At 38.0% G+C, this 60,948-nt stretch overlaps 1 protein-coding gene and 1 pseudogene across 1 annotated transcript; both read left to right on the forward strand.

The window, feature by feature from the left end:
• The first annotated feature begins 22,148 nt into the window (after window positions 1–22,148).
• LOC129065173 (RNA-binding protein 3-like) lies at window positions 22,149–22,624 on the forward strand (annotated as a pseudogene).
• A 9,558-nt stretch (window positions 22,625–32,182) lies between these two features.
• Window positions 32,183–42,270, forward strand: DYNLT3 (dynein light chain Tctex-type 3). Its single transcript, XM_054566565.1, has 5 exons — window positions 32,183–32,297; window positions 34,420–34,461; window positions 39,237–39,360; window positions 39,999–40,076; window positions 40,372–42,270. Exons 1-5 carry the CDS (start codon window positions 32,268–32,270, stop codon window positions 40,446–40,448), a joined length of 351 nt encoding a protein of 116 aa, XP_054422540.1. The 5' UTR covers window positions 32,183–32,267; the 3' UTR covers window positions 40,449–42,270.
• Window positions 42,271–60,948: the final 18,678 nt, after the last annotated feature.

The following is a 60,948-nucleotide window of genomic DNA, read 5'->3' on the forward strand; positions in this document are numbered from 1 at the left end:
CTCATTGATTTTTTAAAAGTTATACATTCTCCCTCTCTAAAGCTAGAAAACCATAAATAAAAAATAAAAACTACTTGTAATTCCCACCACCTTACATTTCATCTTTCTGGCCTTCTTCCCTAGTAATTTCCCATTCTTTTCCCATCCATTACAAAATTAATTCACCTTAGACCACCCAAGGTGAGGTATTATTTTTTTTAAAAAATGGCTTGTCCAGTATAAAAGCCCTGGATTTGGTAATGTCCAGTATGAGTTGTTGAATCTGAAGAAAAAAAGGTTAAATCATTTAGCTACCTGTTGTCATATTGATTTGAAACTTCTGTTTCAGTTATAATAAATAGTCTAGTATTTGGCTGCAAAGGCATAATTTAATGAAGCCAATGTTAATTTTCTACATAGTTACAAAGAACAATTCTCTGAAAATTTAGATTCTGAGAAAGTTCGTCAATTTACTCTCATATAAGGTTAAATATGGAACTGGAGAAGTGAGAGAGAAGAGAGTTAGTGTTCACGCACAAAATTGGTGGCATTCTTTAAAGCAAAATTAAACATGAAATGGAAAGATTAAACATTGGAGTAATATGTCATGTTTAGTTTTGCCCTCAAGTACAAGAGACAGCTCCTATGTGATATATTTGAAAATTTGCTTCCACTTTCACCTTCCCACCACTATTTGTTTTTGTGATGAAATTCTACCATTCCTTTGTGCTTTAAAGTATACTTAATCTTTAGAAGTCCACCATAAAAAGTTGCAACTACCTGTTGGAAGGAAGGGCAGAGCTGTAGCCACTAATAAGTTAGAAGACACTATTATAGCAAAGCCCTTAGGAAATGAAACATACAACAGCAATGTCTTATGTTTCTATCACACCCTGCAAGGAGGTTTCCCACTCTCAACTCAAACAATTCTGCGAGACAGGCAGACCAAGTACTGTCACACCCATTTTACATATGAGGAAACTAAGGCTCAGAAAGATGAAATAAGTTGTCCCATGCCTAACAAATGGAACACAGAACTCCAATTCCAAGCCACTTGGTTTGTGGTCAGCAGCACTTTTCATTATCCCAAATCTAGAACCAAGAGAGTGAAAAATGAAGGGAAATGGAGGGAGAAATATTAAGGACCTTACTCATCTGCCTAGAGTACAATAGTATTGTATTTCCAACTTGACAGAATTCATTCCCCTTTATCCTCAATTAACATGAGCATTCATACCCCTTTCTTACAGCCCATATTGTAGTGTAGTGAGTTTGTTTTGGTCTAGTAATGACATCCAAAATAAACAACCCTTCTCACCCTCTGCCCCACACAAAAATACATCTGATTCTAAAAAGCTTTGTAAAACCATTTAGGCATTTTCTGATATTTCTTCACGAAGCAGTGAAGAACTATACTTCATCACAGAACAAAAGTTCCCAAAAGTCCTCTCTTAGGCATCACCCTGCTCATTCATTTATGGTAACTTCGCCCAGTCTCTCTCCTCTCTCATAAATCTCCCCAGTGCTTCTCTCGCATAGCTCTTCAGCCTTGTCAGACTATTCTCATCTTCTGGGAGGTAGGTAGTGCTATACCCTTTCATATGTAATCAACTTGGCAGTTTCGCTTTCTCTAATTCTTCTCTCTACTTAATACCCTAGCATCAGCACTCCAACAACTCAGGATTCTCAAGAAGTGAAAGAAAGAAAAAGGCTGAGAATATATATACATTATTATCCTTGGTTCCTGTCATAGCTAAAATCAAGGTTTCAAAGTGTTTGTGAAAAATTATCATCTCAGTGTTGCCCTCCGTCCTTCCTCTTCTAATGCAGCCCCTTTAGAAGAAAAGCAGGCTTATTATAAAAATATATCTCTTTGTCTAAACCAGAGGAACGATGTTGTGCTCTTTGAAAACTCAAGAAATTGAGGAATTACATACAGATCTCCTGCCCAGTATTAGAAATCTCCTAGCTTAGGCATTCTCAGCTTGATGAGAAAGACAGCACTGGTTTTAAAGATGGAACAATATAGGGTGGAGCAAGAGTTGGCTTATAGTTGTAAGAGCATAAAACACAGCATTTATTCTTGTATCATTATTTATTAATTATTGTATTATTTTCCATATGAACAACTGTAAACCTACTTTTCCTCCCTACCCTGTATGTACTTGCCCCCAATAGAAAAGTTGAGCTGAAATATCTTTCTTTTATTCTTCTCTAGATTGCAAGCTCCTTGAGGGCTTCTTTGTGTTTAGTTTAGGGCTTAGTTGTGCTTTGCACATAGTAAGTGTTCCGTTAATATTATTACAAGAATATATCCAATGATCAAAAATAAGAAATCGATAAATTATTTTAAATAATTTTATAATTTTATATTCTTCCAGAATTCAGATGTCCAACATCTTAAAGTATTTATCTCAGTTCTGTCTCAGTTTTGTTAACCCGATAGAAGCATTAGCCATTCTTATTATGAAACACTAAGAATTAATCCATAACTTGTAGAAATGCTATGAAAGACAGATACCTCTGGCTTTTTTGTTTGTTTGTTTTGTCATCAGTTTTAACATGATGTAAAAGATGAAATGTTTGGCTAGAATGCTCATTTAATATAAATCATATATGCATATGACAAGTCTCTGACCATAGCACGTACTCCAGACATCCTTATTATACTTTAATATAGGAAGAGCAAATGGATTGCATGGATATTTACTCTGTAAGCAGATCTCGAAGATAAACATTGCATCCAGTCATATCTTTTCTTGCTTTAGGAGTCTCGATGGAGCAATAAATTATAAAGCATGTTATATCACTTCAAAAAAATATTGACAAACTTGAAACTTTGAAACAAAACTTGTCCTTTATAAGAACTGCATTAAGGAAAGAGAAGCTAGATACCTACCGCCATATTTCAGTTCCTTGGCAGATCAAAACTACAGACTTTCTTTTATACTTGAGTACGCTTGATGTTTTAATTTAGATTTCCCTGAAAGTAGAGCCAGGTATAGAGTTCTCTGTGGGTGGCTTCCACGTTTCAAAGCCCTCCTGTCACTTGGATAGATTTTAGGTACATTATTAAACCCTATATCATTTGTCTTCCTCTCAGTAATTCCTCATAGTTTCTGGAGGTACAAAGGGGTCACCTTCCTGCTTTCCAGCACATTTATAAATTTTTTAAAAAATATTTTTATTTTTTGTGTATTTTCTAGGAACTGGACACAGGACAGGGAGCTCATTTTATGTTCTTAGTCTACTATCATAAACTGAAATTGGTAATTTTTCACTAACCTTGCTATGGCAGACTAAACAAGTACTAAAATCTCTGTTTGGAGTTTATTATCATCTTTACTAATGAACAAAGTGGATCTCAATTCTAGATATGTGTCCAGAACATACGCTTCCACATGAGAGTGCTTATTGTTATCCAATCTGTATTGTGCTCTTCTTTATTGTAATAAAATCCCTAAACCCTGACTGGTATGGCTCAGTGGATTAGGCATTGTCACACAAAGTGAAGGATGGGTTACAGATTTGGTCCCCACTTAGAGCAAGTAAGAGGGGCAACCAATAAATGTTTTTTTCTCACAATAATGTTTCTCCCTCTTTTTCTCCCTCCCTTCCCCTTTCTCTAAAAATAAATAACATCTTAAAAATAAACTAAAACTCCTAAGTTTAGGTGGGTATATATGGACACTGAGGTAGAGACTACATGTCCTAGCATCCCTTGCAGCTGCATGTGTCTATGTTGGTAAAATCTGGTCAAAGAGATGTAGTGGACGCAATTATGTGTTATAAATTTTTAACTACCAGTTCTCCAGGAGAAGAAGCGAGGAAGCCCTAATTTGTAGCTAATTTGTTGGCTGATTTATATGGTGTAGATACTCCCACCATGTCTGATTTCAAGATACAATGTCACTAACTGAAAAGATTTTCAAGGAGCAAATTATGAAGTAGCACCATTATATAGTATTCCTATCATACTGATAACATAGGTGCAAATAACATCAATAGCATATATAATGTAGTAAATAGAATCAATGGAGTAAAATAAGAAAAACAAGCTTTAAAATATTTACCTTTTAAATATAATTATTAATGGTAAATTCATATTATAATCCTTAATAATGGCTGTGTTTAACAACCAGCTCACAAAATTCTTGAAAATTTAACAAGTACCTCTTGTGAGCTGCTTAAAGCTGCTGTGAGTCAGCTCTGGCACACCACTGAATGGAAGTGATGTCTGAAATCTCTGTCACAGTATTAAAAGGAAGCTTCTTGTCTTCCATTTCCTCTTTTCATGTTTTTGTAGGCCAGAATCCGGATAAGTGTTGGTGTACCACTTCTAATCAACATAAAAACATCTTTGTGGATAGTAAAGCAAAATGAGAGAAGAAAGCTAGGTCTCTGAATGACTTTTTAAAAATAGTTTCCCTATTCTTTAGTCTACCTCCCATTCTGACTTTTCTGTGAGAGAGATATAAACTGTCTATATTTCTTTTAAAAAAATCATTGTATTCTGATTTCTGTTAAAGCAGCCTAACACTGAGTTTGCTACCAGAAGCAAGGCTGATATAACAGAATCTGGAATATGGGCTACTTGCTTAGCACTTTGGTCAGCAGACAACAAAGAAATAAATAATGCAAGCTGGGTAGGTGGTAACCCTTATTATGTCATAGCAAACATTTGGTAAACCTGTTTTCAGTGCATTTGAAGAAAATCCATTTGCCTACTTAGTTTGAAGCTTATGGGGAAGTAGTTACAGAAGTCACTTTGTTGGTACATTATGACTTTGTTTAGCAAAGTACTGTCATCAAGAACTAAACACAGGCAAGAAAGAATTAACTGGTTTATTTAAAAAGATAAGAGGGAAGATATTTTCACTAAGGGACGCTTTCAGCTAGCAGCCTACAACCTAAATTGATTGAGAGTTTGATAACTTAAGGTTTTGCGATTTTGGGGAAAAAAAAAACTGCTCCCATATTCCCAGCACCACAGAGATGAGTCTGTGGCTAAGTCTTTCTCAAGAGCATCTCATATACTTGTTCTTGGCCAGAAAATAGGAACAAGACTAGCAAGGAAGTTTAGATTGAGGGTTTTATAATCTCTCCAAAACTCATGGTTTTAGGAGTCTTCAAGATAGCTACCATTATACTGAGGGAGAAGAAAAAAAATTGAGGCAGAAGACAAGAGTTGAGCACAGAGGTTAGTAAGTAATATGTTGACAAATTAAAAAACTACTGTTCCTGGTTGCTTTTACATGGAACTGATTAAAAGCAAATAAACAAGAAATTTTCTAATTTTTTTATGAAAAAATAAACAGGGTCCAAACCTGTTTAAACCTAAAATAACCCCTAATCCCTCAAATCTGTGTTGGTAGAAATTGGGCTATAAAAAATTGCAACCCATTTCAAATGCAGCCCTCCAGAATAAGAGACAAGGGAGTTACTCCCAGAGTAGAACTAGTAGCACTCCACTGCCACGGCAGTAACTTTTCACAATTGCTGGCAGCAGAATATAACTGCAATGGACAATGAGTGTCACATTTCCCATTCTTTCATTTTCTAGAATAGGAGCTTTGAGTGTGGTTATTCTATCACTCTTCACCATGGTAAATTAGATGATGGGGAGGTTAATCATTTGTATTTAAATTTATAGATTGCAGACTTTGAGAAGTTACATCCAAACCTAATAGAAATGTGCATCATGTAGACATGCTGGGTTTTTGAGTTAGATAAAGTAACTGCATGGCAGTTTGGGCTGTTTCCCTGTGGAAAGTGGTATTCATGGATACTTGGGTGGCCAGAGAGTGGACTATGATCTGGACTGCTAAATGTCCCCAATATTCATCCTTTCCTTTTCTTTTTTCTTTCCTTTTTTAAAAATTTATTTATTTTTAGACAGACGGGAAGAGAGAGAAAGAGAGGGAAAGAAACATCAATGTGTGGTTGCCTCTCACACACCCCTACTGAGAACCTGGCCTGCAACCCACATGTGTGTCCTGCACTGGGAATCAAACTGGAGACCCTTTGGTTCACAGGCTGGCGCTCAATCCACTGAGCCACACCAGCCAGGGCTTTCTTTTTCTTTTTAGCACTAAAAATCTCCACTGTTAAACAGGGTAGCCACCAGCTAAAGACTACATTTTCCAGAACCCCTTGCAGCTAGGTTTGGCTACCATGTTCTAGTGTGAAACTCTTGGGTCATACCCTTAAAAGGAAGATGACTGGCCTCAACTTCACTTTCTCTTTTTTCCCCACGGGTTTAAACAGATGTGATGATGTTGAGCCTTCTTTGACTCTGAGAATGAGGAGGATCCAAGGGATTGGCAAGAACAGCAGGAGGAAAGGAATGTGAGTCTCTTGATGGCTGTTGATTAGGGCTTCTTTATCCTTCTGTTCTATCAGCATGGACTTTCATACAGAAGAGAAATGAAACTTCTTTCTTATTGAAGCTATTGTTATTTAGTCTCTGCTAAAATAGCTGAACCACTATATATGGCCTTCTTCCCCAAAATTCCAGTTTTGGTGATTATAAGTAATTACATTACTGAGGCATTTTATTGACCAATATAGTTTTTCTATTGAAAGGCATGATCCTTATGAAATCTCATATTTCATCTCAAAATATGTTTTAATTATTTAGTAAATATAATTATAGCAAAAATTACTATGTTATATGTTGCTGAAGCTTTTCAGACAGTATGATATTGCTGCATTTCAGTTTGGGAAGTTTCTACTGACCTATCTTTGAGCTTAATGATTCTTTCTCTGGTTGTATCCAGTCTACTGATAAGCCTATCAAAGGAACTTTTCATTTATGCTATAGCACTTTTGATTTCTAGTCTTTTAAAAACTCTTTTGTAGACTTTCCACCTCTCTACTTAAATTACTCATCTACTCTTACATGTTGTCTATTGACCCATTACCACTTTTAACATATTAATCAGTTATTTTAAATCTACTGTCTGAAAGTTCAAAAATCCATGCCTGAACCAAGTGTGGTTCTGATATTTGTTTTGTCTCTTCAGATTGTGATTTTTATTGTCTTTTAACATAGCTTGAATTTTTTTTGAGAGCCAGATATGATATATCAGATCATAGGAACTGTGGTAAATAGGCCTTTAGTGTGATGTTTCATTTTAATATGGCTAGGAGTTGGACTCTGTTTAATATTTGCTGTAGCTGTAGGTGCCAGAGGCTTCAAATTCATCTAGTGTCCTTGTTTTTGCCTCCCCAGTTGCTTTTGGGCTTAAGTATTCGTTCTAAGAGAGAGTCTGCATCTGCTGCTCTTTCAAGTAAAATCCACTCATATTGGAGACCTGTTAGTGTGGTAGTAAGGTGTTTGGGAGGGAAGAACTCTACAATCTTATGATGAAATCTCAGTCTTTTAATGGGCTTGTGTCTCTAGACAGTGACCTTCACAAGTATTCTTTAGCTTTATTTTCCCCTCTTAAGTTGAGAAAGGAAGTTAGAGGGAATGGAGTATGAGAAATGCCCTTTCTCAAAGTGGGATATGACTCTGGTAAAGTTGCTCACCCCTGGAGAGTTGCCTTTGTCACAGAGAATACTGTGGGCACATTTCACAATGGCTATTTTCCTCTCACTGTCAGAGCTACCAGAGGATCTTTTTCAGTTCTTCACCATGAGAACTTGTTGGGGTTTGTGGAGGTAAATCTCAAAAAAATGTGGGCCTCCCACAAGACTACATTACCCAGAAGTTTCTCCCTCTCATCGTAGTCCAGCCTCTAGCAATTCCTCAATACTGCCATTTAAGCGTGTTTACCAGTTTATGGCTCTAGCCATTTCTGCTATGAGTAAACAGATCTTGGATGTGACTCTCAGGATTCATCTATTTCTCCAGATTTTGGGGTGGTGGTTTCTCCTGCAGCCTAAGTTTTCTGATGGGTCCAAGGAAAATTCACTAATTTTTCAGTTTAGCTTTTTCTTGTCATGGGGAAGAGAGTCACAGCTTCCAAGCTCTTTACGTGTTAAAGCTGAAAGCAGAAGTACAACAGTTCACGATCTTACGTTTCAACATTATGATTGGGTGTCACATAGAATTTGAATGGTAATTGCAAATGAGGTGTTTTTTTTTTTTATTTCAAACACAGATTTGGCCAAAATGATTCTTTACTCCAATAGTAGGAACTCAGGGTATTCTGGCACGCTGTTAATATAAATATCTCGGTGGTTGGCAGAGTCTACCATCTCAAAGTCATGCTACATTTATGGGAAGCCTCTGAGCCAAAGAATAGGCCTGACTCTACTGAAACTACTCAACAGGTTACTAGACCATTTCTGAGCATATTAAATAAATTTGAATTTTACCTCGGGCTAACTGAATGAATTTTCAGTGATATCAGGTGGGCTCATGGTTCCTTAGTAATTTGAGTACCTGGGGATGGAGGAAAGGACAGGAAACCAAATATGCATCCAGAGTTTAGGGCCATAAAAGTCAGTGGAGTCAATGAAGGTGTACTTTGGAAATTACACAGACACTAAGAAACCAAATGGCCAAGACTTCCATGGAATGAGTAATGGTGACCACAGTGTAATGTTGTAGGTACCAGAATGATCTCAGATCCCACAATGTGGGCTAAAATTGTGGACTCAGGCATGTGATGTTGACTTGGGGAAAATCTCAGTCCCCAAAGCACCCAAGATGTTTGAGTTTCCTTGGAATAAGGAGCCTGTATTATTACCTCAATCCACTGTTGGCTTGTATGAGCTCACTGTCCTGGACTTATTCATTCAATATTCCCTTCACAGCCATATGCCATTAGTGCTGCTGGCTTTTCTTTCTGTATCTAGCAAATTATCCAAATCTATTTCTATCTACCTGTTCCCTCTTGTACTCTAAGAGTGGACTATTTCCAATAAAGAGAACCTGTCAGTGCTAATTCGGGAGGACAACCTATGTGGCAATGCGTAGGTTTAAAAGACAAGAAAATTCCCCACAGAGGTTTTGTGGAACACTTTGGATACACTGACAAGTTAATAAAAAGCTTGATTCACTGACATTTTTAACACACTGCTATGGAAAGTACCACTGGAAATAAAGTGACTTTCAAGGGAAAAATTGTTTCATTGAACTGTGTGAAAAGCAATGATTGCTCTTAAGTCTCATCTGTTTCATGCTTCTGAAGTGATGCATCAAAGAACAACTGGTAATGGAGTTGAGTTCCCCCTTAAGTCCCATACTTGACAACCTGACAACAGCTTATTTGTGGCATTTGGGAGAGTTGTTGTCACAGAAACTCAGTCATCCAAAGAAAGCAGGCTGAGTTTTCTAGTTTTACTCATTCCAAACCTGCATTCATATAGAGCTAAATTGGAGAGGGGGGAGGAGAGAAAAAGAGAGGAGGGAAGAGATGAATGACACTGACACAGATGAATGTATGTATGTTCTGAGTGGGAGCAGAGTCAAGAACACAATTGGTAGTCACAAATTTGAGAAAAACAGGCTTGATATTGTTTGTTTCACATGTGTGAAGGATCACTGGATTTACAAAAAGTACTATTTTCTCTCTTTTATCCCTCTCATGGAAATAGTAAAAAGCTATCACTGCCTGCCTAAGTTTTAGCAGTGTTCTAACAAGTCGCTTAATAAATCAGGCATGTGATAGCCAAGCAATTTAATGATGAGTCTGTACATTGTTACATGACTGGCAAGATGAGAGTAAAGTTATTATTAGTGATATGGCACAATAGCTCAATATGCATAATAGCTACTAGGTTTAGCAATGCAACCTGAAAAAAAAACCAGTTATTTCAACTTCCAAGTGGCTATGTCCATCCATATATATGACTACCATCTACTGACATTTCGAATCATACCATCTAGGTAATAAGAGAAGCCATTTAGTGAAGCTGTAAGCATTTATGCTTATTATCATAAAAATATATATATCAGACTTATCATGGTCATGAATTTCAACAAATGACTCAAGAAAATAAACAATGTGGTAAATAGGAAAAAAAGGCCTCCAATTCTTCCCTTTCTACATCCATGGTCATTTTGTTGTGATATTTCAGCTCCAACCACCAAGAGGTGGAGTCCCTTCCCCTACTTTTTGAAGGTTGTTCAACCTTGTGACTTGCTTTGGCCAACATAAATGAGGAAAAAGTGATATTATTCCAATTCTGAGCCTAGATGGCAAGAAACCTTGCACACTTCTGCTTTCTCTCTTGGATTCTTTCCTCTGTATAAAAATGAGTTCAGGGTAGCTTGATAGAAGATGAAAGGCCAAGAAGAACAGAGCCTAGTCATTCCAGCTGAGACTCTCCTAGGCCAGCTGACTTGCCAGCTAAACAGAGATGTATGAATGAGCCAAGCTGAAATATACTGAGCCATTCAAAATCAGCAAAACCCAAATTATGCAGCCAATTAATAGACTTCCAAAATTATAGATGGTTATTGTTTTAAGATATTGCATTTAGCAATAGCTAATTGACACAGTTCATGAGTATTAACTTTCTCTTTGACCTACTCCTGATTTTTTTTTTAGGCATCTTGATTTCTTTCAGGTTTTAAACATGTTGAACAAGACTTGTTTTAATTACTGATAAAATTTACAGAAAAGGATATTGTTTTCTTTATTAACATTAATTTTTTTACTTATTCAAACTCCAAGTCATTCTGAGGAATGTCTATTATCACAAGAAATATTCTTTCCAGTCAGATTTTTTTTAACTTGTCAATTCCAAGCACCTTCACCCTCATGGCTCTTCAACAACCATCCTTCATTGCCTAAATTGCTTCGCCCCAGACATTTTAACCTCCAATGTCTCTTAGCCTCCTCTCATTTCCCACCACATCTGATTTTCAAGTTTATTGAAAGCTTCTGTCTTTGGTTCCTCCTTTTCCTTGCAGTGAATCAGCTCTCTTTTGATCTCATTTCTATGGCAGACACTACATAAGGCCTACTTAATTTCCAATATCAAAGCCCTCCCCCTGAGATTCCCTGTACAATAGAGGCTAGAAAATTAAGATATTGAATTTTTGGTCTTCTTTGCAACAAGGAGTGGAATGGGACTCGGTTCTATTCAGAGATGTTATGGTAAGTCCCAATAGAAAGCTTCCCTTCCCAAAGGGAACTTCATTAACAGAAAGCCCTTGATTCCTTCTTCATTTTTCATACCTGGGACTCAGACATGATGATCCACTTGTTCAACAGCTATATTGCAACCACAAACATCAAAGCCACATGACCAGAATAAAGAAAAAAAATAATACATTGATGTTACAATGATGATATTGTGGAATTACAACATGACCCTAGATTCCCTCTACAGGACTTTTGTTGTATGAGAAAAAGAATCTCATACTTATTTAAGCTGTGACATACTGTAGTGTTTTCAGTTGCTCATGGCTGCATCCAACAGTTGTACTGTTACAACTTCCTTCCCTATTTGGTCCCTATGTATTTAATATATCTTGCCTTGTATCACACTACCCTGTGACTTTCCAAAGTAGAATCCCTCTAGCTGTCCACCTTTTCCTAGATCTGAGTTACTAAGCCTATCTAAAGAAATCATACAAGCACGTATTCTTACCACTATAAACTTATCCTCACCTTTAGTTGGTAAAACATCCTGAGCTTTACTCAATACTGAAGTAAGTCTTCTCTCTTTTCACCTAATTCATTTTATCATTCTTTTCACTCTTTGCAGTGTGACTTTGCAGAGTCCCCTGACAAATATCCTTTTATACTTTATACAGAGGCCATAAAACAGGAACTCCCTATTTCACTTTTATTTCTCCTCTACTTTCTTTTCTGTAAACTTATCTTTAACTATTCCAACCCTTATTTCTACCTTCCTAGCTCAGTGAAGAAGTACTCCTTCTTTCAACCAAGTTGTTTTCCTCTTCCTTTGTCCTAGTGGTTATCTCCTTCCACTTGCTCTGGGATCACTCTGCATAAGTCATTTTCCTTCTTTTGTGTTTTTAACCACTCTGTTTTTGTTGGTTCTGTCTCCTAAGTATATAAAGGTACTCACATCCCTACCATTTTTGGATAACACCCTTTATCCATATCTTTCAAGCTATTTCCCTCTATCTGTCCATGCGACATTCATAGTCTATCTCCATAAATTGGTAGACTGTTCTATCCTTCCATTCTTCAAATTCTCTGCAGTTGTGCTTTTATACCTACTACCTTATTAAACTTGCTCTGATTAATATCAGCAGAATCCTTCTAATTGCATAATTAAATGTACTATTGTCAATCCTTATTTTCATTTTCTGGTATTTCACACCACTGATCAGCCTGTCATTGGAGTTCTAGGTGTTAGCCAGCTATTACTGCGAACAGAACACCCCAAAACTCAGTGACTTAAAACCACAATCATTTATTATTTTAACAGTTCTGCAGGTCAGGTAGGGGTTGGTTGAGTTCAGCAGGACTCAGGTGGTTAATCTTTCTGCCATGACCAGTGAGCTACCCAGGCCAATCCTTCTCATGGCAAAGATGCAAGAGGATAAGCTCAATTGTACAAACTGATTTTCAAATCTGTGTCACATCTGCTAACATTCCATTGACTAAAGCATGTCGTGTGATCAAGCCTAGAGTAAGAATAGGAAAGCACAGAAATGTACTTAGCTATAGGAGTAGATACAAAGAAAGGTGAAAAATTAAAGTAATTAATGTAAATTACCTATTGTATTACCTTGTTTTGTATATATGTGTATGTGTGTGATTTCATTTCTATAATTGCTATTTCTCTGTCTATTGAGGGGGGCGGCTCTTCTGCTGCTTATCCTTTGGACGTCTTTAGTATTTCAACCTCTGTGCTCTCTTTTTCCCCTCACTCTGCATACTCCCTCCCCTACCCCTGTAATTATCTAACTGTCCTCTATATATATTCTCAATTTTATATCTCCATATATACCCTTTCTCTAGTCAGGTGGAAATATGTATACATTTTCTTTATGCCTCCATGTGCTTTTGAGCATGCTGTTATTTCTTTCTGGCAGTTTCACCTTCCTTAGCCTGGTTAATTCCTACCCCTTTTTTGAGAATCAGCTCAGCTTTCCTTTTTTTCCCTCATCCCTCAAAGTCCAAGCTAGTGTCAGAGCATGGCAGGTCATCAACAAACATTTATTGAAATAATTATTTAAAAATAATATATATTTAATTTTATTCTAAAGGTGAAGAAAATATGGTATAGTCTAATAGGCAAAACATAACACCTAAATTTGTTTTAGATTACCTTAGATAAAAGATGACAAAGAATTAGATTATGTACTGTTTTCCTTTCTACTTCTCTTCAAAAGAGCTTCATAGTGTGATACGTGATAGCTTAGGAGTAAATAATTCATTTTATTTGGACCTCAAATATAACTTTTAAATAATAGACCTGAAATTCTTTCTTTCTTTCCTTACTGGATGACATAGTGTTTTCTGGAGTCGACCTTTTGTATCTTCATTTTCATTTCGTAAATAGATGGATGCATGCTTTTTTTGCGGGGTGGGGGATCACTAAGTCCAACCATGTCATTGGTACCTAATATGAACATGTATTATCCAATCTTCTGATAAATAGAATAAATAAGTATAAATCTATCGAAACATTTTCTTATACACTTTCCCTTCTCAAGTTGAGTTTTATTATTTAACTTTCTGATAAATAACTCACTGGAAAATTTACACATTAGCTGTACCTGGGCAGCACAGCACAACATGATTGCCATAAATGTGACAACTGGTCAAGGACATAGACTGTGTTGAGTTAGAAATAGAAAAGCAACAACAGATGAGTATTTCAATTGCATCACATCTTTGTTGATGAAAGACTACCTATCAGCATAGACTATCATAGGTGATATCAAAAGTAACAAAATTAGCTCTGGCTGGTGTGGCTAAGTGGATTGATCATCAGCCTGCAAACCAAAGGGTCTTGGTAGGATTCCTAGTCAGGGCACATGCCTGGGTTGTGGGCCAGGTCCCCAGTAGGGGGTGCGCAAGATGCAACCACACATAGATGTTTTGCTCCCTCTCTTTCTCCTTCCCTTCCCCTCTCTAAAAAAATAAATAAATAAAATCTTTAATAAAAAAGTAACACAATTATTGAAATTGAAACATAAAACACTCTGTGTTCCGTAATACCACCTTGCCTCACCTCTTTTAGCTCTCATTCATTCATTAAACCCCCCCAAAATATTTATTAAATCAGGTATTTATCTCTTTTTAGGAAACACAATGGGGAACAAGATAGATCAGTCTCCTGCCCTCATGGGGTTTATACTTGAGTGAGAGATACAAGACAGGCAGTTTGATAGTTACAATAAACCCCAAAAAGAGTAGAATTAAAAACAAAGGAGAAAGAGAATCAAGATGGCAGAGGAGTGAGTGGAAGTCACACTGACTTCCTCCCAGGACCAACCTGGAATTACAACTAAATTGTGGAGAAATCACCTGGAACAAACAACTGAACAATAGTGAGAGAGGAGCCTTATAACCTCAGACAGACAGAAGAATCAACTTTAACACAACCTAACTGCCACTTACCCAGGGCTTCAGCAAAGGGAGAGGCAGAGTTGGCCAGAGATGCCTGAGGAGAGACTGGAGAAGGAGGCTTTGGGGAGAGAACTGAGAGAATAGCCAGCGGGATCCCGGTGCTGACTCATCCCCTAGATGGCAGCAGCCATCATGCTCAGGCAGACCACTCCCCTGAGCGGCAACAAAGTAAGAGGACACAATAGCGCCACCCCCAGGAGGGACTCTGCCCTGCTGAGTGCAGCGTGGCAGCCACAGATAGTAGATTCCTGGCTAAAGGGGGTGCAAAGTGGTCTAGAGGCTCTTGAGGAGAGACTGAGAGAATAGCCAGTGGAATCCCTGTGCTGACTCATCTTCCATATGGCAGCAGACATCTAGCTCAGGCAGACCACGCCCCTGAGCAGCAGCAGAGTGAAAGGACCCAATAGCCCTGCCCACAGGAGGGACTCTGCCCTGCCCTGTGGTGCCTCTAAGCAGGCCTGCTGAGTGCAGAGTGAACAGATTAACAGCAAAAGGAGACAGCCACAGACAATAGAATCCTGGAAGTCTCAAACAGACTACCTAAAGTCACACAGGGTCAACATTTGACATCACTAGAAGCAGGTCCAGAAAGAAAAAAAAAAAGCAGTCTCCTACGATAGAAGTTCACACCACAAATTCAGGAAATCAAGATAGATCAATTTAAGAAGCAGAAGCAAAAGAGAAGAATCTCACAAATAATGAGAAGACAAAGAAATACCCCCCAGTCAAAGGGAAAGGAAGAACCCCACAAAGAGAACTAAATGAAATAGAGGCAAGTAAACTATCAGATATTGAGTTCCAAACCACAGTTCTAAGGAAGCTCAGAGAGAGAATTACCAAAAACTACAGGGAAACTAGGAGGAACTTACTGTAAATTATATCAGAATGAAAAACTACATAGAAACTATCAATAAGAGACAAGAGGAAATGAAGAATACAATTTCTGAATTGAAGAACATAGTAGAAGGAATCAAAAGCAGGCTAGATGAAGCTGAGGACCGAATCAGCAAGCTGGAGGACAAGGTCAAAAAAGCTACCAGAAAGAGCAAGAAAATGAAAAAAGACTAGAAAAGAATGAACAGGTGTTGGAGGAAATGCAGGACAACCTGAAATGTAATAATATCCATATAATAAGGATAACAGAAGAAGAAGAAGAGGAGCAAGGGATAGAGAACCTGTTTGAAAATGTCATGATGGAAAACTTCCCTAATTTGAAGAGAGAAAAAGTCACACGAGTCCAGGAAGCACAGAGGGTTCCATTCAAGAGGAACCCAATGAGGCTCACTCCAAGACACATCATTATTAAAATGGCAAATATCAAAGACAAACAGAGAATCCTAAAGGCAGCAAGGGAGAAAGAGGGAGTAACATATAAGGGAGCCCCAATACGGCCAGCAGCTGACTTCTCAACAGAAACACTAGAAGCCAGAAGGGGGTGGCAAGAAATATTCCAAGTCATGAAAAGCAAAGGCCTGCAACCAAGACTGCTGTACTCAGCAAAGCTCTCAATTAAAATGGAAGGCAAAATAAGGAATTTTCCAGAAAAAATAAGGCTAAAAGACTACACCTCCACCAAACCAGCATTGCAAAATATGCTAAACGGACTGCTTTAAGAAGATAAAGAAAAAGAGTCTATGAATACCCAGTTCCTTTCATAGTCACCAGTACTTTAATTACCAATATTTTTAATACTTAATCTGATTGTGACAATGATATGTTATTTTAATTGTTACTTTATTATTTGTTGAAACTAAACCTGTTTTTGTATATTTCTTGCCTATTCCTATTATTTTAAAAAAGCTTTCAATGACTTTTTGGTATTCTTTATCCATTTTTTGACAATGTTCGTAGAAGTTTTTCCCTAAAAAACAAAACAAAACAAAACTGTTAACCCTTTTTTAGATGGGTTGCAAATACTTTCCTATTCTATTACTTGTCCTTTAACTTTCTTTATATGTATATTATTATATAGTCTTAAATGTTTAATATGGTTATATTGTCAATATCTTAGTTTATAGCTTCTGGGTTTGAATATATTACTTCAGGATAAGAAAAATATTATTTTGTATTTTCTCTTAAAACTCCTTAGATTTTACATATTGATTTTTAACTCACCTGAATTTTTTTTGTATTATGTGTGAAATAGGGCTCTCTTTTTGTTTTACTTTAAGTAATAGTGGTCCATGTGTAACAAGGCATAGCCAGGGCCAAACCCCCCAAAGGGTATTTGTAACAGGGTCCAGAAATTGGAGTGTCCAAGAAAAATATGAGATATTCTCCCCCAAAGACGGGCCGCCTTGGGGGATGGGAGACCTGGAGCAGGGCCATTGAAAGTTACTTTATGTATCAATAACAGGCCAGCTTCACACCTGAAGGGGAGCAAGACCATTAAGAGTCATTTTGCATGTCAATAACAGGATAGCCTCAGACTTCATATGCAAAGAGGGTTATTTTACACCTCAAGGCTAACGAGGTGGGTTTGAAAGACTTAATACAGAATGTTACTGAGAGAGGAGTAGAGACATGGCTGGTAGGAGAGACAAAGGAACACAGACTCTGGGGAAGGAACAATAGGAAGGCCGCGCGGTAAAAAAAGGGGAGAAAGGACTCTTGCTAGTAAACCATGAGAAGATGCCACATGGTTTTGAATTAAGAACTGGAGATCAAGGCAACCCAGCGGATGGTGCTGAGAACTGTGAGAGACCTGCCTAGCCGAGCCCCAGACTTCTGTTCTTTTTCTTCTGAAGGACGGTACCCCTGACACGCCTGACTGGCCTAACTGAGCAAAGGGGGGAAGGCAGGACCATGTGTGTTGGTGGGTGTTTTTAAATAGTAGGTGTTTTAAGGGATTTTGAGATTTAAGAGCAACATTTAGCCATTAATTAAACCTGTATAACTTTTGAATAAATAGTTCCTTTCCTTTTCACCAAACTCTGCCATTGAGAGCCATGATTCCAAGGGCAGTGGGCAAAGATAAGTCCCTATAACTACTGGCTATAAAAACAGTGGGAATTGGAGCAGAGGAAGAAGCTGTGGAATTCTCAGGAGCCTCCTCTTAAGGGGCCCACAAAGGTCTTAGGACTTACACAGACTCACTCCCTCTGGACTTCAGCACTGGGCCAGCACCCGGAAGTGCACAAGTGGCATATGGGGAGAAGCTGAAGTATCTGGCATCAAGGCAAGTGCCAGGGGACAGCTTCTTCCCAAACAAAATTCCAGAGGCCAGGCAGCAGCATTACCCCCTTTGTGAGCCCTCCCCCACACAGAGCCACAGAGCATGACACTATATCAGAGACTCTATCATCCTGGTTCACAAGGGTTGCCCTACCCTGGCAATTACCTAAAGCTCCACCCCATCCAACTTACGAGTGTGCTTTACTACAATAGGTCACGCTACTAAGACAAGGGTAAAAGCAGCTCATCCTAATACACAGAAACAAACACAGAGAGGCTGCCAGAGCAAGGAGACAAAGAAACATGGCCCAAATAAAAGAACAGATGAAAACTCCAGAAAAAGAACTAAACAAAATGGAGATAAGTAGATGTAGATTTCATAACACTGGTAATAAGGATGCTCAAGGAACTCAGTGGGTACTTCAACAGTGTAAAAAGACCCAGGCAGAAATGAAGTTTACACTAAGTGAAATAAAGAAAAATTTACAGGGAATCAACAGTGGAGTGGATGAAGCTGAGAATCACATCAATGAATTTGAATGTAAGGAAGAAAAAATGTTCAATTGGAACAGCAAGAAGAAAAAAAAATTCCAAAAAAAACAAGATAGGCTAAGGAGCCTCTGGGACAACTTCAAACATACCAATATTTGAATCATAGGGGTGCTGGAAGGCAAAGAGAAAAAGCAAGAAATTGAAAACTTTTATGCAAAAATAATGAAATAAAACTTCCCTAATTCGGTAAAGGAAATAGACATACAAGTCCTAGAAGCACAGAGAGTCCCAAAGAAGATGGACACAAGGAGGACCACACCAAGACACATCATAATTTAAATGCCAAAGGTTAAAGGTAAAGAAAAAAAATCTCAAAAGCAGCAAGAGGAAAAGAGATAGTCACCTACAAAGGAGTTCCCGTAAGACTGTCAGCTGAACCTGGCCGGTGTGGCTAAGTAGATTGAGCACCGGCCTACAAACCAAAGGATTGACAGTTCGATTCTCAGCCAGGGTATATGCCTGGGTTGTGGGCCAGGTTCCTAGTAGGGGGCGCTCAAGAGGCAACCACACATTGATGTTTCTCTCCCTCCCTTCCCTTCTCTAAAAATAAATAAAATCATTTAAAAAAAAAAGACTGTCAGCTGATTTCTCAAAAGAAACTTTTCAGGCTAGAAGGGACTGGCAAGAAGTATTCAAAGTGATGAAGAGCAAAGACCTATAACCAAGATTATTCTATGCAGCAAAGCTATCATTTAGAATTGAAGGGCAGATAAAGTGCTTCTCAGACAAGGTAAAGCTAAAGGAGTTCATCACCACCAAGCCATTAGGTGAAATGTTAAAGGGATTTATTTAAGAAAAAGAAGATCAAAACAATGAACATTAAAATGGCAATAAATTCACAACTATCAATAACCGAATCTAAAAAACAAACTGAGCAAACAAGCAGAACAGAAACAGAATCAGATATGGAGATCATTTGGAGGGTTATCAGTTGAGAGGGGGAAGGGAGACATTGGGAAAAATTGCAGGGATTAAAAGTACAAACTGCTAGGTACAAGATAGATAGGGGGATCTTCAGAACAGTATAGGGAATGGAGTAGCCAAAGAACTTACATGCATGACCCATGGACATGAACTAAGGGGAGTAAGTGAATGGGGGTACTGGGTTGAGGGGGCCAAGGGGAAAAATTTGGACAACTATAATAATATAATCAATAAAATATGCTTTAAAAAAGAAGTTAAAGGAGGCTTCAAATGATGGGTTCAATTTTTTAATGAAGTAAGAAGCAATATGTTAATAGTGACATGAATATTTTGAAGCCAGAGGGTTAGAGACTGGCAGAATGTTCTTTATGGCCATGGTAGAGAACCAGAACCGAGCAGACCAGAGAATTATCAGAAGCTTCCCCTGCTGCTCTGAAATCGCTATTGTGGAAGATGAGAGTTACAGAGGCGGCAGTGTGTTCATTAAGCCACTTTACTTCCAGCTGAGAATTGGGTATAGAAAAGGCAGATGATTTGGACGAATTTAAGTTTTTAGCTGTGTTAAACTTTTAGCCAACAACGAATCAAATAAAATCATAGCTTTCTTAAAAGAAATAGTCAAAAACCAATTTCCAAAATGACTCCAGAAGAGAATCTAGTGAAGAGTCGCCAGTGAGGCCTTCTTCACATCTGAACAAATTCCTGCCACACCGACCTGACACCTTTGCCACAATGACTGGCAATCTCCAAGTTCTGAATGCCTCATCCTTTGAAACATTAAATAAGGGTGAAACAGAGATAAGACTCTGTGGGCAGAAAACCCTTTATAAATGGCTTATTGTTCTTCATGTCCTTGTCCATGTCTGGGAAGAGACAGTGGAGGCTTGGACATTTCAATGAGTGCTGATTCCTAGTTTCTTGGAATAAAGGGGTAAGAAATGGGTTTAATCATGTTGCTTCAGCACATTGTTTAATATCTAAATCATTCGTGTCTTTAATTAAGGAGGATGAAAGATAATGATGATTGTTAACGATGAGAAATTTATCCACAATCCTTTAATGTCAACTGATCTCAATCTATATATGTTTATGTTTGATTATGCATTTGAAAACCAGGGCTGCATCATGTACCAAGTAAACATACATGATTAGTACTGGTGGTTAGCGAATGCCTTATGTGAAAACCATGACACAAAGGCTCATTTTGTTTACATTCAGTGTTATTTTCTCCCTGTAAAAAAAAAGTTGCTTTGTTTTAAAATTAACCACTTTAAAGATTCTCATCTGGCCTGTGAATAAATACTTGTAATGTGCTTTGACTATGAAGAGGGTCGTTAGCATATAAACTTGGACAATGAACGCTTTCCTCTGACAGATGAGGCTGCAGATTTTTGATTAGCAAAACGGCTAAACTTAATGAAGTGTTTCATGCTTGTAAATACCTTACTGTGGTCCTTTAAAATCATCAGGGAATGTCCTCCATGAGATATGGTTCAGAAGAATCATAGAAATTAAGAGACTCAATGGGTCTCCTTGCACCCGTTCTTTCCCTGAATCAGTACAGATCTGATTCATACATTTATTATTTAAGCAGTTTATAGTTCCCTTCAGTGCAGTAAAGCTCTATAATAGACAACAGGGTCAGATTACAGATCTTGAATCAAAAGGCCAGCATTTCTTTCCACTAAAAGACAGACACTAAATTAGAAACAGATATTTTTTTCCTCTGTGATGAAAGACAATGAAATACAGGACTACCTCAGAGATATTGTGGTTCAGTTCCAGACATTTTTGTTGGTGGACAGTCTTGCCTTCAATTTGTAAAAAACAAATCATTTGTGAAGAGCAATAAAGCAAAGATCAATAAAATGAGGTGTGCCTGTATTCTGAGTCTTGAAATTTGTTTCAAGTTTGTAATTTATAGATAAAATGGAACAGGGATTGCATATAACACCAGTAGAATTTTTAGTTACATAAATAACTCCAAAACTGTAATTTTTGCTAGAAACGGCAGGAGTAGCAGGAACCAAAACACAGAAAGCATTCTAACCTTAGGGAAAAATATTCTTATTGTTGTGCAATTATGTGAAGAGACAGACCATATGAGAGACATGTCATTTCACCCTTAGTTACATGAACAAGTACAGGCAAAAGAGGAAAGGATATACAATAGACGTGTCACATAGAATCTATGAGTCTGGAGGAAAGGGACCGACTTATATAGAATTCTTTTTCTCTTCTGGTGCCTGCTTACTTTTCCCTAATTAATGTGCTAATTGTTTTCACTTACACCCCCAGACCATCCTATATATCAAAAAGCTGGGGAAATACAGAAGTCAAAGTACAGAATCTGATTTTTAAAAAACCACTGTCCCCTAGCTGTGACACCAATAAAACTTCTTGTACTCCTAGTAACCCACCCCTCCTCTGGCTTTGATGCCCACAATAAGATATGAAGGAGGCATCAAGTAGGAGAAGATCCTCCTTGCTCTTTAGATCTCAATCTCAAAAATATTTTGTTTTGAATCATCCAACTTTCTGAACCTGACTCTCTTTTCTTCCTTATCTCACTTCTAACACCCTTACTACAGTAATTCTCTGACCCCATTTAGACCTCAAATGCAATAACCCTATCGCTTTTTCACCCTTCATCACTACTTACCTCCTTTAGGATCCATAGTCTATTTGCACAACCCTTCCCCTGAAAATGCCTTCAAATCCCATGATCCTCTCTTCCTCCATTAAAATCACCTGGGAAAATCCCAACTCCAGTTAATCCTACTCTCCTGTACATGATTCCAAGAGCTGAATGTGGCTAGACCCAAGGACCTTTATAACTGGTTTCATTTTGAAATTACAAACACAAAACCCAATTGAACTGCCTGAAGTCTTACCATACAAGAGTAGGCAAAACTGGTTTACACCTCCTCAGTTGCTCTGCTCCTCAGTGGTAGCTGTCTATCCAGCCCTTTTACTTAATTTCTAGGACTCAAATTCACTGCCATGTCTTCTGAAGAAGGAAAGCTTTTTGTCGGAGGGCTCAACGTAAACACTCATGAGTAAGCTCTGGAAGATCACTTCAGCAACTTCGGGCCAATTTCTGAGGTGGTTGTCTTGGAGGACTAGGAAACTCAGCGATCCAGGGGCGGGGGTTGGCTTCATTACCTTCACTAATCCAGAGCATGCCTCAGATGCCATGGGAGCCATGAATGGAGAGCCTCTGAAAGGTCGCCAGATCCGTGTGGACTCTGTAGGCAAGTCAGCCCGTGGAACCAGAGGGAGGGAGTGCCTTTGGGGCCCGTGGGCGTGGTCGCTGTTACACTAGAGGTGGTGGGGACCAGGGCTATGGGAGTGGCAGGTATGACAGTCGACCTGGAGGATATGGATATAGATATGGAAGGTCCATAGACTATGGTGGCAACCAGAGGGGTTATGATCGCTACTCAGGAGGGAATTACAGAGACAATTATGACAACTGAGATGAGGCATGCACACTTTATGTAGATACAACAAAGAAAACTTCTGATCCAGGGCTGTCCTTCCAAATGGTTGTATTTATAAAGAGTTTTGGAGCTGCACTGAAACATCTCTTTTATTACATAAACATATATTTGAACTGAGCTCCCAAGGTAGCTTGTTAAAGACCTTTTAGAAAGTTCTATGTGTTTTTATTTTATTTTAATTTTCTCCCTTTTAAAGACAATTCTGGGGCATTTAGTTTGGGCTCTCAGGATTCGTTCTGGAAAAAAAAAAAGTTTTACCATAATTTTTTTTCTTACAGAAATAATGTGCATCCAGGGACATTTTAAAAACTCATGTACAGTATTTACCATGGTTAGGAAGCAATTTCCAAATGTAATTTCAGGAAATTAAGAACATGATACTTAGAGATTTTTTTTTTAATGAAGATCGCTGTCCTGATATATAGACGTTTCTTAAAAGACTTGTGAATGTCATTTTTTTTTAATACTGGAAAAATATTCTTGTTGTGTTTTCATATAGTATTTAGGATGTCCTTCATGGAGCTTATTAAAAAGATGAAACCTGAAAAACAAACAAACAAACAAAAAGTAGGTTCCTGGTTGTTTGTATAGAAAAATATACCTGGCTGGTGTGGCTCAGTGGATTGAGTGCAGGTCTGCAAACCAAAGGGTTGCTGGTTCGATTCTCAGTCAGGACAGATGCCTGGGTTGCAGGGCAGGTCCCCAGGAGGGGGCGCGTGAGAGGCAACCACACATTGATGTTTCTCTCTTCTCTCTCCTTCCCTTCCCCTCTCTCTGAAAATAAGTAAATAAAATCTTTAAGAAAAAGAAAAATATATAATACAAGAATAAATAATAATACAGGAATAAACTCTGTCTTGCATAGTCACGATTGTAAACCTACTTTTGCCCTTTGTATTTTCCTAATTAATTCCTTTCCTCACTCTGAGAAAACACATTGACACCTCTCAACTAATTTCCAATTTCTAATCTAACTTTCAAGTTTTCATCTAACTCATTTACATCATTCAAATGATTGCTTAAACGTTTCTGCAGAGGAGCCTTTCCTCATTACCTTATCTAAAATAAACCCTCTCCAGTCACATTTTATTACCTAACTTTACTTAAGTCATCTTTGTAACACTTACAATTACCTGATGTGGTATACCCATGTATACATATACGTACATATATATACACAAATAGCTGTATACACAAATGGCTGGTGTGGCTCAGTGGATTGAGTGTCGGCCAGCAAACCAAAGGATCGCTGGTTCGATTCCCAATCAGAGCACATGCCTGGGTTGCTCCAGCAGGGGGCGCGTGAGAAGCAACCACATATTGATGTTTCTCTCCTCTCTTTCTCCTTCCTCTCCCCTCTGTCTAAAAACATAAATAAATAAAAATAAAATCTTTATATACACAAATATATAGTATTTGCATATTGGCTGCCTTCTCCCTCTAGATTGTAAGCTCCACAGAGACAGGGAATTTTTCCTTTTCAACTTCATTTAACAAAATTTTGACATTTTGTGCAAAATATTTTTTGGGGGGGGCTGTACTGTGCATTGTAGAATGTTTAGCAGCATCTGTAGCTTATATTCATTATATGCACCCACCCTTAGTTGTGATCAAAAGTGTCTCAAGACATTTCCAAGTGTCCCCAAGGGCCAGAAGGGGGCAAAAATCACCCCTGATTGAGAACCACTGCTTTAATAAAATGTCTGGCACAGAGTGTGTGCTAAATAAACATTAGCTGACTAAATGAAGGTGTGGTCACAAAAAAAAAACCAAGAAGTAATATAGTTTATTGTTCAAACTCCCAGCAGAACTATATTTAAGGCTTAACAAAAAGTGCACTTACCTTGTTTTAATGACACTTAGAGGGGGAAAAAGGATTTTGCACCAAAGGCTCTTATCCTTGACTGCATGTTAGAATCATGTAAGGGGAGCTTTTTGAAAACTGCTAATGCTGGGTCCCTCTCCAGAATGATTAAATCAGTATCTCAGGGGAGGGTGTTTAGCACAGATTTATTTTATTAATGTAACATTGGTTAATCACATTGTGTAAGTTTCAGGTATAAAACATTATAACCTGATAGCTGTATACACACCACAGATACAAACCAAAACCACAATGAGATAGCATAGATTTTTTTTAAACCTCCTCTTGTGGTTGTTATTTGTAGCCAGGGTTCAAATCCTGTTCTTTTCACTTCTTGAAAGACTAATGCCATAGCATAACAATAATAAAATAGAATAATTATAACAATATACTGTAACAAAAGTTACATGAATGTGGTTCCTCTCTCTCTCTCTCTCTCTCTCTCTCTCTCTCTCTCTCACACACACACACACCCCCACACATACCCACCCACAAACATACCACATAACCAAAATGGCTACTAAGTCAGGTAGCTGGACAAAAGGTTGATTCACTTCCTGGGCAAGATGGAGTGAGTCAGCAAGAGATTTGATCATGCTATTTAGAACAGCACAAAATTTAAAAATTATTGCTTATTTCTGGAATTTTCCATTTAATATTTTTGGGCCATGGTTAATCACAGGTAGCTAAAACCTCAGAAAGTGAAACCATGGATAAAGGGGAGTACTGTATACAAAGTTTTTCATTCTCAAAGCAGTATATTGTAACTGGAATATTGAACTCTGGTTCTCAAAGTGAAATAAATATTTTCTAATTCTGGAAAAGATTTCTTATGGGAGTATGTGTTTATGATTTGAAATTGAAGGACTGTTAGCTACAAAACAAATAGGCATAATATCTATCACCATATTATAATAATTGTTCACGGAAATAATGCTAATTAAATTCCCCATGCAAGATAATCTAGCTCCAAAATGTTCTGTTTGTACTTCAAAAGAGTATGTACCCTGCAGTTGTTATGTTCAAGATTTCTACACATGTCAATTAGATGAAAGTGTGTCCATCATGTTGTTCAAATCTCCTTTATCCTTTGTGAGGTATGCTTTTTCAGCTTGTTATGTCACCTATTGCAAGAATGGTATTAAATTCTCCCATATTATTATGAATTTATCTATTCCATCTTTTAATTCTATTAATTTTCACTATTCATATTTTGAGACAATTTGTTAACTGCATTTCAATACAGGACTATTATATCTGCCTCTTGAACTGACTCTTTTATCATTATGAAATGTGTCTCTTTTCTTCTAGTAACACTTTTTGCCTTTGAACCTACTTTATCTGATATTAATATATATATGCTAGCTTCAGATAATGTTGAATGGCATATTTTTTTTACTTTCTGCATCTCTGATTATTTTTATGTATTTCTTGTAAGCAGCATATAAGTGGGTTATATTTTGTTCTGTCTGTGGTTTTTAAATGATACATAATCTATTGATATTTACCATAATTATATGTTTGGTTTAAAATATATCACCTTACTACTTGGCACACATTTTTCACCATTTATACTGTGTTATTTTTTTCTCTGTTTTCTTGCCTCCTTTTGAGTTGAGTTATTTTTATTATTTCCCCACTCAATTAACTTGGTAGTTATACATTTTTAAAACTTTTCCATTATTGCTTACCATATATGAAATACATCTTGAATTACCATAATATAACTTGATACTTTTACCCTCTTCCTTGACAATGAAAGGGCCTTTGAACACCATCTCAATTTATCTTCCTCTCAACTTATACAGTTATCTTGTATTTTAATTTGACATATATATTAAATTTTAAAAGACATTGTCATCATTGTTTTACAGAGTTGATCTGTAAATTTACTCCTTTAATCAGTCTTCATTTTCTTGTATATTGCCCAAATTTATATCAAGGATTATTTGCCTTTTGCCAAAAGAATAGATTTTTGTATTTTTTAAAATGTACTTCTGCTCTGACTAATTTTCTCAGTTGTTTGTTATAAATCTTTATTTCATCTTCATTTTTGAAGGTTATGTTTGCTGGGTACACATTCTAAGTTCACAGAACTTTCCTTCATTATTTTGAAGGTGTCAAAATACACTGTCTTTGAAGGCAAATGCTTTGTCTTGGGGTTTCTACTGTTTCTATGTGCAGTCAGATGTCAGTCTTCCTGTTTGAATTTTGAAGGTAATTTGTCTTCTTCGGGAGGAATGCTACATTATAATTCTTTTCTTTCCTTTGGTTTTCAGCCATTTTGTTTTCATGTGCCAAAATATGATTTTTATTTTATTCTTTCTGCTTGGGGAATCTTAGGGATTCTTGAATCTGTGGCTTGATATCTGTGCAAGGTGTCCTCTGCCTCTCCACATCCATGCTCCACTTCACTCTGCCTTGGGAAACTGACCCAAGGATTGGATTACAATAGCTCCAATGCCCTCTGGTTTCCAGTTGGATTTAGCCAGTGAGGAACATCAGTAGGAGATCAGAGGGAAAGAGAAGAAGTCAGGATGAGTATTTCTCTGGTTTCCTTTGTGGAAGGCCCCTTGTGTTTGATGTATCTCTCCACAAAAAGTCACTGTCTCTCCCAAAGTGACCTTTTCTACATGATTGTGTAAGCCCCTTTTCCCCCCAAACTTCTGGGCCTAGAAGGGTGACAATTCCTGTGTTGCTAGCCCAGTTTCTTGTAATGTCACTGGTCATTCACCTGCCCACATCTTTGTGATTAGTCTCTTTGTAAATGAGCTCCCTTTGATTTATGGCAATTTGAATGTGCCACCTGCTTACCTTGGTAACCAGGCTGATGCAATAACTAGTGCCAGAAGTAGCCTGTGACATTTAATTTTATGTCAACTTGGCTAGGTCATGGTGCCTTGATATTTGGTCAAACTTTATTTTGAATGTTATTATGAGGGTATTTTTGGATGCAATGTACATTTAAATCAGTGGACTTTGAGTAAAGCAGATTGCCTCCATAATGTGGGCGGAGGGTAATCTAATCAGTTGAGAGCCTGACTGGAACGAAAGGCTGATCTCCCTCAAGCAAAAGGGTTTCTCTAGCAGATGGCCTTCTGACTTCATCTGCAACATGGGCTCTTCCTCAGCCTACAGCAGACTGCCTTTGGACTTAAACTGCATCTCTTTCCCAAGCCTTCTGGCCTTCCTCATCAGATTTTGGGCTCAATAAGTCTCCATAACTGTGTGAGCCAATTCCTTAAAATCAATCCTTTCTCTCTATATATGTGCACATTGTATCGGTTCTGTTTCTTTGAAGAACCCTCACTGATACACAGTATGAGGAAGTAAACTCTCAGGAAGCAGACACTCAAATGTAACCCCAGGGCTCAGTTGTTCATATACTCAAGAAACACAATGATAATCTTCTTGCTGAGAAGCAATAGGGCATGAGTAATTCATGGCATGAAGTGACATCCTGATTATTCACGCATCACCAGAGGATGAAATGCAGGTGGAGGGCAAGGCATTGAAGATCAAGTGGCTGTAGCACTTGGTCTCAATGGTAATGAAAAGGTCAATAGAGATTGTAGAGTCACCTGGCATCTTATAATAACTTTAGAAAACACAGATAGATGTACCACAGTTTTTTGACCCACTCATTTATTGATGGGCACTTAGGCTATTTCCAGCACTTGGCTATTGTAAATTGCACTGCTATTAACATTGGGGTACATAGTACACAATGGAATACTATGCAGCAGAAAGGAAGAAGGAACTCCTACCCTTCGCGACAGCATGGCTGGAACTCGAGAGCATTATGCTAAGCGAAGTAAGCCAGGCGGCGAAAGACAAATACCATATGATCTCACCTATAAGTGGAATCTAATCAACAAAACAAACAAGCGAGCAAAATAGAACCAGAGACATGGAAATAAAGAACAAATCGACAGTAACCAAAAGGAAGGGAGGAGGGAGATAACAGGGAAAGAAGGGGAAGGGTTATCAAAGAACATGTATAAAGGACCCATGGACAAAGACAATGGGAGGGGATTGAATGTGGGAGATGTGGGGTGGGTAGGGCAGGGGAGAGTAAGGGGAGGAAATGGGGACAACTGTAATTGAACAATAAAAACAAACACCGATAAAGAAAACTATAAATTAAGAGCTGTTAATAAAAATTAAGAACATGGCATTAAAAATTAGAAGACCTCCATGGTGGGTTTGAAGAAATCCCTCATTTCCTGTAATTGTACAACATGATATTAATCCATTGCATTGGTGGCATTACATTGGCAATCACAGGGTCCATATCAATTTAATAAGTGAGCAGTTTAAAATGTGTTTCTTGACATTTAGAGGCAACTCATCAGCTACTGTATCATTCTAATGTAAAAACAAGTCGGTCATAGAACCACTTGAAACAAAAACATGAGCCATGATCTCTAGCACACTTCATAGAAGATGGTGGAGTTAAAAGCAGGACAGGAGCAAGTAACAAAACAGCCGTCATAATTCCTGCCTCTGTAGCTGGTCAAGAGGATGAAGGTTGAGGAGCAAAAGAAATATATTGTATCAGGTTCCTGAACTATTCCTTGTGGATATCTTACACCCACCTCCACAATACGCACCATTGTAAATAAATCTTTAATGAATTATTACATTTTTAGGATTCCATATGCTTCCTGTAGAGACCGTGATTAATAAAATTGTTTCATTATTTTTGGAAGAACCTCAACTATTATTTCATCAAATATTGCTTCTGTCCATTCTCTCTCATCTCCTGGAACTCGAATTATGTATGTTAGACATTCTCAAGGTATTCCTTTTTCCTCTATGTTCTCTCACACATTTTACTATGACCTATTTTCAGAATTTCCCTAATTAAATCTTCAGCTTTGTCTAAACTACTGTAGAACCTATTATTTAAGTTTTTAATTTTGGTTATTGTATTTCCCACATCTAGAAATTCCATTTGGATATTTTTTTTATAGCTTTGGGTTCTTTCCAGTTCTCAACTTTGTCTCCTTGAATACATTAAGCATAGTTTTTTTTAAGTCTCTTTATCATAAATCCACCAAATAGAAACCTAGTTGGGTTGTTTTCATTGTCTGTGTTTTATGGTAATGTTGTTTTGTCTTTTTATGTGCCTACTTATATTTTACTGTGCATCCTACAGTGTATGTGAACAATTATTATATCTAATCTGAGGCCTAGGATGATATTTTCTTCCTCCAGAAAGACTTTACATTTGCTTATGGAAGTTGACTAGAGGCATTAACAATGCCAGGTCACCTTAAGTCAATTTCAAGGATTGAAGTCATTTAAAACTGAGCTACAGTTCCTGCAACGTCCAGGTTTGTTGATCTTGTACCCTTATATTGGACGGTGTGATCCTTCAAGTCACAACACAATGTATGATTCTTAGTGGAGACCTCCTCCTTGGCAGGCCGTGAAATCTGTATTTGCTTACAATCAGGTGAAAAGTTGTTCCAAAAGCCCTGCTCATGCATCTAGGTCTCATTCTTCTCCTGCCTTTTTTAGCCATAATTTCTCCCACGTTGTTAAAGCTCCAATTACTTTGATCAAATTCCTATTGTATTTTGTACTACCTTCCTAATTGTCAATTAAAAGATTGGTCCTAATTAGATTACCATTACAGAAGCTTTTAAATATAATTTGAATGGTTTGTAAAATAGGTGTAAATGTGTCATCATTTACTTGTATGAAGAACACTTTTCAACAAGAGAATCTATTAAGATTTATAGGAAAATAATATTAAAAACTCTCAAATGGGAATTGTTTATAGCTATTTTAAGCATAAATCCAGAGATAAAATTCTATGTTCATGAAAGCAGGATTGAGGGCCTCATTTAAAGCATTTGAAAGATTTTATTTGGAAGTTTTTATAAATTCAATTTTTAGCATCTTTCCTATTTTACTTTTCCTTATAATTATATAATCTGAAGAAGATATTTTTAACCAAAGATACACCCAAAGCCCCTCCAGTTTTTCCCCAGTGTACCATGCAAATATTATCATTTTTTGCATGTGGACCATGGCATCAAAAAGTTGGGAAGGGCTATCCTACCAACAATTGTTCCCCTTCCCTTTTTCCTTTCTAGCAGAACTCCTTTTTCACCATAGAAGAGGAAAATGCCAAACATGTTTTCCCATAGGTTTTATCAAGGGAGAAATCAGGTGGCCCAATATTGGCCAATGGAACCTGAGAAGATTCCTGGCAACTTGAAGGAAAGATTTGCTTTCCTACAAAAAACTGATCAGCCCAAATCAATGTCCATGTTCCTCATTGGATGTGACACCTTCATTCCTTGTGGACCCAGGACTGCTGCAACCATGTGTGAGCATGAGAAAGAACTTTGCCAAGGAATGCACGCAGTTTCTAGAAGCTGAAAAAGGCAAGGGAATGGATTCTCCTTTAGAGTCTCCAGAAGGAATGATGGTCCTGCAGACCCATTTTAGATTTCTGACCTCTATCACTGCGAAATAATAAGTTTGTACTGCTTTCAGCCAGTAGTTTTATGGTAATTTGTGACAGCAGCAATAGAAAACTAATACAGTGATTAAGAACTTCAGTGGTGCCCTGGCTGGGGTGGCTCAGTGGATTGAGATACGGCCTGCAAACCGAGGGGTTGCTGGTTCAATTCCCAGTCAGGGCACATGCCTGGGTTGCGGGCCAGGTCCCCAGTAGGGGGCATGGGAGAGGCAACCACACATTGATATTTCTCTCTTTCTCCCTTCCCCTTCCTCTAAAAATAAATAAATAAAATCAAAAAATAAATAAATAAGTAAATTAAAAGAAAACTTTACTAGTGCTATATCAGACTACTTGAAGTTAAATCGTTCTTCTACTGCTCACTACATATCTAACCTTGGGCAAATTACTAAAATTTTCATCTTGAAAAATGGGATGATGGTAACAGAACCAAATCTGTTGAGTTGTTATAGATTTCAATGAGGACATCTTTAGGATCATCTGGGTGTTAGTAATTTTTGAATAAATATAACCATTGTTCTGCTAAAAATTATAATTTAATTCAGATATTTGTAACCTTATCTCCTATGAATCAAATTTTTCTTTTTACACAGTCATTGAGGAGGAGGGGTATAGGAACATCCACTTTAGGAGCTCTACATATAGCATCTCATTTGATCCTTACAACCAACTATGAAACAGGTATAATTTTAAGTTTTCTTATGAGAAAACAGGCTGTGGGGAGGTTAACTTTTTCCAACTAGCTTGGCTAGTAAGTGGACAAACGAAAGCGGCCCGTTTACCACTGCATTAACTACACTTTTTTGTTGGATGATAATGAACAAATATGTGCTAACAATCACAGCAGTGGGTACTCAAACAATAATGCAGATTTAGAGTCACTGACACCAGGTCACCCTCAGAACACCTGACCCACACTGGCACAATTCTCAGTTCTTTTTTCTTTTTTCTTTTTTTTTATTGTTGTTCAGTTACAGTCGTCCTGCCTTTTTCCCCATTGCTCTCCCCTGCAATCCTCAGTTAACACGCATCCTCTGTTTCCAGAAAGGTCAGAGGTCGGAGGCAACTGCCTGAAGCCTCGGAACGCCAGAACTCTGACGGTGTGACAGCAAAGCGGCGCTGCTGACTCACAAAGGCCGTTTTACGTAGGGACCTCCCTGGGACAAAAACCCGGGCGTTGTCTCCCCGGAGGCCAGTGCGCGGCCGCGGAGCTCGACCCGCCCGTCGCTCCGCCCCCCGGGAGAGTCGGCGCCACCATGGAGGAGTACCACCGCCACTGCGACGAGGTACCGCCCCTCGGCCGCCTGCTAGCTACTCTCGCCCCCGCCCTCCTGTGCGCGGGGTCTCTGCCGGGTAGTCCCCCCGCTCCGGGCGTCCCCAACAATTGACGTGCAGCGTCCTCCGAGCTGGGGTCTTCTCCTCCAGGCCAGGGATCCACCCTGCCTGTCCCCACCCCCGTTCCCCCACCCCGAGACCCTGAGGGCGGGCTGAGAGTCCGGGGTGGCAGGGGCGGCCGGTAGCGATTGGGGGTCGGCGGTAGGGTCGGGGCCGAGGGGTGGAAGGCCTGACTCGGGATACGTGGAGTAGGGATGGGGTGATGGCCACCGCCCGTCTGCAGGCAGGCCTTGGAAACCGGTCTTCCCGGGTGCTGCCTCTTTCCTTTAACGTCCCCAAAGTAGTTGCCGCCTCCCTGCCCCTGCGAGCAAGGCCCTAGTTTCAGAGCCCCTCCAGCTTCCTGTCACTCGCGTGGGTGGGTTGAAAGGAGGTGCTTTATGCAATATGACCCCTTGCTTACTGACTCAGACGTCCTGAAACCTCACCAGAACACCGTGATGTGGGTTGTTATACTGATGGGGACTGGGACTTTCATGCTGACTTCCCCAAAGTTAAAACTGGATGTCCAGGAATGACAGAAGTTCCATAGGAACCCAGGCCTCAGACCTCCCAACAATTCTTCCTTCATATTAACCACAACGGGGATGAGGCCTATTGGATCCCAGCATATCCTGTGACAGGCCTGCAAAGGCACAAGAGACAAAGACATTTTCTGTCCAATGGTAACCACAGGTGAATGGAATGGTGGGAAAAAAAGGCACATAGTGGAGAGGCAGCATAAAATAATATAATATTCCTCTGGAAGGGGCTTCTGGTGCACCCATCTTTAGTATGTGGGCTTCTGTAAAAGCTAAAGCCACATTCAATTAGCTCTGTGATACAGTTAACACACATGCTCTCTTACAGATTAGTGGTAAATTATTTTAGAAATTCAACTACAAGCAATTTTATCCTCAAGCATATCCCCCAAGTGCTAGTCTCCCGACTCCTAAGAGGGTTCTGTAGGCACTACTTCATACTTATATTTAAAAAGAAATAAAATTACATGTATCAACATGGCCACCGTATACAGCCTCATTATTTGATGACTTTCTGAATCAAAGTAAAATGGACATCCTTTAATTTGTAGACAACTTTGGAAAATAGATGAGGACCTTACTTTAAGGCACAATGAACATTTTAATAGGGGCAAGGCTTGTGAGCTGTTTTCATAATATTCCTATAAAATAAGAGTATTTTTTTTCCTTTATTGGGGCATTTTGTGGTGTAATTGAGGTGAAAATTACATCTATATTCAAGATGATACTTATTGTCAGAATTGTTTTTTGAACCAATTTTAAGTTGTATAGTGGGATTTGAAAAATGCTGATGTCATAAAGCACCTAAAAACATCTCCATGGAAACGAATCATGTATTTACCTGAAGTAGTTTGCTGTAGATTTCAATTTTATTACATAGCCTAGTTCTCTACTCTGGGAAACACACTTGGATGTCATTAATAGGTGCTTTTAACTCAGTACTCACATTACTCCAAAGGAAAGACTAAGTTGCCAGACCTGTTATATAGTATTCAAGGTCATTAATTTAGAATGATCAAGTATTTCCATAATCTTTAGTCCAGGAAAGCCACATTTTTGCCTAGCATAAGTGGAAACAAAATTGAAGTAATCTATTAAGCATTCTGTTCTTAGGCACCACCTCATTCTGACTTCACTGCAGCTATCTCCTATACACCTGATGACACATCTTTATACCCACCTCCTGCTGTTTCCTGTGTACTACAGTGCAATGATTCTGAGTCTAGGGTGTTTATCACAATCACCAGTAAAACACTTAAAAAATTTTGGTTGCCCAGGTTCTGCCCCAGACCAAAGTAATTAAAATCTCCAGGGAGGTAAGTGGGGAAAGCATTTTGTACTGTTAGGTGTTCAAGGTACAATTAGCAACCTCAGTAGACTGGATGCCCCTTAGCATTATGGTCTCTTGTCACTAACAGGTCAGTGGATTCTGTTTACCACCGATAACAGGAAGGCTTTGCTAAAAGCAGCCTTATGTTGTGTTTCCCCCCTTTAGGTTGGCTTCAATGCAGAAGAAGCCCACAATATTGTTAAAGAGGTAAGTTACACAGCTTGTTCATTTTGAAGGCTGCTGCACTGATTGCAATTTTAAAAAGCTGTGTTTTGACTTTCAGTATAAAGTTAGAGACCTTAGTATTAAAATATTTTTAATATTTGTTTGCTAACCTTTTATGTGGGTGCTTCTATGATTTGTTTTATGCTGCCAGGCATCCTGGGCTTTCTCTGAAAGCAATGTTTAAGTATGAGTCTAGACAACTGGTTTGCTGTTTTCAAAAATTGATGCCCTGTCTTTTGAAAAAAATAACTTTTATCCTAGGAGGCCAAATATTATTTTAAATATTAATATTATTGATATATATATACTATATATTATCTATAGATAGTATATATATCATAGATATAGAGATAATATAGATAATCTTATATATATAAATTTATATATTTATATGCATCCTATAAGACAAATCAAAGAAATAAGAAACTGTAGAAATATCTGCCTTTGGTCATGTTATGTTTTTAATGCCCAATAGAACTGGAAAAATAACCACAACCTCTTTTAGACACTGGTATACTTGTAAATCAAAATCTTAAGAATAATTTTTGAACATCAAATCTGGCCCTCCTGTTAGGCAAATAGACAAGTAGTTCTCTTTGGAAATCATTTCTGATGGAGGAATTAAGTCTAGTGGCATCCATACTATGGGTAAGGTATTTTTGAACACTTTTAATAGTCCTGAGTCATTTTTAACTGTGCCATAGCCTAGACAAAAATGAGCTGACCCAGAAGGCAGGCTTGTTTTGTGGGTTTGGCTGTTGGGGCCTGTATCCTAGCTGACCCTGCCTGTCTTCACCCTAAGCCCTGAGCACCTTGTCAGCCTGTCCTGAGACAGTGCCTTACCTGCCTGAATGCTTTGGAGCATGAGTTCACCTAGAACTTAACCAGAGCTGGCCTTGTATAACTAGTTTCAGCTTGAGGCCCAGGCAGGCACCTGAAAATCCTGCCATATTTCAATAGCTCAGAAATATGGATTAGAACTATGTAGCTCAGGAATATTTAACTCTTAAAACAGAATGCAAATATTTTCAATACTTTGACAGTACAAAAGTCTAATGAGGGCAACTGGGAGGTAGAAGAGGGGATGGAGGTCATGGGAAGGGCAAGAATGACAGCAATCATTTTTCAAAGTGTCCTTGCTCGATGGAACATGGAGAAAAGGATGCTGGGGTATGTGAGGAGCCTTTTAAATAGACCTTCTTCTTTACTCACATTCTGAGCCAAATGAAAAGACAAAAGAATCACTAGAAAGAGAATAAAATATTACCTTTATTATTGGTTAAGACTGGGTTGGAGATTAGAGCTTGTTTTGCTACCTCCCTATGTGTTCAGTTCAGACCTTGGAAGAGGCATCCAAGGGAAGGACTGAATGGAGAGAAACACTTAGCCAGGCTGGTGCCTTTTGTTGGTCTGAGTGGAGAGGGAAGGAGAAACCAAATAGGGAAGGAGAACCCAAATAGTTAAGTGCAAGGCATTTGGGAGATTGGCTCACCCAAATGAAAGTGGTGGAAGAGCGTTGGTCAGTCACCAACCAAGTAGCTCACTCCACCTCCATGGGGAGTAATAATAAGTGGGATAAGAGGCTAGGAATGTTAAGGAAAAGTCCTCTGTGTGGAAGGAAATGCCAGCAGTGGAAAAGAAACATGCTCCTAATGATTAAATATATTGATGTAAAAATACTGAATTCACTATATTGAGGGAAGTGGGGAGGAAGGTGGCAGGTTATCTGATGGAACTAAATTTTCATCTCTCATAGTAGGACCTCTGGGGATGTTGGTTATAAACTGTAAATCAAGAAGTGATGGTATAAATATTATTTGGAAATGTAAAAGTAGCCCTTAGCAGAAATAAAAACAGTTGCACACTGACAGGATTTCCTTTACGAAATGGAACTGGGGGGGAGAAAGGGTGGGGAGGGGATTCTTGCTTTTCATGGTTTTTTAAAACCATGTGCATGTGTTACTTTTATGTTTTATTAAATAAAAAACCATGCTTCTTAAATTGGGATGGGCATTCTGAGTGGTGACTAGGTGGGGCTAGGAGCTACTGGGTGAATTTTAGAGCGTCAGTTTCACTTTAACCCTTGCAGGAGGTAGTTAAGTAATATAAATAATTTAACCGAAAACATTAATAAAAACAAACTCTGATACATTATGGAGTCAACATCAGGCTTCTCTTGAGGTTTTTATATGAAATAAAATACTCTAAACCAATTCAGCTTTGTTCCAGTTTACTTTTAGCTTCATGTCTATGCTCTTCCCTATTTCTGTCTTCCCATGAACCAGCTCTTTGCCACCGGGGCATTGGAAAGGCTTGAGAGAGCACTATTTTAAAACATTTCGGCAACTTGATGATGACACAGTTTCAGCAGTTTCCTTATCTCTTTCTGCTATCATTTTCTTGCCTTAGATTTCCTGCTCTGGGTCTCTATGCTAACGTTTTTTCCCTCTAAGTTCTTAGAGCCACTCACTTATCAGTGATTTGCATATATTTTATTTATTATCAGTAATAGAATTAGCCCCCAAATAAATTCTCAAAGAAAGAATGAGTTACAAATGGAATTAACATGGAATGTAGTCTAAAGTAGATTTGATTTAGGATGCTCAGAGAGTAGATCAAAGCCAATATTAACTTCACCAACAAACATTTACTGAGTGCCTGCTGTGTGCCCACTTCCTGAGTTTGGCCCTGGGAATACAGACAGGTTAAGGACCTCATTATCTAGTGGGCCTTCTAGTTAATGCTAATTTAGAAGGCTAGATGTTAATTAATAGTAATTAGCAGAGCTATTTACAGTGGAACCCAGAGCCCTGTGACGTTTTCTGTTGTTTAGATAACCTGAAAGAAAAAAACGAGTGCTCCTAGTTTCCCATTCAGGAAAGGCAGTCCAGAGAGAACAGGAGGCCTGCTCAAGGTCACCAGCTTGGGGATAATAAAACCAGAATTAAAACCCTGTGGCCCTGACCCTTTGGCCAGTGGCCCTCCTAACTCTGTCATGTTATTGAATACTCTAGGAAAATAATTTGAGCCCTGTTCTTTTCTTCAGCTCCTCTGAATTCAACTTTTCTTTCTATATTATATCATTGGTGACGATTTTCTACTGTCCAGCTTAACATTTCATATTAATTTGTGCCTTTATGAATTTTACTGCAATTGTAGTAAATGAAAGCTGTCTATATATGTGCACGTGCTCCTGTGTGTGTGTGTGTGTGGGTGGGTGTGGGTGTGTGTGTGTGTGTGTGTGTGTGTGTGTTTAAGCTGGATTCTGTAAATGAATTGAATGAGTGCTTTGCTATCCGGGCTCTATCACTTGAGTATAAAATAATAGCAAAACAAGTCAGAGAAAGACAAATATTGTGTGATCTTACTTATACATGGAATTTAAAAAAGCCAAACTCAGAAACAGATTAGAATGGTGATTGCTGAGAGCTGAGGGCTGGGGGGACGGGGAAATGTAGATCAAATGGTACAAACTTCCAGTTATAAGATTAATAATTTCTGGGGATCTAATGTACAGGGTGATAACTACAGTTAACACCACCATATTGTATACTTGAAAGTTGCTGAAAGTACATCTTAAATGTTCTCAACACACATGCAAAACTGATAACTGTGAGAAAACGGGTATGTTATTTCTCCTTATCATGATAATTATTTCCCAATATACATGTGTATCAAATCTTCACATTGTACACCTTAAACTTGCATGATGTTATAAGCCAATTATATCTCAATAAAACAAGCAGCAATAATGATGAGGATGAGGATGAAGATGATGATTATGATGCTATCTAACATGACTTATTGTGTTTACTCTGTGGCAGTCACTGTGTTTGAACACATGGCTTTCATTTTCTCCCTCTGTTCTCACAACAACCTCCTAGGATGAGTGTGTTGTATCTCTGCTTTAAGCACTAGGAAAATAAGGGCTTCATCCTTTTAAAATCTCTACCCCCATAACCTTTTTTTTAAAGGAAAAATGAATTTTATATTAGTATGTCCACCTAAATTTTCATGACAATTATATAATTAAAATATTTTCTGATCGGAGAAAATTAAAGGGTTCAAGGATAAGACATATAAGTAATGAAACCATGATGCTGTGTTGTCTTTGTACATATAATTTTCAAAATATGTATACTTCTAACTCTAAATGTATTTATTTTTTAAAATTGTTGTTCAAGTACAGTTGTCTCCATTTCCCCCACCTGCCATTCTTTCCCACCCCACCCACCCCCACCTCCCACCTCCCACCCTCAATCCTACCCCCCTTTGGCTTTGTCCGTGGGTCCTTTATACATGTTCCTTGACAGCCCTTCACCTTCTTTCCCCTGTTAATCCCTCTCTCACTTCCCTTCTTGTTACTGTCAGTTTGTTCTTTATTTCAATGTCTCTGGTTATATTTTTGCTTGCTTATTTGTTTTGTCGATTAGGAACCCATAATCTTTTTATGGCATAACTTATTACCCTTGATTAGTCTTCCTTGTGTTACAGAGTTATTAGCTTCTTTGCTAGATGAAGTTCTTTACAACAGAGGTCATGTCATATTGATCTTTATGTGACCCATAGTATCTCATAAGGTGAGATAATGAATGCATGCAGAAATGCTTGGAAAACTCTTAAACAAGTACAGATACTGCTTAATATTTACCAGATGCATATTTTCTAAGTTGCTTTATTGGGGTATAAATGCATTTGGGTTTTGAAGACATTTTGCCTGCAGTTGTGTATAATTTGTTTGTCCTCTGCCCTTTTAGTGTATAGATGGAGTTTTGGGTGGCGAAGATTATGATCACAACAACATCAACCAATGGACTGCAAGCATCGTGGAACAATCATTAGCACATTTGGTTAAGTTGGGAAAAGCTTATAAATATATTGGTAAGTATCTCTGCCCTTCTTCAGAAGTTCTCACCTTTATCTTTGTGATTTTTTTCTGAATTTAGAGAATATAAATGAATTATAGACACTGTAACTGGATACTAATGAGATATGAAGGATCTGTGACCTAACTCATCCAAAGATAATGTATGATAATACCTAAAAGATGGAGATCTTTTGCTATTGAAAAGCAATTTGAGTTCCTGCCGACCATCTATTTTTCCTTGGTAGCATCACTTGCACATTTTCATCAGTTATCCTTTTCCACCGAAACCTACTGAGCACTACTGTCTGCCTTCCCATAGCCCCGTGCCTCCTTACATTTGTACTGCGAAGTGCCACACAATAATTGTTTGTAAAGTGGAATATTTTCTTGAATTTTGCACATAATTTGGCCCAGAATTTTCCTGCACTGCAATCACCAGTTATAGCAGTGGGCAACGAATAGTCTGGATCCAGGCAGGACAAAATCGTGGTAGATAATCAAGATGAGGGACTTTTTTAAAAAAGAATCTATTTGCTAAATGCTTTGTTTTGTATTATTTTTATACCTTTTAAAGCTCTGAACTCAAACACTTAGATCTTGGATATGTTTTCCTTTGTTTGTAAGTGTCCTCCCTCTGTGACTTTATTTTCAGTGACCTGTGCAGTGGTCCAGAGGAGTGCTTATGGCTTTCACACAGCCAACTCATGCTTTTGGGACACCACGTCTGATGGTAAGAGACCTTATGCTGATTCACACAGAATCCAGCTTCTAGCAAGGTCAAATAGTGTACTTATTATCAAATGCTTATTTATCTCTAATTAAAGTCGAAAAAGACTTTATCAACAGAATTGCTTTGTACCTAACTGTAACTAACAAGTATGCCTTCAGACAAATATGAAACGTGAAGATTTAACAGATTGCAGGAAATAAGATGTTAAAACCTATGCAAATATGTCTATCAATCTCTGGTAATTTTGATATTTTTGCTCGTATTTCAAAGTCCTTTGGTGTGTGTGTGTTTTCAGGTACCTGTACCGTAAGATGGGAGAACCGAACCATGAACTGCATCGTCAATGTTTTTGCCATTGCTATTGTCCTGTGACAGACTAAAAATGTTTGGTCAAAGCCATTAACTTAAGAATTTGTCAGTGTATCCTTTCTAAAAATAATAAGTTACTTGTTAATATGCTAGATGACAAGTGTGCAATATGCTTCAAAACTATCAACAAAAACTGAATATTATAAGCAAGCAATCTCATAGTAAGTTGGCAGAATAGATCATATTCTATATATACGGAAGTATTTCAGTAGGAAAAACGTAATGTCTCCAAAAAAACAAATATAGAACTGTGGTATGACATGAAAACACAACTTACATTTTTACCAGCTTTTGTCTAACATTATGTTATCTAAGGAAATAGGGAAATCCATTCAGATAATAAAATTCTCTTTCAGCTTCAGAGGAGTTAACAGGGATAAATATATGAACAAAAAACACTGCAAGGATAAATCTGGAGAAAATAATAGTTAGCTAACACTTCTTAATTTTGTATGTCTTTTCCTCAGTTTTACATATGACTTAGTAGAAAGTAATTGTTTATTTTTTCTCTCAACTGATATTGCAGTAGCAACTACTATGAACTTGTTTACATTTTCTGAGAACCGTTAAGACAGTTTTTAAAATTTAAAAATCTTGGATTGACACTTGAGGCCGAATTAAATCTGGTAACCTTGAATTCCCTTTAAACAAAATGAGTTACAGTGTATGTTGAGAAGTATCTGATGAACAGCTGCCTTACAATTCACACATTCCATGTGTAACAAACATTATTGAATGCCTGTTGGAGCATATTTCTCTACTAGTTATTATAGTTATCAATCTGCTGCTCAAATTCTATGTTTCTTTTGGCACCTGTTCAGTTGGATAATTAACATTTATGTTTGGAGAAGAAAAAAAAGTTGTTTTACATGAGAGGGGAAAAGTGAATCTTGTCATCCATGTGGAAGTAAGCAAAATGAAAAGCACTCATTGCTGACAGAGAATCATAGCTGTAATTTTAAGAATTGCTCCTAACAAGCAAAAAGTGCATAAAATATGCAGCTCTTAGTCAAAGGCCTTATTTGCAGTCTAACTGTACAAGTAGTAAATTTTATCGTTGCTTTAGTTAGAGCCATCTGTAAAGAATTTTAAATACTTATGCGGGGTTCAAATTAATTGGAATGGAGTATAAATTAAAACTATACAATCATTAGCAGGTCATTGAAAATCTCAGGGCTTATGAAATGAAATTTTTTTTTTAAATAAAAGAAAAACTAAGGCACACAGCTGGCCGCCAAATGCAAAGTCAACCTGCTATTTAACCTTGAAAACAAAATCATGTTCACATAACACTAATACATACAGAGAATGGAACCATGCTTTGTTGAATTTGGGGGGAAAGAAAAGCTTGATATCAATACTGACAATATTAAGACAGTATTCTTGGATGAATACTATGTGCATGTTTGATATTTTGCTAAGTAACAATAATTGTTCAATGTTTAAAAAGAATATTAAGAAAATATAAGGGTAGAGTTTATTGCAGTGATCTACATTCTTGGCCTGTGGGAAATTCTCATAGTCATTACCTTCATGTTAGTTTACGCTGCTGGCTTTTGTGCCCTTGAAGATTATAATAGTGACCAAAATATCTGCACAGTTAAGACTCGTTTTGATTATTGTTATTGAAGCCTGATCTTAAAAGAATAATAATCAACAATACCTCGTGAACTTGCTGTCTGTTCTGTTTCTAGTTACAGAATAATAAAGATTGCCTTCCTGTGTTGTGCTTTTGCTTCTGGATGATCATTGAATGGTTAAAGAAATGGCATTGTGCTTACTCCTAAGAAATTTTAAATAGAGTGATTGAGAGAAATGAATGTGAGAGCCATAGATATGTTATACAGAATAAATACTATTAAAATAGCAACCCGACTCCAGGATTCACCATTACAACATAATTAATAGCTTCTATTCTATGCCCTTTAGTTTATGATTTTAACACAAAACTTCATTTCAGTGTAAAATATACTCTGTAGCTATTTATTAGCTTTTAATGACTATTTTTGGTGAGGAATTTTGTCCTGTTTATCAACTTTCAATTGAGTTGTTGTGTTTCTTTTAAATTAATGCCTTTAAGTCTATAAAATTAGGGTATTCAAATGTAAGTACTAGCTCAGAGTTTTGTAAAGCTGTAATTTTATGTTTGTAAAGTACCAGTGTGCTGCCCTAAATGATGGCAACATCTCATTACATTTTCTCTAGTAAGAAGTACTTTTGCTCTTCTTTCCAAGTTGGGTGTTATCTAATTATGAGTCACTGAAACCATTTGCACCACCCATGTTCATCATCACTTTTTAAAAGTTACCTTATGATGCCGCAGATTATATTTTCAAAGTTTGAGCAAAAGAAACCTGTGTATCCTTGATAACGGCTTTGTAAAAGTGGGAGAAACATCTGTGACATTTTATGGCAAAGAAACTAGGTCTTTCATACAGCAGATACTAAAGCAAAGTTTGAGAGATGAATTGAAAATTTTACCCCATGTGCTAAGATCTCCCCAGGGGGAATTTGTATTATAATCCAGAAGTTGGGGCTGTATTTGTGGCTTAAGAGGCTTATAGTTTCAATGTCTAGTAACTCAGTAATAATTGACCTTTGTGTGTTTATTAAGTTCCCTATGAAAGGATTTTAGCATTCAGCCCTTACAAAATTTAGATGGCCACTATCAATATATGTACATTAATTTCAATGGTCCAGGAAGTTCTAGCCCACCTTGTCTATTTGCAAACCCTGTATTTTTCACTGTGGTCCCACTTAATGTCGTTCCATGTCATCCTCGGATATATATAGGGTATCTTGACAATCCAGACCTAATTAGATATGGCCTCTAATTGCTTCATGAAGAGTATCTCTTCCCAAAATGCTTTCTAAGGATCTCAGGGACAAAGCTAGAACTTTGTACAGGTATTTGTAGCACCACTGGTATAGTGTGTTTCTTCCTATAGGACACAAAATGTGGGCCACTACCTCCGTTCGGGGACCTTTTAAAGGTGAAGACCATGTGGGGAAGTTTCTTTTCAACTCTGCCTAACCAGGTCAGGGAATTTGATACCTGAATTTATCCAGTACTATATATTCATTTTTTTCATTCTAAAATACATACTTTTTTATTTTACTGAATGTTTTGTCGTTTTAGATACATTTTAAGTATGCCAGCTTCTAACTTGAGATATTTCAATCTGGGTTTCTCAGGGCAGATTTTATATCAGGCAGTATTATTACTTAATGCAAGTGCTCTTGACTCATTTTCTTTTTTTTTTTAAGATTTTATTTTTTTCTTTCTAGAGAGAGGGTAAGGCAGGGAGAAAGAGGGAGAGAAACATCAATGTGTAGTTTCCTCTCACACACCCCCTACTGGGGACCTGGCCCACAACCCAGGCATGTGCCCTGACTGGGAATGGAACCAGCAAGCCTTTGGTTCACAGGCCGGCACTCAGTCCACTGAGGCACACCAGCCAGGGTTCTGGACTCATTTTCATCCCCTATGATGCCTTATGGAGAAAATCTCCAAGAAAATTATTAGATTGTGGCATATACTGGCTGACCTTTCTTTAACCTTTAACTTGTAGGCTAGGAGTTTGGGATAAACTGCATGAGCTAACAAAGGCATTCATAGTTAATGCTCATGCAGAATAGTATCCAAAATGATTAGTATTAGAATAATGGTATCTTAATAATGACATTAAATTAAAGCAAACTTCTTCTGTAAAGGGTCAAATCATACATATTTGAGACCTTGCAGGCCTTTACAACTACTCAGGTATGCTGTCCTAGTGTGAAAGCAGCCAGAGACAATAAATAAATGAATGGGTACAACTGCTTTCCAATAAAACTGTATTTGAAAAACTCTGGCAGGCTGGCCAGAGTTTACCCATCCCTGTATTACCCTAAGGATTGTTTCCTAGCCACTTAAAAAATTATATCTTAGTGATCTCAGAACTTTTTTTCTTGTAACTCTTCTCAGATATAAACAGTGGAACACAGAGCCCTTTTATATATTATATTATTATCTTGGGCCTGGAGGGACTTTATCAGTAAGCCAAACCTGTACAGTCTAATTAAAAAAAAAAAAGAAGGGCTACAAATCAGCTTTCCAAGCTATTCATTTTTTGACACGTTATCACCTAACTTTTCACTAGTTTGCTGGCAATTTTAACCTTATTTTATCGGAGTTCATTTTACAACCGTATTTTTAAATACATTATCATAAAAAGTTCAACATTTTGTGTTTTATTGATATTTGCTTGGTTTTTGTGGCTACAGATGAGTGTCTAGTCCTCCTAGAGAATCTTTCATGCATACTGGTCATGGCAGTTATGGCCCATTCAATGCTTACCGTTAGCAGAAATTACACACATACACACACACATGACATGAATTTGCACAGCCTACAGGTGAAATAACCCTCCCCCACAGTTTGGGGGAGTAGATGTTTTTTACCCAGGAATGGCTATGAATTACACTAGGCATGAGCGCCTGACCCAGTGATGGTTTATCTATAGACTGATTTTTAATCCAGATGGTGGTTGGGGTGCATTAACTAAGGCAAAGAAAAGTAATTCCCTCTGAATTTTGTATCAGAAAATAAGAGCATTAGTCAACAGGAGGAAAGGGGAGCAGATGAAGAGAAAAGCAGAGGCCTTACCCAGGATTGATGTGAGTTTTCTTATTGGCTGAACTGTCACTATAGCTGCCTTCTCTCTCTACCACCCTCCAATTCAGGGAAGACAGATCACACTCCAATACCAGCAACAGCAGCAGCAGTGCTAAGAATGGCAACTGTGGCAGAGAGAGTGGTGTGTTAGGCAGGGAGCAGGCTGATGTAAATGATCGGGCAGACAGCTTAGAATCGCCAGCATAGGGTGATAAAAAACAGAATAAAACCCTGTACATAAATGTTAATAAACAGCCTTGTTAGGAATAGCAAAAGAACTAGAAACCATTTAGATGCCCTTCAGGGGCTGAATCGTTAAGCAAAGTGTGGTGCATATTACTCAGAACAAAGGAACAAATTATTGATGCACACAAGAACTTGCATGAATCTCCAGAGAATTATGCTGAGTCAAAAAAAAGAAAAGCCAATCCTAAAAGAATACATGCTGTATGGTTCCATCCATGTAACATTTTCAAATATTTTTTTTTAAATGGAGAATATATTAGTAGGTGCCAGAGATTAGAGATAGTGGAAGGGGAAGGAAGAGGAAGGCAGGGAAATGGGTGTGAGTATAAAAGGCCGACATGAGGAATTCTTGTGGTGTGGGATCTGTTCAGTATCTTCGCTGTGATAGTAAATACACAAAGCGCCACATTATAAAATTGTGTTGAACTAAATACAAATGAGTACAAGTAAAATTGGGGGAAAAAGAAGAATAAGTTCTGTGGATTTATCAACATCAATACCCTAGTTGTGATATTATAATACAGGTTAGCAAAATGTTACCAGCAGGGGGATCTGGGAAAAGGATACAGGGGATCTCTTATGTATTATTTCCTACAACTGCATATAAATCTATAATTATATTCAAAAGTTTCAATTTAAAGTGAAGATGAAATAAAGACCATTTCAAACTAAAACATAAAAGCAGATCAGGTTTTGGTTGGTTTTATTATCTTTAAATTCTCTACAAGCAGGGCTTCCGCTTACTGCTTGCAGCCAGGGAAGACCATTCCCAGCACTCCTGGTAAGACACCCTGCATAAAGACCAGGCTCCTCTGTAATCATCCCGTCTCTTTATCTGGAAAATTCTGTATGTCGACTCTTCAATTTGGGCTCCCGAATGATTCATTTTAGCAAGTCTAGAGTTACACTAAGACCAGAAAAGTGTTAGCTCTGCCTGAAGTATATCAGAGATACTGGTAGATGGCTAAATATTTCAACAAAAACCAAATCAGGATACTCTTTTTTTACATGCTACATTTTACTAATCCATTTATCAGTCGAGGGACACTTGGATTATTTACATTTTTTGCTATTATGAAAAATGTTGCTATGAACATGTGTGAACAAGCTTTTGTGTGGACATGTCTTCATTTTTCTTGGGTGTATGCCTAGGAAAGTCATTGCAGAGTCAAATGGTGTGAAGGTGAGGTGAGTATTGAATGCCGGTAAGCAATGTGTGGGCTCTACCCTTCCACAAAGAAATAGTCTGTCATATTATTTTTGAAATATATGGCCTTCTTGATCTTATATGTGGAACCTAAAAAACAAACAAAACAGACTGATAAGTATAAAGAACAAATTGATGGCTACCAGATGATGAGAGGGGGATAGGGAGACAGAAGAAAAAGGTGCAGGGGATTAAGAAATACAAACTGCCAGTTATAAAATTAGTGATGGAGATGTAAAGCACAGCATAAAGAATATAGACAATAATATCGTAATAGCAATGTGTGGTGCCACATGGATACCAGACTTATTATGGTGATCACTTCATAAGGTACATACATGTCTAATAACTATGTTTTTAAATATAATATTGCATTTTAACTATAATTAAAAATGAATAAAAATAATTTAACAAGAGAGAAAACAATTGAGACTCTTCGAGATAGCAAGCTTTCATCCCATGTACAAATATACATTGTATGCATTCATACATAGCTAAAGAGATCCTGTTCCAGCCCTAAAGAAGCACAAAAATCATACACGCTGGGCCTGTTTTATTGTCATGATCAGGATACCATACCTGCCCAGTTCTTTATAATTATGTGTATTTGTGTGTGTGTGTATTGTGCATACACATGTGTGCAGGTGCTGCATAGAATTTGCAACCAAGTTTATTCTGGATGACTGTCTTAAACCACAACAATTACTGTGGAAATAGGAGAGAAATGTGTAAATATAAGGGGTATAAGGGAGCCAGCCAGAGAGCAAAACTAAGGCTGCCATAGAGTTTGGTTTCTCATTTGTTGAGCTGAATAATGTTTGTGGAGGTATCTAAAACCACACAGAGCACTACTCACTGGGATCAGCTTCACCTCTCTGCTGCCAGCGATAGAATTTGACTGGAAGTGAGAAGGCCTACTTTTTAGTCCTGGCTCTACCTCCAGTTGGCTAGGTGATCTTGAAGGCATCATTTTACGTTTCTATTTCATGCTGCTGTAGTTCCCACTCAGTTCCTTATAGTTGTTTCTGAGTTCCTTGAATATCCTTGTAACCATATTTTGAATTCTATGTCTGATCGATTGCTTGCCTCAATTTCATTTAGCTCTTTTTCTGGGGGTTCCCCCTTTACTTTTGATTGGGGGTTCTTTCTTTGTCTCCCCATTTTAGGTGACTGCTTTTGTTTGTTTCTGCATCTCAGGATGCTCTGCTTTGCCTGCCTGTCTTCACGGGGTGACCTTCTATGGTAGGAGTTCTGGAGGACTCAGTGATGCCGTCTGTTTGGTCTCCTGATCTGGATGCTCTAGGGTTGCCCTTCTTTCAGTTTGTGTGGGCTCTATTGCTGTACTTGGGCTATTAAGCTGTACATTATTCATCTATAAAATGATGGGGATGTATTACGTTCTTTTTAACTTTAATATCAGGGAGTAAAATAATCCAAACCAAGAGTCTATCCATCTAACAGGTATTTGAGCCAAGTTAACCCTTTCTATCTGTTCAGGAACTTCTCTGGTATTTTATCCTCATAATACATAAGGATTTTCAGAACTAAAATGGGACAAGTAGAAAAATATAGTGTTTAAGACAAGCAAGGAAGGAGGTTCAACCAGGAAACTTGCCTGAAGCTGACATTGATCCTGAATACAGGAAGACAGGATGAGCGTGATCAGCAGCTGAAGCCAGAAGTCTTTGCAATATATTGGGTCATTAGGGAAGCATACATGATATATCTTATGAGAAAGACAAATTCTACTTATGGCATTTGCAAATTTCTTGACCTTTTGCTCTTAAGGGTTTGGGGTGGTGTCAGAGGAGTGGCTTCAGAACCATCTTCTGTTATGCTGCCATTTTGGTCATGTTTCCCAGGTGTCATCCACAGAGTAAATACATGAGGAGACATGGAGTGTTAGCGAGAATGAAAATGCCCAGGCTCCCTCCTTGATGAGAGTTGGAAGGTAAGGGAGGGGACTTGGAATTCTCCATTTTTGGCATTGTCCTGTGGTGATTCCTATGCATGCTGAAGTTAAGAGAAGCATTGTCTGGGAGTCAACTGTGGTCAGGACACACTTCAGAGGTAAGCTCTCCAGCTATGTGATCCCAGAAGTAAAGAATGTATTGTTAAGCAGAAGTAAGAAGCACACAGTGAGGGATCCACAGAGGGTGTAGATGCCTCCAGCAAATGAAGGTCTGAGTGGAAAAGTTAGGGATGCCCAGACTTGTAGACTAGAAGGGAGTGGAGTGAGACAGGCTTATTATAAAGTCGTAGAATCATAGGTTGGAGAGGGGATTTTGAGGTTGCCTATGCCAACCTCCCAGCAACAACAAAAATCCTTTCTACAAACACACTTGGCAGATGCTTATGACAGAAGGTTGTCTAAGGCCTGGATTAGGGGCTATGTTTTACATACAAACCTAGCTGTGTTCAGGGAAGTATCTGCCATTCGACTGCTCCCTTTTGATGCTGAGGTCATGTGAGTAAGGAAGCATGGCCAGGTTTCATGGGGGAAAAGTTTGGGAGATCTTTATCCCAAGCACACACACACACACACATGCATACATACTTACTAGTTGCTACAGGCTTTGAGAGCTATATATAACTGTGACATTTTTGTTTTGCCTTCTCTTCTTCAAGGAATGTATCTCTGTGCAGTTTAGCTGTGCTGCCACCAGGGGACAGAAGGATGCTAGTGATTGGGTACTGAACTGTGAACTTCCAAGTTTGCTCTCCCTTAGATTCAAAGGATGGCTTTCTGCTAGCTTTGATCCCTTACCCACAATGTCTAGTCATAGATCTCCAGCTTTTCCTATAAAACATATCCATTTTTTAAAATACTTAAAATCATTCAAACTAAATCCATTGTACTGGAATCCACATTTCCGAGGACTCTGAGTATTAGCAGGAGAAATAGCAGCTGTCTGGCTTGTAGCAGCTCTTCCTCAGAGAGATCAGCAGCATTCCAAATCCTGCTGTTTCATTCGAGGCCTTTCAACACTGTCTCATTTGTATCCCTTAGTGGCCACCTCTTGCCAAACTCCCAATGGTGTACTTACTCTCTTTCCCTGACCTCTTCCCCCACACAACACAGGCTGAGGTCAGTGATCCATGCTGTAAATATTTACTTAGTGTTCACTATGTGCCAGACACTGTTCCAGGCTCTGGGGGAAATAAATGAACAAAACTCCTCCCTCATGGAGCTTACATTTTACTGGAGAGGCAGACAATAAACATGTCCAGATGGTAATGTGTTACAGAGAAGTAATAATAAATAAGATGGAATGCGGGGGCGGGGAGTGAGTGATTCAGGGAGGGGATAGTCGCAGGGCTGCTGTTTTAGAGAAGACCTCTCTAATAGAGGTGATTTTTCAGCTGAGATCTGAAGGAGGTGATGGAGTAAGTCACACGGACAAGTGAGACAAGATGTATTCCAGGCTGAGGGAACCATAAGTATTAAAGTCTTGAGGTGAAATCAATCTTGGTATGTGTGAGGGACAGCAAGGCAGCCAGTGTGGCTGGAGCTGAGTGAGTAAAGGAGAGAGTGATGGGAAATAAGACCAAATAATAACAGGGGACTCGATCATCTAGGTCCATTCCTAGGTGAGATGATGTAGCATTGATTATTTTGAGCTAAGGAGTGATGTGATACATGTGGCTGCTGTGCTGACAGTAGACTGTAGGTTGGCAGGGATGGAAGCAAATAGCCCAGTTAGAAGGCCATTGTAATAGTGCAGGGGAGAGGTGATGGTAGCTCACACTGGGAGAGCAGTGGAGGTGACAAGAAGCAATGAGGATGAGATTCTGGGAATTTTTTAAGGGTAAAGTTGACAGGATTTCATAACAAATTGCATGCAGTATGTGAGAGAAAAAGGAGACAGAGAGGCTAAGGTTATGGAGCTTCTGTTTACTGGAATTGGAAAGACTGGGATAGGTAATGAAGTAAGAAGAAAATGAGAGTATGGGGTCCTTCAAAGTCAAGTGAAGAAAGTTTTGCAAGGAGGAGGATGTGATCAACTATGTCCCACACTAATGAGGTGAATGACATTCCTTCTGGCTGCAGCTGTGGCTACAGATATTGCCTACCTCACAGTCTTGCTGACAGCGGTGGACTTCTCTGCCATGTCCGACACTTGCCGGGTTGAGAGATGGTCCTCCTTTCCCAAGAGTTAGAGACAATTTTAGTAATGAGTTGTTGGCTGTTAACTGGGAATTAACTGGTTTGCAAGTAGAAATTACAGTAATTACAGTAACTTCTGCATATCAACTCACATTCATGGACTTGCACTTAATGCTGTAACAGGATGGGAGAACTTTGGGGTTGTCAACCTTAGGCAAGGGCTGAGTTTATTCTCCGTGTCCAGTATTACTCGTAAACACATGGCTGGATGGCATTTTCCAGGCCCCTTGGTATTAGGTATAGTATGAAAAAGTGAAGAAGTGAAGCCAAAGAATTAAACATAGTCCTTTTTAAGTCACATTAAAAACTCAGGGGTCCAGCCCTGGCTCTTGTGACTCAGGGGACTGAGTGGCAGCCTGCAAAGCAAAGCGTCGCTGATTCGGTTCCCAGTCAGGGCACATGCCTGGGTGGCAGGCCAGGTCCCCAGTAGGGGGCGTACGAGAGACAACCACACATTGCTGTTTCTTTCCCTCTCTTTCTTCCTCCCTTCCCCTCTCTAAAAATAAATAAATAAAATATTTTTTAAAAACCCCAAAACTCAGCAGTCTATCCTGAAGCAGTAGGAAACCTTGACAAGTATTTAAAAGGCAGATGACATAAGATGGGCTGCCTGGAATTTCATTTCCCACCAAAACTTAGAATAGGCTAATGTTTTGAAAACAATATCTATGCACAAATCTGATCATGTGAAATCTGATCAAAATATTAAAAAAAATAACATAACATAAAGCATGACATAATATAGAGTAGAACTGAAAATTCCCTTTCACCTAACCACAAATTCTCTCATACTTCCCCAGATTACCATATCGATATTTTGGTATGCACCTTTCCAGAGCTTTGCCATGCACCTAAGCACACATACACACACGGCTTTTTTTTTCCATTCAGGGGTGTCCAACCCGCAGCCTGCACACCCCATGTGGCTCAGGATGGCTATGAACGTGGCCCAACGCAAAATTATAAATTTATTTAAAACCTTTTTTTTTTTTGCTCATCACTTTTCATTAGTGTCTGTATATTTAATGTGTGGCCCAAGACAGCTCTCCTTCTTCCAGTGTGGCCCAGAGATGCCAAAAGGTTGGACACCCCTGCATGAGATCACACATATAGATCTAACTACATGACGGTATTAAAAAGTATTCCGGTGTATGGATACACTATAATTTCTTATTGAAGAACAAATAGGATATTTCCAGTACTGCATAAATATCCTGGTATACATCTAGTGTAATTGTAAAGTCTGTTTTCAGACAGAATTTTGCATGATGTATGGCTCTCTTAAAAGTATGTATGACTATTATGCTAAGTGAAATAAGCCAGTCAGTGAAAGACAAATACCATATGATCTCACTTATAAGAGGAATCTAATGAACAAAATAAACTAACGAGCAAAATAGAACCAGAAACATGGAAACATGGAGCAGACTGACAGCTCTCAGAGGGGAGGGGGGAGGGAAAGAATGGTGTAAAGAAGTGGGAGGGATTAGTCAAAAAACATGTATGAATGGCCCACAGACATGGACAAGAGTGTGGGGATTGACTGTGGGAGCGGGGGGTGGGTTGTGCGGGGGGAGAGTAAAGGAGGAAAAATTAGGACAACTGTAATAGAATAAACAAGAATTTTTTAAAATAATTAAAATTATGTATGACTCTCTCTAACAAAACTTAATTTCTCTTTTAAGTCCCTTCTATCAATAGAAGTAAATCTAATTAGTCTTTTTAGGATTATGGCTTTACTGCCACCCATGGAATCTGGGTCACAGTTCCAGAATCTTACACAAGCCCAGAGGGCTGGAGAATTTGCACATTGTTTCATCTGCCCATTTTCCCCATCAAATCTGCTGTCTCAGCTATTTCTGTGCCACATATGGGTACGTGAAATTACTTTTATGAAATTTCCATGGGCATATCTACGTATACAGATGGCATAGCTCTTTTCTCCCTCAGGTCTTGCAAAAAATTTACCCCTTCTGTTGTGCCTTTAATTTTATATTCTTAGGGTTGATAACTTTGCATACTATTTTTAAAATAATTTTATTTTTCAATTATAGTTGATGTACAATGATTGCATGCTCTTTTTTAACCATAGCTAATTTTTTGTGGTTTACCTATTATTAATTCTAAAATTAGAAAGCAAATAAACATTTAATTATTGTAACTTTATATTAATATATTATGTGTCATATAATAATATATAATAATTTCTTTTTTTAACTTTGAGCTGAGTTGTTTGCCAAATTTATTTTTCCTTCTTTATATGAATCTAATGTCATGACTATACCACTAAAGAAGAAATATTCCTAGAGTGGTTTTGTTTAACTCCCATCAAATGCTTTTACCATAACCTCAAGAAGCCCAACTCTCTATCACTTTAGTTATTTCATCAAGTTCCTTTATTTCCTGGAAATCTTTCTAGAACACTCTTTTCTCCCACTTCTATCTGGAATAGCTGCCCAGTCTGAAATACTGTGCAGCCATAATCCTGGAATATTATTTCTCTGCTCTCCTGGGTTAAAACTGTTGCTTTGGAAATGTTTCCTTGTGCATTTCAGATTACTTCCTCATTTTTAAAAAATACCCACTCAAGTGATTTTTCAAGAGTTGTGGGAGATTAATTTTAGTATATCTAAATATCTGGAAATGTCTGAGAGTCCCAGTTGTTCCATGTCCTCACCAACAACAATACTTACAAATTTTAGCTGTATTGCTGGATGAGACAGCAGTGCCTTCTGATATTAATTTTCATTTTCCTGATGGTGGTGATATTGAGAATTTTTCATGTTTATTAGCAATTTAGATATGTTTTGTTGTGAACCGACTGTCCAGGTGCTTTGCTGATTTAAAAAAAAAATTTACCTCTTTGTTATAGATCTATAAAGTGTCTGTATATATTCAGAATGTGAGTCCTTTATGAATACATGTATTGTAAATATCTTCTTCCAGTCTGTGACTTGTCTTTTCACTTTCTTAATAATATTTTTTGGTGAACAGAAGTTTTTAATTTTATAAAGTCCTCTTTAAATTCTTTTCTTTTATGGTTAGTGTTCATTTTATATTGCTTATGAAATCTTGGCTTACCTCCAAGATCATAAATATAGTGCATGTTTTATTCTAGAAGTTATATTTGTTACCTTTTCCATTTAGGTCACTTAGGTCTATGTTAATCTCTGATTTTGGGGTGTCATGTGAGATAAAGATCAAGGTTCATATTATGCCATATGGATCTATAATTTCTCCAGCACCATTTATAGAAAAACAATCCTTTTCCTCAACTTAATTGCAATGGCACATTTGATGTAAATCAGGTTAATATATATAATCCTGATTATACTCATATATATCCATATAATCTTGATAATTGCTTCAGGTCAGTTCATCATCATTTTTTTATTGTTGAAATTATTACAGATGTCCCACATTCCCCTCCCTGCCCCCCGCCTTGAATTGGAAGTGCCTGAATTTTTATTACCTAGCTGAATCTCTCTTTTCCACGTGACTTGTAGGTTTCATGACTGTTAAGCAGGGCTATGTTTTTTCTAAATGTTAGACATGTTTTTGATTCACTTGGCCAGTGTAATCTCTACTTAGACAAGGGCTCATAGTTTTCTGTTGTCTCAAGCAGTCAACACCACCTGCAACAGACCTTTATCCAGCAGGCAGGTCAGAACTTCCTCATTTCTTAAAATAACTAACTGTGTTTTTAAATATCATTAAGAAAGCAGAACATTTAAAAATTATTAGTGAATTCTGTATTTTTCAGTTACCATATTTAAGGAATTGTTTTTAGAAGAATAAAACTTTATTTTTTCTTCTTTTAATGCTTAAATATCATGTAATTTTTATTTCCCCTCCCTGTTTTAAAAGCAATCTAAATCTTTACGTTTCTCTTTAATTTGTAAGCAAATTTTACTTCTTTATGCACAGTCTACACAAGTTCTTTTTTCATTTCCTCCTAAAACGTGAATATTCCTGTACTGGAAATAGACATACTAATTATATAAAACTTACAAAAATTAGACATAATAACACAAAACTCAAGTCATCTGGGAGTACCCTGGAATGAGTCATTATCAATGTGCACACTTTTCAGATAACTAGAGATTTACCTATTAAACATAAGCAGAAATAAACCATTGTGCATGAATATTTTAGCTGACTTAACATGATTTAACCCTTTAGTGAATGGGCTTTTAAAAACATCACTGCCATTACATGTTATTGTGCCCAATTGGAAGCTCTAATTAATAGTCTCAGTTCTTTAGGTTTGGGCCAGTACACCAACCAGAGAAAAAGTTTAGTATGTATAGTATTCGTTGAATAAATGTATGAATAAGTGAACGAATGAAGAAATGCATTATAATGATGCTGTTAAGTTCTATTGAGATATATGGAGCTCTTTTTCCTTGCATTAATGACCCAAGACTGCTATGCTTCTGAGATTTTTGAATATGCTTATAGTGCTTCCTTCTTCACCCTTTCTTTAGGTTCTCACAAGTCTCTCATAACCATAGTGTAATTCTCTAGTAATTCTCATGTCTTTTAACTTGGCATTTCTCATCAACAATGAATTGGGGACCGAAGTTACTAAGCTTATTATAACAAGTATAAAAAAAGCTCTGAGTGAATTTCTGATGAGCTGTGCCAGAGTTTAATGCACTACTGCTTGTGGATTTTAGGTCTATTTCGATTGCTCAGACAATTCTTCCTGCCATCATTCCCTGTTTTTACTTCTATTTCAGGCAGTAAGATTGCCAAATAACTTATTTCTACATGGATGGAGCAACATGCTAATTATTTGAGTAGAATTATCTAAAATAAATTACCTGGTATATTCTAGGTGGCAACACCTTTGTGCTCCATGAGCCCGAGGACATTTACAACAAGTATGACTCCAAATAAGTCATGAGAATTCAGATGATAAAGTGTTTTTCACAGTAATGTTCTTCATAGTAATCTTCAGAAAAGCTTGCCATGTAATGTAAGCATAAGTATAATCACCTACAATTGTTATCCTGGACACTTCCATCTCTTTTATCAATTTTTGATAACATTTATGTCAGTAGGTTTGCTGTGTAACAAATACCCCAAAGTTAGGGGCTTAAAAAAAGAACTGTTTACAATATCCCATGCATCTACAGGTCATCTGGGTGATTCTGTGGTTGCGAGCTAAGCTCACTTATGCATCTGCAGTCAGCTGTGGGTTGCCTAAGGAGTTCTGTTCATCTCAGGCTTTCTCTCATATGTCTAGTGTCTTGGCTGGTACTATGAGGCTGACTGCTCTGCTGTACATATTTCACCCCTCAAGCAAGCCAGCCTGGACATACTGTGATGGAAAAGGCAGAGGAGTAGAAGACAGAGCAAAAGCATGCCAGGTTTCTTGAGGCCCAGACTGGAACTCACATATCACTTTTGCTGCATTCTATTGTGCAAGTCAAAAGAATAGCTCAGATTCAAGGGGTGAGCAAATAGACCACTCTTCTTGCTGGAAGAAACAGCAAAATCACATTATAGAGGATATGGATACAGACAGAAGTAAAAAACTGGTGGTAAATTGCAATCAATTTAAGCATTATTTATTTTTTCAACTAGAACAGATATACTTTTATTTTTACTGTTTATTATTAAGTTTATTGGGGTGATGTTGGTTAATATAATTAATAATCACACTATTCATTTTATTTTAATATCCTATCTTGTTTTGTTCCCTCTAGTTAATACTGATACTATCTATTTATGTTACACTTTTTCCCTCCCTCATTCTTTGATATACAATATCTTAAAGAGGAAGATTTCTCAAAATGCACTTTTATATCATCCAAATGGAAAGTAAAGTTTACTGAATATTTTCTACAAAGGAAAAAAGTTCAAAAATGTACATTTTACAGGGTGTTTTACAGCCTAATTCCATTGTGACTTGGACATGGTCAAACACTGTTGCCTTTCATCTCAGTGAAGCCATAGGCACTGTTGCCCTAATAGAATGAAACACTGAGTAATTAATGCAACAGGAAGTTCACAACACAGATGTCTGAGTTTAATGTTTTAGCTGTGAGTGATGCAGTCTCAAATGAAAACCAGGATGATCAGATAGCTGTGCTGACCTTTAATAGCTAGATCTGGAATAATTACCATGTCAATAGTGTGCTCTGGTGGTTTTTAGCCAATACTCGCACATTAACCAATCCCAGGAGATGTTTAGATGGAATGATTTTTTTCCTTACCAACCAATGCAAGGAACTCAGAAATATGCTCTGAAATCTCTCTGGAAGAACAAAGGAGATGCATTCTTCAGGCCATGAATTTCTTCCTATCTGACCTGAAAGAGTGATGTTTAGCTTTTTCCATGCAAGTAGGTGGGTTAGTGATTTCATTGTTACTTAACTGGATTGCATGGCTGAAAAGAAGAAGCATTGTTTAGCAATCAAGTGATGTAATGTAATGGTAAATTTGGTGATTACTTAATATTCTGATGTAAATCTACAATTTATAAAGATCTTTTGGGCCTCATATTTTTATAACTCAGGTCTACTGTATTTTTAGCAGTCTACTCTAAAGGATGAGGTTTCAGAATATAATACTTAAGGCTGTTTCTAAAAGTCAGACAGGTACAATTTCCCAGACATTAATTCTCAGAGTAAGACAAAGAAAATCAACTTAAAGTGGCCCCTATTCATGTGCAGTATTTCTTAGTAATTCTTTTTTTCACACAACAGTATATATCAGGATTTAGTTTCTTCTTATACTTTACAGTATCCCAATTTCTTGAAAATTGCTAATCTGTTAGCAATAATTACTATTAACTGGAATATCCAATGGTTGAGACTAGTGCATTCCCCAACCACCACAACAAGATAAAAAAGACTATAGTTCTAAAAGAATCTCAGACCACCTGGTTGATCTTTTGTTGAATTTTTAGAAATCTATAAAGTTCAGATTTCTTAGCCTTTGTCAGCAATTTGTTTTTTACCTAGCAACATTTACAGTTGAGAAATTCTGCCCTTTAAGAACTTAACTTCTTTCTCATGCAATTTTATTTTTAAAGCACACATATGCATACACACACAACACACCTATGATATGGACAATAACTGACCATTCCCTGCCAGATAGAAATAGTTTTTAAATAAAATAAATATTCAAAAAGTAGATTTATTAAATATTATTGAGTCACCCCAGAGCCTTCTTTTCTCCAAGCCAAATAGTTCTACTTATGTATAAGTCCTTATCTTAATTTAAAAGTAAATATTAGGGTACATAGAAGGAATGGTGAGGTAGGAGAACCCAGCTTCCTTGTCCTCTCACAAAGATTAATGATTGGACACTAATCATAAACAAAAACAGCTGTGAGAAACCTCTACAGTCCACTTAGGACATTTTAATAAGATTGTGAAACAAACAAACAAACAAACAAAAAACCCGAGAATAAGCACACACACACACACACACACACACACAAAAGGAATTGAATTCATATTGTCTGTAGCATCCCATCCCCTAAGCCGGCATTGTTAAGCAGCAAGAAGGAACTTCCTAGCCAGAAAGAGTTCCTTTCACCAGGAAAGGAAGAGTGCGTGAGTGACCAGCTTCCCAAGCCTCTAGGGATACTATGCAAAGGTCCCACTTCAGTTTCATCCCACCCAGATCTGCAAAGTAGAAATGTGTTAAGCCACCTAGGAACAAGGAAGAAAAGTACAGGCTATTACTAGCAGACATATAGGAGAAGCAACTGTGGTTCAGAGACCTGCTCTGCAGAAAACCTAGGCATATTTCGCCACTCTGGAAGCCAACAGCCAGCACAGTTTTGCTGCAGACGTCCTGCAGATTTCTCTAGCTTTTGTCCCACACCAGCCACCTGAGTCTCTCCCTGCTCCTTTACCCCCACCACTCCCACTGGAGCCCTAGACCCGCACCTGCTGCCACTGAGGTCTCTGTAGCTGGGCAGATATAAAATACCAGTTTCCAGAGTCCCTCTCCACCCCCACCAGAGCCCAGGAGCCATACTCACAGCCAGCTCAGGCTCCTGCAGCTGCAGAAGTGCAAGATACCAACTGTGTACTTACATGCCATTGGCCTACCACCAGACACTAGTTTCCACTGCAACCCACAAGCACCTGGAAGAGCGTACAGCCGTGGATGAGTGCCCCAACAACCAGGGCCCCCACAGCTGCTTGTAGGTCCATTTCAGGCCCTGCCTTGTCACTGGCTGGCACCACCATGCCCACCGATAGCTAGCCCCTCCAGCTTTGTACCTGCACACTCTTAGTTCCAACCTACCAACAGCCTCCACTACAGTGTGCTAGTCCAGAGTGAAAATGTGCAGCCACAGGAAAACATGTCAATAATCAGGTCCTCTGCAGCTGCTAGTGAGCCTATAGTTGTTCCTGGCCTTGTTATCTGCCCTGGCCCTCATGACTATGAGGATGTCTGCAACTGGCCCCATTATATAGGTACTTGGAGCTGGCCCCCTACAGCCAAGTGTGTGTGTACCACCAGCTCTGGCCACCACCACTGCCTACTGTGATCCCCAGCTAATAGAGCTAGAGGTTCCATTTAAGATTCCAACAGCTCCTGCAGTCACTGCAGACTCCCTGTTTTGCTCACCAAGGACCACGCAAGTTTTGATACTATGGACCCCAGGGGCATGAGCTGAAGAGACATCAAACTTCCTCACACCTGGTGCTGCCACATACCACCACACTTGGCACCCTGAAACACTAGACCCACGGTTACAACACGATCTAGTGTGTCACCACCCTCAGATGAAAGGCTTCCTTTAGTGAACTCAGTCCATAAAATCTGGAAGAGGAGATCGGTTCTTCAAATGTGCAGACCCCTATGCATGGTTTCAGGAATCATAAAGAATGAGGGAAACATGTCTCCATCAAAGAAATACAGTAAAACTTCAGTATCTGGCCGCAAAGAAATGGAGATCCAGGAATTACCCAACAAAGAATTCAAAATAATTGTTTTACAAATGTTCAGAGAGCTATAAGAGAACATGGATAAATAATTTAATGATGTTAAGAAAACAATACAAGAACTAAATTAGAAGTTCAGCAAAGATATAGAAAAAATGAAAACAATCAAACAGGACTTTTGGAGCTGAAGAAGACAATGAATGAACTAAAGAACCCAATAGAAAGCTTCAACAACAGACCTAAGCAACCAGAAGACAGAAGCAGTGAGTTAAAATATCATATGTATATGATGTTTTATGTAAGCTTCATGAGCACCACAATGCAAAAATATACATACATACATAAAAGATAAAGAGAACAGAATTAAAGCATACCACTATGGCAAATCATCTCTTTACAAAGGAAGGAAGCAAGAAAGGAAGAAAAGAAAGATGGAACTACATAATGGTCAGGAAACAATTTAAAAGATGGCAACAGTAAGTCCTTACTTATCAATATCTCTAAATGTTAATGGATTGACTTTGTCAATCAAAAGGCATACAGTGGGTGGATGGATTTTAAAAAAACAAACCAAGGCTCAATTAAATGCTGCCTATAGGAGACTCACTTCAGCTTTAAGGATAAACATAGACTCAAAGTTAAGGGATGAAAAAAGATATGCTATGCAAATAAAAACCAAAAGACAATAGGGTTAGCTATACTTGCATCAGACAAAGTAGACAATAAGCCAAAAATGGTAATAAGAGACAAAAAAGATCATTAAAAGTGATAGGGGGTCAATTAGTCCAGAAAATATAATAAAATAAATATACATGCACTGAACATTGGATCCCCTAAATATATTAAGCATGTACTAACAGATCTGAAGGGAGAAATAAACAGCAGTAAAATAATATATTTGGAAATGCAATATCCTTCTGTCAACAATGGATAGATCATCCAGACAGAAAATCAACAAAGAAACATTAAACTTGAACTATATTTTACACCAAATGAAAATAACAGACATATACAGAACATTCCATCCAACAGTAGCACAATACACATCCTTCTCAAGTACACTCAGAATATTCTCCAGCATAGGAAAAAAAAAAATAGGTTACAAAACAGGTCTTAGCAAATTTAAGAGGACTGAAATCGTAAGTATCTTTTCTGACTATAAAGACATGAAAGCAGAAGTCAATAACAGGAGGAAACTGGAAAATTCACAAATGTACAGAGATTAAACAACATGCTCTTGAACAACCAATGGGTCAAAAAAGGAAATCCAAAGGAAAATAAAAATTATCTCAAAACAAACAAAA

This window comes from Pteronotus mesoamericanus, unplaced genomic scaffold (assembly GCF_021234165.1).
Source record: "Pteronotus mesoamericanus isolate MK-2021 breed Mesoamerican mustached bat unplaced genomic scaffold, CSHL_Meso_final contig_173, whole genome shotgun sequence".
Taxonomy (NCBI): Eukaryota; Metazoa; Chordata; class Mammalia; order Chiroptera; family Mormoopidae; genus Pteronotus; species Pteronotus mesoamericanus.

What these genes read in the sequence shown, in the direction of transcription:
- DYNLT3 (XM_054566565.1), top strand. Translation starts at nt 32,268, where the DNA reads ATGGAGGAGTACCACCGCCACTGCGACGAG. An exon ending in AAAAGCTTATAAATATATTG is followed by an intron (nt 39,361 to 39,998) that starts GTAAGTATCTCT and finishes CTTTATTTTCAG; the next exon opens with TGACCTGTGCAGTGGTCCAG. An exon ending in TTGGGACACCACGTCTGATG is followed by an intron (nt 40,077 to 40,371) that starts GTAAGAGACCTT and finishes GTGTGTTTTCAG; the next exon opens with GTACCTGTACCGTAAGATGG.